At 42.2% G+C, this 62,617-nt stretch overlaps 2 protein-coding genes across 2 annotated transcripts; both read right to left on the minus strand.

Moving 5' to 3' along the window:
• Nucleotides 1-13,221: 13,221 nt before the first annotated feature.
• Nucleotides 13,222-23,125, minus strand: Mmp27 (matrix metallopeptidase 27). The gene is made up of 10 exons (XM_052189159.1): nt 22,994-23,125; nt 21,949-22,187; nt 20,775-20,923; nt 20,559-20,690; nt 17,840-18,001; nt 17,548-17,668; nt 16,527-16,657; nt 15,754-15,913; nt 14,919-15,022; nt 13,222-13,700 (listed from the first exon to the last, which is right to left on the minus strand). Exons 1-10 carry the CDS (start codon nt 23,093-23,095, stop codon nt 13,465-13,467), a joined length of 1,536 nt encoding a protein of 511 aa, XP_052045119.1. The 5' UTR covers nt 23,096-23,125; the 3' UTR covers nt 13,222-13,464.
• Nucleotides 23,126-25,689: 2,564 nt separating this feature from the next.
• Mmp8 (matrix metallopeptidase 8) lies at nt 25,690-35,843 on the minus strand. The gene is made up of 10 exons (XM_052189158.1): nt 35,640-35,843; nt 33,677-33,915; nt 32,880-33,028; nt 32,673-32,798; nt 31,009-31,170; nt 29,145-29,262; nt 28,479-28,612; nt 27,818-27,971; nt 26,874-26,977; nt 25,690-26,740 (listed from the first exon to the last, which is right to left on the minus strand). The coding sequence occupies exons 1-10, from the start codon at nt 35,748-35,750 to the stop codon at nt 26,637-26,639; spliced, it is 1,401 nt and encodes a 466-aa protein (XP_052045118.1). The 5' UTR covers nt 35,751-35,843; the 3' UTR covers nt 25,690-26,636.
• Between the last annotated feature and the right edge of the window lie 26,774 nt (nt 35,844-62,617).

Below are 62,617 nucleotides of genomic sequence, written 5' to 3' on the forward strand. Positions count from 1 at the left end.
TTTGCTATTATTATGAATCATAATTTAAGTATCTGATATGCTGGACCTAAATCGGCTGTGGCTCACAGGCTGAGAACCGGTGAAGTAAAGAAGCAACTTCACTTCCGGCATGGGGCCTGCCTGGGTGAGGAGCGACTTAGAGGCGTATGGATGACCCCAAACACATCATTGAGAGCTCCCACCAGAGCGTGGATGAGGAAGATCTCTTGAATGGTGTTCATGGAGTTTGCTCCTGTCCACTTAGCTTCCCATCTCTTGTATACTCCGTGGCCTCCAGAAGCCGTGTGCAGCTCGGGCTGGGTTGTGTGCAGCTAGGGCTGGGTTCTGTGCAGCTAGGACTGGGTTGTGTGCAGCTCGGGCTGGGTTGTGTGCAGCTCGGGCTGGGTTGTGTGCAGCTAGGACTGGGTTGTGTGCAGCTAGGACTGGGTTGTGTGCAGCTCGGGCTGGGTTGTGTGCAGCTGGGGCTGGGTTCTGTGCAGCTCGGGCTGGGTTGTGTGCAGCTCGGGCTGGGTTGTGTGCAGCTAGGACTGCGTTGTGTGCAGCTAGGGCTGGGTTGTGTGCAGCTCTTGGGCTGGGTTGTGTGCAGCTAGGGCTGGGTTGTGTGCAGCTCGGGCTGGGTTGTGTGCAGCTAGGGCTGGGTTGTGTGCAGGTAGGACTGGGTTGTATGCAGCTAGGACTGGGTTCTGTGCAGCTCGGGCTGGGGTCTGTGCAGCTCGGGCTGGGGTCTGTGCAGCTCGGGCTGGGTTCTGTGCAGCTCGGGCTGGGTTGTGTGCAGCTAGGGCTGTGTTGTGTGCTGCTGCTGAAAACGCTGGCATAGAAGGGACTGGACAACCGGAATCTCAGGTAGTAGCGCGACCCTCCCCATCTACTTCTACAAAGGAAAGCTAATTATGGGTTGAGTCTTGTGAGGCTCTGCGAATGCGGGCAAACATAACGGTGTTGACTGTAAGGGAACAATGGCTTGTTATAGCTGGAGATATAAACTCCACAGCTCATGGGTTCTCCAGAACCTCTTTGTTGATTGCCTTCTGCAGGAATGTCTTCATGAGTGGACCTTGGTGTCAGGGTCAGCAGCATCTGGGTTACGACTGTTTGTCCTTTGTAGTGTTACAGAATTGCCTAATGGGAAATGAAGTGTGCTTCTCTTCCTTTATACACATTGAGAAAAGAAACCACAGCAATAATGAAATCAGGATACCATGAAACACATTGCAGAAGAGCCAGGAAACTCATCGCAATGGAGCCTGCTGGTTCTGCTGCAAGCCCAAGGGTGAACAGGAAAGTCTTTCTTTCTTTCTTTCTTTCTTTCTTTCTTTCTTTCTTTCTTTCTTTCTTTCTTTCTTTCTTTCTTTCTTTCTTTCTTTCTTTCTTTCTTTCTTTCTTCTTTCTCTCTTTCTTTTTTATAGAAAGTAGCTCGGCAAGTGGAGGGCTCTTGTTGTCCCTAGGAAGGTGCTGAGTGCAGTCCAGGCTCTGGTTCTGGGAGACCCTTCATGCTCCAGAAGACTGTAGATGAAAAGAGACGACAGAAGATGTGGATTCTTACATCATGTTTGGCTTCAAGTGAGAAAAACAGGTCCTCCAAGCATCATATCTTGCTTTTAAAACAATAGCTACGCAATTGGGGGAGAGCAGCTAGTAAAGTACTTGCCATGAGTTTGATCCCCGAACCCCAGATCCAGGTGTGGAGGCACAATGAGAGAGCAGGCGAGTCACAGATGCTCCCAACCACGTACCCAGCTTCTCCAGCCCCAGCTTCTCCAACCCCAGCTTCTCCAGCCCCATCTTCACCAGCCCCAGCTTCTCCAACCCCAGCTTCTCCAGCCCCAGCTTCTCCAGCCCCAGCTTCTCCAGCCCCACATCTATTTTTTATTTATAATTTAAATTCATTCTCTGAGAATATAGTTTTTCATGCAATATATTCTTATCATGGTTTTCCTTTCCCAAACTCCTTTCAGATCCTCCCACTTCTACACCCCCCAAATCTTCTTTCTCTCTCACATTAAAAAAAAATCCAGGTATATATAAAAAATAATAAAATAAAATAAGATAAAATAAAAACAAACAAACTAGACTAGGACTAAACAAACAAACAAACATGCTAATAAAATAAGCTTGAAGAAACCCCCAGAAAACACATCCAGAGGCAGAAACACACATCTTTGAACTAAAAAAATCCTACAAAAATAGAAAATTGGAAACCATAATATAAAAGCAAAAGACTGGTAAGGTTAAAAAAAAAAAAAAAAAAAAAAAAAAGCAAGCCCAAAAAAGCAATATGACAAAAAAATTCCTCCAAAAATATGTCATTGAGTTTATTTTGGGATCAGGGTAATTGTGGCCTCTTAAAAAGATTTAGGCAGTGTTCTTTCTGTTTCTATTTTGTAGAATCATTTGAAAAGTATCAGCTTTAAATTCTTCTCTCATCTGGTAGAATTCTGGTCTGAACCTATCTGTCCCTGAACTTTTTTTGGCTTGTAGACATTTAATTATTGCTTCCTATTATGCTAAAGATTATTGGTCTATTTAAATTGTTTATCTTGGCTTAAATTTGGTAGGTGGAATAGATCAAGAAATTTATCCATTCATCTTAATTTTCCAGTTTGGTTGTGTACCTTTTTAAAGTATGTCCTTATGGTCTGTGTCCTCCTTGGTGTCTGTTGTTAGGCCCCCTTTTTATTTCTAGCTTGTTAATTTGGATTTCTATTTCCACTTTTTAGTTAATTTGGTTAAAGGTTTGTCAATCTTATTGATTTTCTCAAAGAACCAATTCTTTGTTTCATTGATTCTTTTTATTGTATTTTGTTTGCTTGTTTCTATTTTATTGATTTTAGCCCCAAGTTTAATTATTTACTGCCATCTACTCCTTTGGGAGATGATTTCTCTTTCTACCCATCCATCTATCCATCCACCCACCCACCCACCCATCCATCCATCCATCTATCCATCCATCCATCCATCCATCCATCCATCCATCCATCCATCTATCCATCCATCCATGCATCCATCCATCCATCCATCCATCCATCCATCCATCCATCCATCCATCTATCCATCCATCCATCCATCCATCCATCTATCCATCCATCCATGCATCCATCCATCCATCTATCCATCTATCCATCCACCCATCCACCCATCCATCCACCCATCCATCCATCCATCCATCCATCATCCATCCATCCACCCATCCATCCACCCATCCACCCATCCATCCATCCACCCATCCATCCATCCATCCATCATCCATCCATCCACCCATCCATCCATCCATCCATCTATCCATCCATCTATCCATCCATCCATCCATCATCCACCCATCCACCCATCCATCCACCCATCCATCCATCCATCCATCCATCATCCATCCATCCACCCATCCATCCATCCATCCATCCATCCATCCATCATCCATCCATCCATCCATCCATCCATCCATCTATCTTTCTGCTCTGGATCTTTCAGTGCTATTAAGTTACTAGTGTGAGTTCTCTCCATCTCATATGTGTGTGTGTGTGTGTAGATACTTTGTGTATGAACTTTATTCTTAGAACTGCTTTCATTGTGTCCCACGGGCTTGAGAACGCCATATTTTCAATTTCATCCAATTCTAAAAAGTTTTAAATTTCTTTCTCAATTTCTGTCTTGATCTATTTTTCATTCAGTAGAGAGTTGTTCAGTTTCCTTGAGTTTGTAAGTATTCTGTTGTTGATCTCTAACTTTAATCTGTGGTGGTCTGATACAATACAGGGAGTTATTTCAATTTTCTTGAATTGGTAGAGACTTGTTTTGTGTTCAAATATATGGTTAGTTTTTGAGAAAGTTACATGAGCTGCTGAAAAGAAAGTATATTCTTTTGTGTTTGGGTGATACATTCTTGAATATCTTTTAGGTCCATTTGGTTCATAAAATCAGTTACACCAGCATTTTTCTGTTTAGTTTTTGCCTGAATAACCTGTCTATTAGTGAGATTCCAGTATTGAGGTCCTCCGTTATCAGTGTGTGAGGGTCAGTATGTGATTCAAGATATAGTAGAGTTTCCTTTATGAACTTGGGTGGCCTTACGCTTGTGCATAGATGTTAAGAATTAAAATGTCCTCTTGTAGAATTTTTCTTTGAGGAGCATGTAGTGTCCTTCCCTATATCTTCTGATTAGCTTTGGTTTGACGTTTATTTTGTCAGCTATTAAAATGGCTACACCGGCTTTCTCCTTAGATCCATTTGCTTGAAATATCTTTTTCTATATTTTTACCATGAGGTGATATCTATCTTTGATATTAAGGTGTGTTTCTTGGAGGCAGAAGGAGGATAGACTTGTTTGAATTCAGTGTGGTAGTCTGTGTATTTTTATTGAGGAATTGAGGCCATTGATATTGAGAGTTATCAAGTGCAGTATTTATTGATTCCTATTATTTTCTTATAATGGTGTGGGTTTCCCCCTCATTTGATTTGCTGCTCTTAGATAACTTATTCATTTTGCTTTCTAGGATGTGGTTAACCTGATTGGGTTGAAGTATTTCTTCTTTATTTAAAATTATTTATTTATTTTTTTACATTACACATTTTATTCCCCCCTCCATTCACCCTCTGACTGTTTCACATCCCATACCTCCTCTCTAGCCCCTGTTTCCACGTAGATGTCCCTACCCTTCCACCCACCTGACCTCTGAACATCCTGGGGCTTCCAGTGTCTTGAGGGTTAGATGCATCATCTCTTAAAGGTCACAGACCTAGCAGTCCTCTACTGTATGTGTATTGGGGGCCTCATATCAGCTGGTGTATGCTGCCTATTTGGTGGTCCAGTGTTTGAGAGTTGGGAGGTCTCTGAGGTTCAGATTGAGACTGCTTGTCCTCCTACAGGGTCACCCTTCTCCTCAGCTTCTTTTAGCCTTCCCTAACTCAATAACAGGGGTTAGCTACTTCTATCAGTGGATGGGTGCAAATATCCGCATCTGACTCTTTTGGTTTCTCTTGGGTCTTCTGGAGTGCAGTCATGCTAGGTCCCTTATTGTGAGTGCTCCATAGCTTCAGTAATAGCTGTGTAGTTTTGCTGGATATAGTAATCTGGTCTGGCATTTGTGGCCTTAGAGTTTTTAGAGCATCTGTCCAGACCTTCTAGTTTTTAGACTTTCCATTAAGAAGTCAGGTGCAATTCTAATAGGTCTGCCTTTATGTTACTTGGTCTTTCTCACTCAAAATTTTAATATTCATTCTTTGCTCTGTATATTTAGTGTTTTGATTCTTATGTGGTCCGGGGACTTTCTTTCTAATCCAGTGTGTTCTATAAGCTTCTTGTACTCTGGTCATTATTTCTTACTTTAGGCTATGGAAATTTTCTTCTGTGATTTTGTCGAAAACAGCCTCTGTGCCTTTGACCTGGGTTTCTTTTCCTTCCTCTATTCCTATTATAGATTTGGTATTTTCATAGTGTCTCAGATCTCCGGGATGTTTTGTGCCTGAACTTTTTTTTTTTTTATTATATTTAACTGAGTTACCCAAATTTCTACATTGTCTTCATTACACAAGAGTCGCTCTTTCTTGTTTTACACTATGTTGCTTACCGCTGAGGTTTTTGTTTTATTTTTCGAATCTTTCATTTCCAATTTTATATCAGTTTTAGTTTTCCTTCTTTTAATTAGGTATTTGCTTTATTTACATTTCAAATGGTATCCCCTTTCTGTGATACCCCTCCTAAAATCCCCTATTCCATTCCCCCTCCCCCTGTTCACCCCCTCCCATTTCCTGACTTGCATTCCTGTATTTTGGGGAATTGAGCCTTCACATCACCAAAGGTCTCTCCTCTCATTGATGTCTGAAATGGTCATCTTCTGCTACATATGGAGCTGGAGCTGTGGGTTCCCCCATGTGTACTCTTTGGTTGATGGTTTAGTCCATCTGGGGGGTACTGGTTGGTACATCTTATTGTTTCTCCTGCAGAGCTGCAAACCTCTTCAGCACCTTGGATCCTTTCTCCAGCTGCTCCACTGGGGACACTATGCTCATTCTATTGGTTGGCTGTGAGACATGGGTATTTTGATCCACTTTCCAATAAGGATCAAAGTATCCACACTTTGGTCTTCCTTCCTCTTGAGCTTCATGTGGTCTGTGAGTTGTATCTTGGGTATTCTGAGTACTTATCAACGAGTGCATACTGTATGTGTTCTTTTGTGATTGGGTTACCTCACTCAGGATGATATTTTCTAGCTCCATCCATTTGTCTAAGAATTTCATGAATTCATTGTTTTTAATAGCTGAGTAGTACTCCACTGTGCAAACACATCACATTTTCTGTATCCATTTCTCTGTTGAGGGACATCTGGGTTCTTTCCAGTTTCTGGTTGCTATAAATAAGGCTGCTATGAACACAGTGGAGCATGTGTCATTATTACCTTTTGGAGCATCTTCTGGGTATAGGCACAGGAGTGGTATAGCTGGGTCCTCAGGTAGTACTATGTCGTTTCTGAGGAACCACCAAATTGATTTCCATAGTGATTTTACCAGCTTGCAATCCCACCAGCAATGGAGGAAAGTTCCTCTTTCTCCACACCCTCTCTAGCATTTGCTGTCCCCTGAGTTTTTGATCTTGGCCATTCTGAATGGCATGAGGTAGAATCTCAGGGTTGTTTTGATGTGCATTTCTCTGATGAATCAGAATGTTGAACATTTCTTTAGGTGTTTCTCAGCCATCTGGTATATCTCAGTTGAGAATTCTTTGTTTAGCTCTGTATCTCACTTTTAAATAGGGTTAATTGGTTCTTTGGAGTCTAACTTGTTGAGTTCTTTACATATATGGGCTATCAGCCCTCTATCAGATGTAGGATTGATTGGTAAATATCTTTTCCCAATCTGTTGGCTACCATTTTGCCCTATTGTCAGTGTCCTTTGCCTTTTTTTTTTTTTTTTGCAATTTTATGAAGTCCCATTTGTCAATTCTTGATCTTAGAGCATAACCCCTGTGCCCATGTGCTCCAGGTTCTTCCCCAATTTCTCTTCTATTAGATTCAGTGTATCTGGTTTTATGTGGAGGTCCTTGATCCACTTGGACTTGAGCTTTCAGGTAGATAAGAATGGATTAATTTTTGTCCTTCTACATGTTGACTGCCAGTTGACCCAGCACCGTTTGTTGAAAATGCTGTCTTTTTTTCCACTGGATGGTTTTAGCTCCTTTGTCAAAGATTAAGTGACCATAGGTGTATGAGTTCATTTTGGGGTCTTCAATGCTATTCTATTGATATTCCTGCCTGTCTCTGTACCAATACCATATAGTTTTTTATCACTATTGCTCTGTAGTAGTGCTTGAGACCAGGGATGATGATTCCACCAGAAGTTCTTTTATTGTTGAGAATAGTTTTTGATATCCTGGGTTTTTTGTTATTCCAGATACATTTGGAAATTGCTCTTGAAAGAATTGAGTTGGAATTTTGATGGGGATTGCATTGAATCTGTAGATTGCTTTAGGCAAGCTGGCCATTTTTTCTATTAAACCTGCTAATCCATGAGCATGGGAGTTCTTTCCATCTTCTGAGATCTTCAATTTCTTTCTTCAGAGACTTGAAGTTCTTGTCATACAGATCTTTCACTTGCTTGGTTAGAGTCACACCAAGGTATTTTATATTATTTGTGACTATTGTGAAGGGTATCATTTTCATAATTTCTTTCTCAGCCTCTTTATCTACTGAGTATAGGAAGGCTAGTGATTTGTTTAATTTAATATCTAGCCACTTTGCTGAAGTTGTTTGTCATGTTTAGGAGTTCTCTGGTGGAATTTTTGGGGTCACTTAAGTATACTATCATATCATCTCTAAATAGTGATACTTTGACTTCTTCTTTTCCAATTTGAATCCCTTTGACCTCCTTTTATTGTCTCATTGCTCTGGCTAGAACTTTGAGTACTACATTCAACAGTAGGGAGAGAGTGGACAGCCTTGTCTAGTCCCTGATTTCAGTGTTATTGCTTCAAGTTTCTCTCCATTTAGTTTGATGTTGGTTACTGATTTGCTGTATATTGCTTTTACTATGTTTAGGTATGGGCCTTAAACTCCTGATCTTTTCAAGACTTTTATCATGAAAAGTGTTATATTTTGTCAAATGCTCTGAGTTTTCCTCTTAGCACTGCTTTCATTGTGTCCCATAAATTTGGGTATGTTGTGTCTTCATTTTCATTAAATTCTAAAAAGTTTTTGATTTCTTTATTTCTTCTTTGGCCAAGGTATCATTGAATGTTATTCAACCTCCATGTATATGTGGGGTTTTTGTTGCTATTGAAGACCACTTTTACTCCATAGTGATCTGATAGGAGGCATGGGATCATTCTGATCTTATATTTGTTGAGGTCTGTCTTGTGACCAATTATATGGTCGATTTTGGAGAAGGTACCATGAGGTGCTGAGAAAAAGGTATATTCTTTTGCTTTAGGATGAAATGTTCTATATATATATATCTGTTAAATCCAATTGGTCCAATTCTTCAATTCATTTCACTGTGTCCCTGTTTAGTTTCTGTTTTCTTGATCTGTCCACTGAGGAGGGTGGAGTGTTGAAGTCACCCACAATTATTGTGTTAGGTGCAGTGTGTGCTTTGAGCTTTAGTAAAGTTTCTTTTACGAATGAGGGTGCCCTTGAATTTGGAGCATAGATGTTCAGAATGGAGAGTTCTTCTTGGTGGATTTTTCCTTTGACCAGTAAGAAGTGTCCTTCCATGTCTCTTTTGATAACTTTAAGTTGAAAGTCAATTTTATCTGATATTAGAATGGTTACTCTGGTTTGTTTCCTAAGACCATTTGCTTGTAAAATTGTTTTCCAGCCTTTTACTCTGAGGTAGTGTTTGTCTTTGGCCCTGAGGTGTGTTTCCTGTAAGCAGCAAAATGTAGGGTCCTGTTTATGTATCCAGTCTGTTAGTCTATGTCTTTTTATTGGGGGAATTGAGTCCATTGATGTTAAGAGATATTAAGGAGTAGTGATTATTACTTCCTGTTATTTTTGATGTTATTTTTATATTTGAGTGGTTATCTTCTTTTGGGCTTGATGAAAGAAGTTTACTATCTTGCTTTTTCCAGGGTGTAGTTTCCCTCCTTATATTGGTGTTTTCCACCTATTATCCTTTGTAGGGCTGGGTTTGTGGAAAGATATTGTGTAAATTTGGTTTTATCATGGAATATCTTAGTTTCTCCATCTATGGTGAATGAGAGTTCTTCTGGGTATAGTAGTCTTGGCTGGCATTTGTGTTCTCTTAGAGTCTGCATGAGATCAGCCCAGGATCTTCTAGCTTTCATGGTCTCTGGTGAGAAGTCTGGTGTAATTCTAATTGGTCTTCCTTTATATGTTACTTGGCCTTTTTCTCTTACTGCTCTTAATATTCTTTCTTTGTTTAGTACATTTGGGGTTTTGATTATTATGTGGCAGGAGGTATTTCTGTTCTAGTACAGTCTGTTTGGAGTTCTGTAGACTTCTTATATGTTCTTGGGCAACTCTCTCTTTAGGTTAGGGATGTTTTCTTCCATAATTTTGTTGAAGATGTTTGCTGGCCCTTTACGTTGTAAATCTTCACTCTCATCTATGCCTATAATCCTTAGGTTTGGTCTTCTAATTGTGTCCTGGATTTCCTGGATGTTTTGGGTTACAAGCTTTTGCTTTTTGCATTTTCTTTCACTGTTGAGTCAATGCTTTCTATGGTATCTTCGGCATCTGAGATTTTTTTTTCTATCTCTTGTATTCTGTTGTTGATATTTGCATCTATGGCCCCTGATTTCTTCCCAAGGTTTTTTATCTCCAAGGTTGTCTCCTTTTGTGATTTCTTAGTTGTTTCTACTTCTGTTTTTAGATCCTGGATGGTTTTGCTCAGTTCTTTCACTTGTTTGTTGTATTTTCTTGTATTCCTTTAATATATTTTTGTGTTTCCTCTTTCACGACTTCTGCCTGTTGTCTCAATTTCTCCTGCATTTTTTTAAGTGATTTTTGCATTTCCTCTTTATTGGCTTCTGTTGACCCCTATTCTCTTGAATTTCTTTAAGTGATTTTTGTGTTTCCATTGTAAGGGCCTCTAACTTACTCATGTTTCCCTGTATTTCTTTAAGAGATTTATTTATGTACTTTTCGTGTTCCTCTAGCAGCATCATGACCAGTGATTTTAAATCCAAATCTTGTTTTTCTGGTGTGTTGGGGGTATCCAGGACTTGCTGTTGTTGGGGAATTGGGTTCAGATGCTGCCATATTGCCTTGATTTCTGTTAGTAACAGAAATCAGATGGTGTTTGCCTTTTGCCATCTGGTTATCTCTGACGTTAGTTGGTTAGTGACAGCAGTCACTGGGTGGTGCTTGAACCTCCTGTGAGCCTGTAAGGCTATTTCCTCACAGCTGGATGACTGGGTTTCCCCTGGCACAGATTGTTGATGTGCTGCCCTACTCTTTGGTGTCATTGAAGCCCTAGTGTGTCCTGCCCCAAGCAATGCTATACTTGGGTTGTCTCTGTGTACCTGGTGTTGCCTGTCTGGTCCACCTGGTACTAAAGATGGTGGACGCTGTGTGGACCCCCTCCAAGAACTGATCACTCTGTAGGGCCAACAGCCCAAGATAGGATTTGTTGCTGGGTTTCAAATGCTCTGCTGATGCTGGTTCTCGAATGCCCTCCCCTTCTACCAAATACCCTGCTCCTGTCTGTTCTTGAGTGATTTTTAGGAAGTAGGATCTTCCCCATATCAGATATGTCACAGGTCTACTACATCCAATGGAAAGGGGCAGTGGCGATTAACCTGCTCCTGCCAGTTCTCTAGAGAGTATTAGGTAGTGGGATCTTCCCCGTGTCAGATGTGGCATAGGTCTCTGACTGAACTGGCTGCTTGGTCACAGGAGCCAAGATGGTGGCAACCTCGGACCACAGGGCTCTGTCTAACCTCAGGACTCCCTGCAGGTCAGGCGCTTCCCTGGCTGAGGTCTCTCCTGTATTTCTTTAAGGGAGTTATTTATGTTTTTCTTGTAGCCCTCTATCAGCATCATGAGCTGTGATTTTAAATTCAAATCTTGCTTTTTCTGGTGTGTTGGGGTATCTAAGATTTGCTGTTGTGGGGGAATTGGATTCAGATGGTGCCATGTTGCCTTGATTTCTGTTAGTAATGTTCCTACATTTGCCTTTTGCCATCTGGTTATCTCTGGTGTTCGTTGGTCCTGCTGTCTCTTGCTGGCCCTTGTCCCTCCTGTGGGCCTGCAAGCATGTCTCAGCACCCCCGGGTAACTGGCTCTCCCCTGTTACAGAGTGCTATGGCACTGCCCAGCTCCTGGGTGCAGTTGGGGCCCCGGCGAACACTGCCCAACTTGTTCTGGCACTCCTGTGCTCCCTGTGCTCCTGGATGTACCCGCCTGCTCAGTCACCGGAAAGAAGATGTCAGCCTCACCTCTAAACCCAGGAATCAAATTCAGTTTTAGTTTTTCTTAAGTGATCTATTTCTATTGTCTTTCATTAATTGTTTCTGTTTTTCATTTCACTATTTATGTTGTCAAAGACTTCATTAAGGGATTTATTCATATATATTTTTAAGGTTCTTGGACATATATTAGCCATTTCAAAGTCCTTGTCTTATGCTGTGGTGACTGTACTGTAGTTCTCAGGGGCCATTTGTAGTAGGTTAAAGTGCTCTGGTGGAGCCATATACTGTCTTGGTGTTGATGATCATGGATTTGGGTTTAGGATGATTGTAATTGTAGGTGCTGACATGCGGTCTTGTTTTTGCCAGAAATGAAAAGTGCAAGACAATCTTGAGAATAAATGCATTTCCTACTTTATTGATTAAATTTAACATTGTAATCCAGAAAAAAGTGAGCCAAAGTTGAGCAGATCTGAAGGTTTAAATCAAGTCTGGCTTTCTGGTTAAGGGAAGCAATAAACTCTGAGAGAACCACAAATTGGAGTCCAATAGAACACTTCTTTGCTCTGGAAACTGTCCTCCTGGAACTCTAAGGCTCATTGTTGTATCTTGTTTGTGGTGTTTCTTTTTTCTTTTCTTTTTCTTTTTTCATCTTTTATAGGTTAGACTCAAAATCATTTGAATCAGTAACAAGTGGATTCTTATTTCTCTAAGACTTTGGATAGATCATTGTATAGTAAGTAGATAGAGAACTAAAGTTTAAGATGTTTTGACCAGCATGCTGAAGATAGTTTTTAGCATTTCCCCAGCCTCTTCTATCCACACAAAATATCTGAAGAATCTACTCATGCTAAACAGTGGAAAGGTTATGATAAGTTTCTCTCTTTGCTTCCAAGCTAGAGAAAATTCAAACATGTCTTTATGAATTAATTTTTGTTTTGTTTGAGTTGCTCAGATCTGTTGGGAAATCATCCACTGTCAGCATAGCCTTCATGCTTGCTTCAAAAGCTGTTTCTTTCCATTCCTGCTCAGCAGACAAAGAACGTGTCAGGCTCTCTATACTAATTTTTTCTCATTTGATGCATTCTCAGTATATTAGCCTAACAGAAATAACTTTAACTGGTAATAATTTCCAACTTCTGCATGGGAAAATTTATTCAGCGCTTCACTAAGTATGTTACCTTGAGGATAGAAGAATAAAGCCCATTTGTATGAGTTTACTAACTCAGTGAATGCTTGGTGGGACCAAGAGGAAATGAACTTTTTATTGTAGGCTCAGAAGATGCCCACATGTCTTGAGCACAGTGTCAGATCTATATTTCTTATATATGAGATTAATGTGTACAAAACTCAATTTCATATTATGGAAGGGTAGTTAAACACATTGGATAATTTGTGGCTATCTGGGGGAACATTTCTTTCCTACCCTATCTAGTTCCTTAATTGTTAGGGACTTGCCTTAAGTGTAACATACTTCTTATCTTACCCAGGCTCTCAGCCTACCTCTGGGAGGTAAAATGGTTTATTTGATGGGTGAATCTAGAGTGCTTATAGGGATAAAGGATGTAGTTTATTGGGCTTCTTAACTGACCTCCAGGGGACCAAACAAAATGGAGTGCTAATGATTGGATTAAGAATTGTCTTTAGTGTTTAGTTTCAAGACATGTTTTACTTTTCCTAGTTTGCAAAGCATTCATAGACTCAAAAATCAATGAGAGATTTTTGACATATTTAAAATCCCACTGTTAGAAGAATCAGATACTGGTTACTGGTTACCTAGATGCTATATAATAGGATTAGGAACTTGATGTTAAAGAATGTGATTCAATTATTTCACCTTTTAATTTTATTTTAAATATATAGCTGTTTGCTTGCATGCATATGTCTGTGCACCATGTTTGGCCCTCAGAGGCCAGAGAGGGCATCAGATTTCCCTGGGCCTGGAGTTATAGAGAGTTGCGGACTGCATGTGGGTGCTGAGAATCAAACCTGGGTCCTCCAAAAGAGCAGCCAGTGCTCTTAACCACTGGGCCATCTCTCCCATTCTTGAGTCTTCCTGAGGCAGAGTTCAGGTTAAAAGATTTGTTTTGATTTATTTGTGGCACTTATTGTTAATTGCATGTATTTGACAGCACGCGAATAACACTGAAAGCGAGCAAGCTTACACTTTTATGATGTAATGTCATTGTACTGATTGAATGTGCTTCTCCTTTGACACTGACATTGAATGATGAATGTAATGGTTCGTTACACAAGAACCAAGAATTGGTTTTCATCACTTGTGTGACATTTTTTGCCTTCATGTCATATTCAAATTGCCTCGGCCCACGGAAGAAGTAGAAGAACCCTAGAAGCAGAGAGGCACGGTTAGTACCTTGCATAGTGTAAACTTCTCCCATGTATCTTAGTTTTATGAATATAGAATCAATACCATTGTAAAGGAAAAAAAGATACTGTCAAGTTGCAGAGACATAGTTTGCTTTCGCCTCACTCCATGGGAATCACTTAGGAAAATGCCAAGCCCAAGTGTCAAAGAGTCTCTGAGTGTGGTAGGCAGGCTCTGACTCTCAAGCTAGATTTCAACAAGACATTTCAGTGAGGCAAAAGGAAAGGCCCTCTGTGTCTGACTCACCACCTCATTTCTATAGATGTTCAACACATTCATCTATTTCAGGTTTGGGGTCTCTTTAGATATCATGGAGATAATCAATATGGTACCCAAATATTTAAAAAAATTATCACTATTTGTGTGTGTGTGTGGATTTGGTTTTTCTCCATCTTGCTTTACATGAGAACCAGTGATTAAATTTAGGTCATCAGCATGTTCTACTGGCACCTTTACCCCGTGAACCATCTCACTGGTTCTGAAAGAATTGTTTTCAGACTATGAGTTATTTGATGGCCCAGGCCACTGTGTTTGAAAATCTATTATCTGACTTTGTGTATTAATTTGCCTAAGGTTCTGGGCTGAGGATGTAACTCAGTGGCAGAACATTTGCCACGTACAAGCACAGACTTCAGTTCCACTCTCAGCACAACTAAGAACTTCTAACTAAGCAAAACACCAACCAACCAACCAATCAATCAAAAGGCTAATTGCTAAACAGTCTTTTAAAATCATAATACCACTGCCTCAGATACTTGAAACACATAGTTTTTTCATATATGAACTCCAAGCTATGTATCTTAAATTATATATATATCTATATATCTATATCTATATCTATCTATATATATATATATATGCATGTGTCTCTATATATGCTTGGGGGTCATTACTCATCTTGTGAGTTTAGTTATCTTTCACATATTAGGGGCTATTTTAGGCCAGTGGTGATTAAAATTAATTTTGGTACTTTCTACATAGATTTGAAATAGCATCTCAGAGTCAGTTCAGCATTTCTTGGCTAAGTTTAAGAATGTCTACAGGGGCAACGCCTATTAACCAGTGCATGTACTTGAGAATGGAAACACTACACCAAAATCAAACATTTGCCCTTCGCCTTTGTGCTGTCCTTTTTTGTAGTCTCCCAAGAACCCACACGATGGAGGCACTGGCACTCACCGTTATGCTGGAAGACAGCATCCACACGGAGGGGAATTCCTGGGAAGCGCTTCATTATCCTCTGTGGGAATCCTCTGTCCATTGCTTGCGCCATCTCATCATACCTGTGTGCAAAGATTTCAAAGGCTTCTTTCTGCTTGATGTCTGTTTAGTGAGCTGCCCAGTTTAGAGGCAAGCAGCATTATGGGAACTGAGCAGGCCTGATAGAGAGAAACATCTAATAGGACCAATGATAAAAACATGGTAGAGATTATGTTACTGTAGTGTGTGTGTGTGTGTGTGTGTGTGTGTGTATGTGTGTGTGTGTGTGTATGTGTATGTATGTGCTCAGATGCCACTGTACCCAACTTTGACATAGTTTTGGGAATTAATTTAGGTCATCACAATTGTACGGTACATGCTTTATTAACTGAACCACCTCCCCAGCCTCTACTTAACATCTCCTAACAACAAGAAAAATTACCAGTGGCCAAATATATACCTTTTGGGACAAGGACCAACGAAATAATGAAGAAAAAAGGCCACAGTATCTGTCAGAGTAGTTCTTCCTGAAGAACTATTAAATTACCTTGTACCTCTTCTAGATTCTGACTGGCTATGTTTCTGCCATTGACAATTTGGTTGGTATCGGTATCTTTAGTATTTTTTTTTATTGTTTTTATTTAAGTTGTACAGAATTTATTGGACTTTTCAACTATCTTAGTTTGATAAGTGTTATACAGTGGAGATTGCAGTCAACACAATCCACCGGGCAACTGCAGATCGGTTTTGTTTTGTCTATGTTGGGGTAATATTGCCACGAATGATCCCTTCACTAATCAAACAACAGAGTTACCTCCAGCACCAGATGCCAACAAAAAAGAAGGTTTTCCTTGTATCTTGATCACAGACAGCTGCATCAATTTTCTTCACGCGTCTTGGAAACCCGAGTGTGTGGATGGATTTGGGGTAATTGGGCAAGACAGAATACCCTCTGATCACCCAAAAATTCTCATCTAGAGAGAGAAGGGGATATCTTCATAGGTCTTCTGCTCTGTGTCTTACAAGGAGGAATGTTTGAAAATAACAGGATGCTTAGTTCTTCTCCGCTCCCAGCCCAGTAATCTCACACCTCTATTGTGCTTTTTTCTTGTTCTATTTCTTTTTATTTGCTAAATATAATAAGGCTGTTTTGGAAAAAAAGAATGGACTTGTATAGTTTTAAGAAAAACTATATTTATGAATGGGTGTTCCGTCTGCATGTGTGTCTGTGTATGACTGGTGTCCACGTAGCCCGGAAGAGAGCATCAAATTCCCTGGCAGTACTGTTAGCCTCATGTGGGTGCTGGGAATTGAACCCAGGTCCTCTGGAAGAGCAGTCAGTGCTCTTGACTGCTGACCAGCTCTCAGATTTTATAGTTTTTAATCACAAAATTCCTTTTGGTGAATTCGGGGTGATAGAAATCATCACAGACATAGAGAGAAACCTATGTCATTGCCATTTATGAGTGGAACCTAAATTAGAGGAGAAACCCTATCACAAAACTCACGATTAAGATTGTATTTTACAGAGATACCCATTGTCCTTTAGAAGAGAGGAGGAATAGGAGCCATGACCGACAAATTTACCTTTAAAGACAAGGACCTCATCTCTGGGACTCTCATAGGCAGCTTGAGGACCAGCCGGCAGAGAAGGCCAGAAGGAATCAATAAACTCAAACTCAGCCCCAGCAATATCGGAGTACATCCTCCATAGGTGCCTGCGTCAGACACAAAAGGCTTCATAGATGGCGTCCTGGTGTCTGTGTCCATCAACATGTTTCAGTCTTAGGTGTGTGATTTGTAGTATGCCTGTTTGTGTGCCTGCATGTTCACATATGTGGGGAACACATGTGAATGCAGGTGTGCTTGTGTGTGGAGGCTACAGGTTGCTCTTGGGTGTTTTCTTTGATTGTTCTCTACTTTGTTCCTTGAGGAAGAGTCTCTTGCTGATGTACTGATACACGTCAGCACCTGGCTTTCTAGGTGGGGAGAAGACCTGAATTTTAGTATCTGCAGATTTCCAGGGTATAAATACATGGTTGAAACATGGAGAGTTTCAACCAGGTGTGAACTGATGTGAAAAATTCCCCCAAGTTTATCAATAGGATTCTGAAATCTGCTATAAATTGACTTTAATACACTCTTGGGATTAGTGTTCATCTGACCAAGAAGTCATTAAAAATAGACTTTATATCATACTCTCTGGTAATTTAAATCTGCTTTAAGTATTTTATTTTGTTTTGTTCTGTTTTTTTTTTGTTTTTTGTTTTTTGTTTTTTTGAGACAGGGTTTCTCTGTGTAGTCCTGGCTGTCTTGGAATTCACTCTGTAGACCAGGCTGGCCTCGAACTCAGAAATCTCTAGATTCCGCGTGTGGGGAATAAAGGCATGCACCACTACCATCCAGCTAAATTTGCTTCAAATATTTAAAACTAATTTGCCAAACAAGTATGAGATGTGTGTATCTAGTTAAACATTTAAATATCATGTGCATTGTAAAATGTGAACAGCATATATTCTCACAGAGACCAGGACCCCCTGTTTACCCCAAGTTCCTTTGAAAAGAAAAATCTTTAAAAGAAGTTGGAGTGTCAAGGGAATAGGTTTACCTGCCTTTAAAGAACATGACTTCCCTGCGGAAGGTAGTGATAGCATCAAAAGTCAAGTTGGGGTCGCAGGCGTGGGGTTCAGGGTTTCCATTTGGCTTGGTGGGTACTTTAGGCGGACTTCCTTCAGTAAGAAATGAAAGATTATTCAGAAGGTACAGGAACTATGTCCTCATCAGGGTCTTGCCTAAGTACATGTTTGCTTCACAATAATATTTCAGGAAGCAACCCTCTCAATTTCCTCTCTGCAAAGCTTTCTCTTTAGTTATACATGCAGCTCCTCAATGCTACTCACCATAAATCGACTGGATCCCATCAATATCATCCTGAGAAAGCGGGTATTTGCTAGGATCCAGGGAGACATAATTGGGGAACATCAAGGCTGTTTGATCGTTGGAGTGGGAGAGCCCCAGAGAGTGACCAAATTCATGAGCAGCCACAAGAAACAAGTTGAACCCTTGATAAAGCAGAAAACATGACCATGAGTTGATGAAGAAACTTAACCCAGGAGGCAGATGGCTTGAGACCTCTTACTCAGAAATGAGTCGTAGTATTTAGCTGGCATGGCGGCACACAGTTTTATTTTCAGGATTGAGGAGGCAGAGACAGGCAGGACTCTTTGAATTCCAGACCAGCCTGGTCTACACATGTGTTCCAGGCTAGCCAAGTTTACATGGTGAGATCCTGTCTTAGAAACAAAACACATAGACGAACAAAAGAAATGGGTAGTATTATTTTAAGAAATGGAGCCCCCAGTTTGAGGGATGCTTGACTGTATGTGATCATCTTTATGTTCTTCTGTGATCCTCCTCCAACTGGACAATAAAGCCTTAGCTTCTTCCCTAGCTCCAAACAATCTAGCTATTACCCTTTTTCAGCTATAGATACCTTTGCACAGCCCTCTGGTCTTTCTTCCCAGCCTTGTGCTTTCTGTCATATGCTCTGAGCTAGCCATTTCAAAAGATTCTCATTTCTTATTGGTACTAAGTTCTTCCTCTACCTGTCTTTAGACTTCCTTTTCTTTTCTTTTCTTCTTTTGAGACAGCATCTCATGTATCTCTGGTTGGCCTCAGATCCACTGTATAGGATGCTCTTCACCTCCTGATCCTTTAGCCTCAACCTCCCAGGTGGTGGAATTACAGGGGTGCACTACCACACTCAGGTTATTCCATACTGGGGATTGAACTCGGAGCCTTATGCATACCAGGAAAAACTCTTTCACCTGACCTTCATCTCCAGCCCAGTGGATTCATTTCCCTGCTCAGTCCTGCTCTGTACAGCTCTCTTCTCCAAAGTGATATAATACAATGGGCAGAGAGTGACAGGGACAGATGGCAACTCTGAACTGCTGGCTTGTGCAGAGCTAAGTTGAAGGCTATGTTGATCTTAATCCTTGGAAAACAGCCTTTATAAGCTTGGATTACAACTCTGGCCTCTTTAGGAATTCATCTCGCAATACTCTTTAGTAGAGGGCTCGATACAGTGCACGGAGGAGCAATTAACACTAATTGGCTAAGGATGGTCAGATGGAAAAATCTTTCATTTCTGCTTCTGGATATGAAAATGAAGCCTGTTGAAGAAAGCTTGCCAATCCTGACTTTGGCAGGGTCTTAGGCTAGTTTTTACAATTGATTAAGCATACATATGCTGGCTATGGATCAAAATGGAAACCAAGGAAATAGTGGTTATTCCGCAGTAGAAGATACACATGGAAGCATTCACCACACCCCCAGCTCTCAGTTTTCTGAGTGCAATGTTCTCTAGTGGATAAAGCAATCAGGGTGTGTCTGCAGAAACTAAGACTTACCCAAGCGAGTATGTGGACCCACAGAGTCAGGAATGATCTGCAGCCTTGCGTGCTGCCTATCAGGAAGGCCGTGACCTTTACTTCTCTGGGATCAGGAAGGCCATGACCTAAACTTCCATGGGATCTTGGAAGCCATGACCTATATACTTCCTTGGGACCAGAAAGTCTGTGACCTATACTGTCCTGGGATTATGGAGGCCAGATCTACAACCATATTGTTGAGTTAGTGACAGGGACAAAGGAGAGCGAGAGGCAGAAGCTCACTGAGCCTTCTCCTTTGCTTGATAAGCACAGCATTACTGTAGTGAAGTTTGGGTGTTTTGTTTAAAAAGTAACAGTACCCCGAAGCTGGAGAGATTGGTTGACAGTTAAGAATATCAGCTGCTGTTTCAGAGGATCTAAGTTCATTCCTCAGGACTTACAAACTCCTATTCCAGGGAATCTGATGTCCTTTTCTGGCCTCTGAAGTTGTCAAGCATGCATGTGGTACACAGGCATACATGCAACCAAAATACCCATCCATATATAAACCCAAACAAAACACGCTCAGCTTCATCAAAGAAATAACATCAACTTAGTTTCCTCATTGGACAAGATCAAGTATAAGAACTAGGGTCTAATAATTTGCAGATGAGAGGAGGTGGTTAGCAGAGAAAGTCTATGCTTTCAAACTGATCTTTATGGGCCATAAACCCACAAAGTATTCCTTAACCCCAGGCTTAAAACCACCAGCCCACTTAAGTCTATTTTCTGTCTTTAAGCTACAGGTGACTACAGCCATTGATCCAGTGTGCAGCCTTTGCTGAGTGTGGGGGTTGAAGCATCTCACAGGACTGCAGAGGCTGCAAGGCTGGAAACTTTGAGCACAGCTCTGGGGTTCATATAACATGCCCTGCAGAGCTTTGTGAACACAGTGGACCCAAGGGTGCTGTGGAAATTCACAGTGCTGTGTAAATGGGTACATGGGTAAATGGCAAACACTATTCTCAGGCCAGGACTACCAACACTTGAGAGCTCTGTACGAAGACTGCCGGAGCACAGCCATCGTCAATGGTGGTTAATCACCCTGCTAGTGTGATCCGAGAATTCAGAACTTTATGTAAGAATCCAGGGAATTCGGTTGTGAAAGGCAGATAACTGTACAGTGATACTTTCCAGATGATTTTTTTAGATTAATACAATTTTCTCACAGTGAAAATTACCTCACCTTCCCCACCCCTGGCTGTCCATGTTTCGTCTTCGTCGAAGTGAGTGTCACCACCTAGGCCGAGACCAGGAGGAAAGGCGTGGCCGAGGACTCCCAGAGGACCATCAAAGTGACGAGGACACCAGCCGTGGACTGAAAGACAGTTGATGGGGAGAGAGGTCAGCTCCCTGTGACCTTAGAAGAAGTCACCACCACCCCCCCCATTGCAGACCTTACCTCTTGTCCTGAATGCTATCATTATGTCAGCAACCCCCTTAGATATCCTGGTGAACATCAGTGGAGTGACCTTGCTCCAAACTTGTAGCGCTTTCTGAATAGCCTCATCCACATCAGCTGGTGTCATATCAGGGGTGTAGTTCATTATTCTGAAAAAACACGCAACATTATAGGAACTTTGGCTGTGGTAGTTTGCTAGCCACAGCTGTAGTGGCTTGTCGCATTGTGCTGTTCTCCAGCTTTATTTAAATGAGACAGTTTTACATAATCCAATTCAGAGTGTTCTTTCTCATGCCGCCATAACACACTTTGGCCAAATGCAACTTACAGGAGGAAAGGGTTTGTTTGGTTTACACTTCCAGGCCACAGTTCATTACCGAGGGGCTTGGGCAGGAACCCAAAGCAAGATGGAAGGACCCTGCTCATTGGCTCACTCTCAGGTGTATGCCTCGCTAGCTCACCTGTGTGTGCGCCCCTGAGTGTTTGCATGTGTGTTACATGTGTGTAGGGTCCTGCAGAAGTCAAGAGAGGGCATGCAATTCCGTTAAATTGGAGTGCCACATGGTTGCGAGTTGTCATGTGAGTACTGGGAATCAAACTTGATTTGGAAGAGTGTACAAGTTTTTAACTTATGAGTCAATTCCTTAGCTAACTTTCTTTTTTGCTTTTTTTATTAAATCTCTTGTAATCTCCTTATCCTTAAATGGTTAAGTATACATCATTATACTGGGATCCACCTAAGATCTGACATTTGATAGCTCTAACACACACACACACACACACACACACACACACACACACATGCACACACCACCTCTAGCACCCCTCTACACATGGGTGCTTGCTCGGATGCACGAGCGCACACGTTCCTCCCCCCCCCCACACACACTCTTCCCGTCTTTCTGCACACCTCATCATGCTCCAGGGCATTGTAGCGATGGCAGTGCTTCCTGTTCTGAGCCCACGTGGCAGAAGAGAGCATAGAGAATACCCCTTCAATTTAGTTTCTCTGTGGTTGTAATACTGCCCACAGCATAGGTCTAAAGTGGGGATGAAAAACAGAACCCACAAAGTCCACGCACTTCGGGAGTGTCAGACGGACAAGCCATCAGTGTGGTTGCTTCTTGGAGATTAATTATTTGGGCTAGTTCTTGTAAGTTGGTAGAAACATTACCTGTATGTAAGGTTGTATTTTCTCCACCCAGGGAGTGTGTAGCCATATTGCGCCACGTCAGGCACACCACACCTGGGCGCTTTCATGATCTCAAGCGTGTCTGAATCCAGTTTTCCGGTCACTGTCAATCCAAAAAATGCCTGCATTTCCCGAAGTTTTCCGTCGAAGAGACTCCTGTTCTTGCTTTGGACAAGATGGTTTCCTTCTATTTCAAGAGAGTAGAACTGGTTGAGATATGCCTGTCAGGAAAGACAAAAAGGACACAGGCTACAGGAGAGCAAATATCCTCAAATGGAACAGAATGGCCTGAAGTCTCCTTTGGCAGCAGGAAGGATAGGAGGAAGTAAATTGTTGACAGGGGACAAGAAAGGCGAGATGCAGAGGAAGGAAGGAGCCCCCTCTCTGTTCTTTGATGCCAGCGATCAGTTGGTTTATGAGTGACTAGAATTAGCCAAACCACGAATCCATACAACCACACAGCCATACAACCACACAGCCATACAACCACACACCTATACAGCCACACACCTATACAGCCACACACCTAAACAACCACACAGCCATACAACCACGCAGCCATACAACCACACACCCGAACAACCACACACTCAAACAACCACACACCCATACAACCACATACCCATACAACCACACAGCCATACAACACACAGCCATACAACCATACAGCCATGCAACCACATTAACCACATACCCATATAATCACACATCCAAACAACCACACACCCATACAACAACCAAGGGCAGCCACTCGGCTTGGTAGGTGCAGACACGGTCTACACATTCTTACTGTTGCTTTCATCTTGGTATGCTCTTGAGATTCTAGGAGACATCAGAGATGATAATCTATTTTGCAAACTTATGCTATTTAACCTTATTCTTAGACACATGGAAAGGATCTCATTTTTCTGAGAAACTAAAAAACCTCTGGGACTCTGCAGGAATGTGCTGTCCTGGAAAGTCCCGAGAGAAGCTATAAAAGGCACGTTTTATTGCTTGTTGCTTTTAGCATGCACTGAGATCCTACCTGGGCCAGCTGATTGTTCTCCTCATTTTTGTCGTTTCTGTCTGGAGGGAACGCAGAGGAAAGTGTTATAAAATTAACCATCAGAAGCAGAAGGCCCTTCATTCCTGTCTCTTCAGTTAAAGCTTGTTCCTGTTTGCATGACCCTTAGAGAGCTGACGGTGAGACGTGGCATTGAGTAATCACTTAATTAATAACAGCCAAGCACACTTGGCATGAAGTGTCCATGACATTTTCCCCCTTAGATAAACTTGAATTTTGCAAGCAGAGTTGGTGATTGTTTCTCTAGCATATTGCTCACTTTTGAGCGCTCAGAATAGCAAGGCCCCAAGTTAGTTTTCGTGTCTCAAAACTGGTAGTTTTCAACATATAAGTTGTTATAGGTTTTGAAATAATTTTCTTTGGCAGGAAATACTAGCATATCTTGGTAGTGTGATAGGAAGAGACAATGGAGTGGGGTATTAGATTAAGTTAAGTACTGTGCTACCATACCTGGCTTCTATATGAGTTCTGCCCACTGAGCCACCTCTCAGCCTCTGTATCTTTTATTGTTATGAGTACTGGCTAGTTAAATCTAAGTAATTGTTTGCTATTATTATTTATTATAGTATTGTATTTGAATGTTTTTTATAATGTCTTTTATATGGTGATGATGTTAAACATTCTTTTTTCAAATTATTTGTTTGTTTTTTATATCCTAACCAGTTTCCCGTCCCTCCACTCCTCCAGTCCCTCTCCCAACTCTCTTCTCCCCTCCATATGTTAAACATTCTTATATCGCTGCTTTTTTTCTACCAGAATTGTCTCTGTTTCTCAGACTTCCTTGTTTGGTCTCTGTTTATCACATTGGCAACTTTCAAATGTTTGGTGAGTGTGTTCTGCAATCTGCCTGAAACTTCTGGGAAAGATAGGTATCTGGAAGTGGCTACTACCCAAGGATGGGTCCGGGGAGTTGGAGACCCTCCTCACAGCAGGCAGGGTGTGTCCAGGCTTCTATGGGGTGTGATGAAATTTAACTGAACACAACAGGAAAATGCACAATAGCAGACAGTTTAATACAACTAAACCTGATGTTTTGGTTATGTAAGAACTAGCCGAGGTTTGGTCTGTGGCTTCTAAAATGAATGGGCTCACATCACTAGGGCTGGGTGGTTTTCCAAGAGATGGCCATTGCACCTACATTGCAGGTAGCACAGAACAAGAAGGAAGAGAAATATAGTTCTTAATATTCTTTGAGGAACACCACGCAATAATTAGCTTACAAATTTTGGGTGAGAATTAGGTACATGCCACACCTGTCTGCGGGAAGGCTGTAAAGTCTTGGTTGTGCACAATGATAACACTGAAACCAGATTGCAAAAGAAGCAAAGAATGTTGGACCAGCCACACTGAAGCTTCTGCAGGGCCAGCGTCTGTAGACCTGCTTTCCCAGATGGCGAAGTTTCTCTAGAGTAGAACTCCCTCCCCCAGGTTCCTACCTCCCAGACACAAATCTAGTAGAAGACATCTTTCCTTCCCTTGTCCCTTCCCTCAGCACACCTCTGATTTGTGCAACTTGTCTTCTTGTGAGAAGCTATGAATGCTTCTGTGTTTGGGATGGCACAGAATTGTAGCTTAGAAGTTTAGGAATTAAACACTCCAGAAATAATTCTCTCTCATTAAGGCCTGAGAAACGGCAGAGAAGTTCCTCACCTCCAGTAGAAAGTGTCCTGTGGGATTCTCAGTAGGTGGAAGCAAGGGCCAGATCCCCGTAGCAGAAACCTTGGTGCCACACAGGGAGTTGCATCAGCCCGCCCTCCCTTTCCTTCTCCCTGCACAGAGTGCACCTGGAATCTTTGCATCAGGGTCCTTACATAGGCTTTACTTTTGAAATAAGTGCAGAAAAATCTTGTTTGAAATCCAAGTTTAGCTTCTTGTATCTCTGTGCTCACATAAATGTGATTGCTAAACAAATGCCCGTGACTCCGAAGTTTGGCTAACACAATAGCAGGAACTAAGCTCTCATCTCAAAATGTAAAGATGACATTTGGGTCAGCAAACTCACATGAGCAGCTCACAGAAGCATCTTGCATTTATATCTTTAAAAACTGTCATACCAGGAAGTTTTTAGGACTATGGCATTTGAAGTTGATTGTGACTGGCAGTGAGGTAGGTGGCTGCACTTACTGGCTTGACATCTCAAAGGAGCGAGCAGGGCAGGCAGCTAGGAGGGGGCCTCTCCTGTTACTGTGCTGGGAAGTGCCTCACAGTCCCCAGCAGGCCTTTGATTTAGCGTTGTGTTGGTTTCTTTTCTTTTTTGTTTTCTTTTTAAAAAAATTATTAATTATTTATTTACATCTCAAATGTTGCCCCCTCCCTGTCTCCCTTCGACTCTGAGAGGGTGCTCCCACCCAGGTATCTCCTCCCTACCCCAGGCATCACTGAAGCCAGACCAGGCAGCCCTTTGCTTCGTAAGGACCGGGGAGAGGTATCAATGCATCGTGAATGAACTTGATTTTTGTTGTGGCGTTTTTTGTTGTTGTTTTGTTATTATTGTGTTTTGTTTTTGTTTTGTAAAATCCTGCTTCCAGGAATTGAACCCTGGACCTCACACATGCTTGTTACATGCTCTTCTTTGAAGCGACACTGCCCAGTGGTCTTAAAGGCTGACACACTGTGCCAGCTTCCTATTACTTCTCTAACAAAGAATACACATTCAATAGAGTAGGATAATAGCTTTATTATTTTTTTCACTAAAACCAGAAAACCCACATCAGCAAGTGTCCCAGATCTGGAATCTGTTTGAGAAAGGAATGGTCCTTTTTTTAAACTTCTTCCCACCTGCCTCTGCCCGGGAAATTATTGGCAAATAGCCTTACAGACGCAGCCCTCCAGTGCCTGGGTCCCTTTGCCTGGTCTCTTCTGTCTATGCCTCTGCTGATTCTCCTCAGGTCTCCTCAGAATGAAAGATGTGAGGCAAATGCTTTAATCTCTGAGTGACATCTGCATCCCTCACTCCTTTTTATAAGAACTTAGGTATGGGTTTACGGCTCATCCTAATCCTGTTTAAAGCTGTCTTGTCGTTTACACATAATTCATTATATCTTCAAAGACTCTGGCTAACAGCTAGATAAACAGCTGGGTTAAGATTTCAATATATATTTTTTCCTAGCAAGTGGAGGGGCATGATCCAACCCACAATACATACTTTTCATAATCTTTCCAAGGGAAGAAATAACAGCACATTTTCTGTACACCTGAGGGGATAATCTCTATGTGCTTATAATCCTCATGTGTAATGAAAATCCAGTGCTAGATTCCCTGTTCGAAGAGATTTAGGAATATTTGAAGCTAGCAAGTAATAAAACAGGAGGTTTAGAAGGCTTAGAGGTGTCTTAAGTTAGAGGCGGATAATGAAACAGTGAAGATGAAGGTGATGGACGGACGGCTTGCTCTCTTTGTGATGCGTTCACTAACCAGGGACAGAATGTGCAGGAGTCAGCCGTGGCCGGGAATGGAAGATTGCAAACGCTGGTTCTTCCAGGACAGCTTCAGCGTTAGTTACCACTGAGGAAAGTCTGGGCGGGATGCGTGGGATGAATACACAGACTAAGCTTCCCTTTTGCATTCATAGGGTAGATGTGAGGACATTTGACTTTGCCCAACTCTATGAACAGTTAAGCCATAAATTGCTTCTTGCAACTCTAGTGATTCTGCGATTGACAAGATTAAATGCAAAGTACCGTGGTCCACTGAAGAAGAGGAAGAAGGCTGTAAGAAAGAGACACGTATCCAAGTTAGCTTACAGATCTCAACTCTCCCTGAGTTCTCACCAAGTAAACCAAACAGGATACAAAAAAGCAAATGTGCTGTTTTGAGAATTTAAATAATTTTGTTAACTTACAGTCCTGCAGGAAAACTGCGTCCACTCTACAGTTCACTCCCGGGAACACGCTCGCTGTGCTTTTGGGGTAACCTGGGTCCATGGATCCTCTTTGATTGTCATATCTGATGAGAACAAAATATCACATGATTTAAAAGCAATACACACTATGACACTTTCATTTTAATAAGTCATAAAGTACTCTCTTATATATGTTCACACTAACTGTGTCTCATTGGCTGAGATTAGGAGCATTTGACATCTTTACCTAAGGGTTTTGTTTAGAAAACAGAAATGCCATTGATTCTAAAACAGCTTTCTGATTGCTGATCAAGGGGTTATTTCCCCAAACTAGAGCCCATATTTTGTAAATAGTTTACTTAACTGGTAAAATAAGCATAACTATGTGTGTGTACATATGTATATAATGAAAATAAATACATTTATTCATATTTTTCTTAGCATGTAAAGCATGGGCTTCATTACCACACTTTCCCCACATAGATACATTGTTTATTTACATTCATGCCTCCATTGTCCTTTTAGTCCCACACTTGTCCTCTTCCTCCCTACGGATAATTCCTTTCTTGCTTTCATATTTTAATAAATTCCTCTTGTGCACCATATTCTGTAAGTGATTTGGAAAACATTCATTTGGGAATATCAGAACTCAACTCATAGTAAGAATTAACTTACTTCTTTCTCATATTCTACCCTAGAGCATTCTGAGGGTGTGAAACAGCTCATGCTATAGAATCCTCAGCACATTTGTGTAGGTGTTTTATGTGAAAAAAATGAAAAATTAAAAGCCAGTGGCAACATCACACTGTGATAAAGGCTACATCCTCACTAAGCTGTCAAAAGACAGTGTAGATTTAAGTCATCAGATGTCTATGTTGACATTTTGTACATAGAGCACGGAAACACATATTTCAATTTTAATGGAAAAACCTCATCCATATCACCTCCAGCACTGGTTGTTTATGAAGAAGTATGTCTTCCCGCCATAGGAAACAGCTGCATCAATGGCTTGGACACTCCTTGGGAATCCATAGTTGGATATATCTCTGGGGTAACCTCGCTGCAGGTCATAGCCTCTTAGAGCCCAGTACTGTCTGCCTGCCAACAATTCAGAGAAAATCCTTAGCAAAGCTCTTCCTTTCTACAATATTAACATACAGCACTTTGTCATCCTACAGTAATGAAACTGGAGCAGATAATCTGAGAACCACGGGGCGTCACAGTGGAGCTCTGAGTGCAGTGGTAGTTCTAATAGTTCACCCCAACCTGAAAAACATCAACTGTTACAGCCTGATGTTCATGGTTCCTAAGCTAGAGATCTTGCCTGATGTGACTTCTGTACAGAAACTATAAACCACAGCCTTGAGAAGATCACATCTAGGTGAAGATTGTCTCAAGCAGTTGCACTTGTTGAAGACAATATTAAGACCTAAATGAGGGTCTAGCCTGTGCAAATTCACTCAGTTGTTGGTGACTGTGATGGGGCCCAAGCCTGACTAGCAGCATACTCTTTCTGGCTTGTCCCTTCTGAATGTGCTGTGGGACAAAGACAACTTCTGGCCTGGCCTTCAGGAAGAGCAGAACCAGGAGACAGTGGGATGTTACCTTTAAAGAGCAAAACCAGGTCTCTATCAAAATCTTCATAAGCAGCCTGAAGGCCATTGGGTAGGAAGGGCCAGAACAGAGATATGAAATTGAGGTCAACTGTTCTCAGCTGAGGATGCCGTCTCCAGAAGTACCTAAAAGAACACAAGGACACACATACAGAGACAGACAGACAGACGAGGGAAAGGGGGAGATGGAGAAGGACAGGGATAGGAAGAGATAGAGAGCTGTTACTTTCTGTGATTTTTGGCTAGAAATGATCCCTTGCATGGTTTCTGCAGTATATAAATGTGTAACACGCATGATTCACATAGGACCTTAGTTTATGTTAGTGGTGTCCATCTGGTGAGCCCTTGACAGTTCTTAGGTCCCACTTGGCATCACACCCTCTTCTTACCCTGATGAACCGAACATGGTTAGGATCTTTCAGCGATTAATAGGTCCAATGCTGAAAGACTCTAACCATAACAGAGATGCTTGTGGATGTTTGATGCTTTAGGTCCCCTACCCTCTGGATGTTTCATGACACCCAGAAAACACTAAGAATTCCAAGGAGAGGCCCTTGTGTTGGGTCTAAAGGAAAACTGAGTGATGTGCTTCATTAGAAGCCAGTTTTAACGTCTGACAGACAGACATGTACAAAGGAAGGACAGCTCAATTTTATACTTGTCTTTAAAGAAGTAAATCTCCCCACGGAGTGTGGTAGCAGCATCAAATCTCAGGCGGGGGTCACAGGCTGTTGGGGTGCTGGGCCCAGTAGGTTGGATGGGGTTGTTTGATGGTCCTGGGAAATGAAATAATTTAATAAGCAGAAGTGCCATGATGCTTTTGATGTGCTTCAAATACACAGGAAGACACGTATTGAAAGGCTTCAAATACTTTTTCTTTTTATGAAGAAAAAGTCACTCTCTGATTCCACAAGTCACAGCAGACTCTGTACATATGATCCTTTTAAAGGCTGGGCCTGTTCACACGAGTAATGATGGCCTCTACTTAAGCTGGAAAGTAATTGGCATCTGATGCTTCCTTTGACATCTAAGCCACCCTTCTCCCTCCTGTTTCCTCTTGCTCCCTTTTTGTCATCGAGAATCTGCTTCCTTGTCCCCCACCAACATCCACATGCAATGATAGATCTCATATTAGTCTTTTACCCTATAGCATAAATCTAACTCAGTTTCTTTTCTATAAAAATTGGCATTTTATAGAAAATTGACATTTATAGAAAAATTGACATTGCAGCCCAGGTTTTGAAATCCCAGCACTGTAGATATTGAGACAAGAGAATTAGTCTCAATCTGAGACTAGTCTGGACACAGAGTGAGAAACTGTCTTAAAATATTAAATACATACAAAATAATTAACTTTTTATGCATTTTCCTATCGTGGAACTAAGGATTGTACTTGTCATTTAGAAATGCCAGAGCGTCAAGAGAACTGGGAACATTGACCAGCAAAGGAAGTAGTTGCTGGCATGTGGCTGGGAGTGGGCGATCTGAGTGAGGTTCCTTATTCTTAGAGATTCTACTGTGATGAGAAGATCCCCTGACATGATATCCCATGCTCCTGATTTATAGGGCAACCCCACCCCAAGAGGAGAAAGCTCCCTCTCCATCCTTCTGTCTGTACTTTCAGGAAGCAGGAGGGAAAAGGGAGGAGTCGGATCACCCTGTGGTCCTCCACTTTCCTCTACTACAAATTATACTTCAGTGAACATTCTTGTCAGGCCTTAGACATGCCCACTTAGGGATCTATGTGAAGAATTCTTTCACAGATGATTGTGGAAGGAGAGTTCCTCTATGAAAAGGGGTAATTGTGTCTTTTCACAAAATTGGAAAGCCTAAAAATGGAAGAGGAAAATGTCTCCACTATTTCGAGATCATGGTTGGGAAGTACCACTACGCGTTTTCCCAAGTCTTCCAGCTTTTCCCCTTTCCTCCCTCCCTCCTTTCCTCTCCCTCCCTCCTTTCCTCCTCCTCCCTCCTCCCTCCCTCCCTCCCTCCCTCCCTCCCTCCCTCCCTCCCTCCCTCCCTCCCTCCCTCCCTCCCTCCCCCTCCCTTCCTTCCTCCCTCCCTCCCTTTCTTCCTTCCTTCTTTTCTTCCTTCCTTTCTCTTTCTCTCTCCTTCCTTCCTTTCTCCTCTCCTTCTCTCCATCTCTCCTAACTTGCCCCTTCTCTTCTTGAGACCAATTCTCACCACGTACTCCAAGCTTCACTTAGATTCCTGGTTCTCCTGCTTCAGACTCCTGACTGCTAACATTACAGACATGCCCACAGGCCTGTCCCCTAATCTTTACGTTAGGGCAGAAAGAGACACCTAATAACTAAAATCCAAGATGTAGCAAAATCACATTAGAGGCTTTGCCTATTTTTTTGCTAACACATAGTTATTACTGGCAACTCTAAGAGATTAATTTGAATTTCCTTTGAGGATAAAATCCAGAGACTCCAAAGGAGCGGTGCTTGCATGCTGGAGTTGATGTGGTTAAATCTCAAGTCCTATTATGTTCTACCATGTTGTCCACATGACCTTACCATAGATTGTCTGGATGCCATTGATATCATCTTGAGGTAGTGAATAGGTGCTGGGTTCCCTGTAAGCATAATTTGGGTACATCAAAGCTCCAGGGTCAGCGGAGTGAGAGAGTCCCAGGGAATGTCCAAATTCATGAGCAGCCACAAGAAACAGGTTGTAATCTGAAATGCAAGAAAAGGTGGAGCATCATCTATCTGGCTCTACAGGTAGTAAAAATATGATCTCTATGATCTCAAAGGATGTGACCTGAGGCCAAAACTGCCCAGGAAGGAAACATTCATACATTCAACTTTTTCCTTTCCTTTTCAGGCACCTGAAGAGCAGCAATTAGGAGGCATCAAGGTAAGAGACACAAGCTCCTCATCAAATCTCAGACACTAATAAACTTTGTCTTTATTCCAACGCCCTCATTTTATGAATGTAGATTGGTGATGTGGTGATGGAGCTATGGGTCTCAGCATGGAAGAATCCTGTTTCTCTTGTGCTCAGACATGCTGACTGGACCTCAGGCTCATAGGCAGAGACAGGGAAGAGACAGGGAAGAGCCTAACTCTCAGTGCAGCAGTTCAGACACAAGGTTGACTGGGCACAGGCTCTACATATACTGGCCTTTCTTCCTCTCTCCTCTCCTCTCCTCTCCTCTCCTCTCCTCTCCTCTCCTCTCCTCTCCTCTCCTCTCCTCTCCTCTCCTCTCCTCTCCTCTCCTCTCCTCTCCTCTCCTCTCCTCCCTCCTCTCCTCTCCTCTCCTTTCCTCTCCTCTCCTCAGGCTCCCCAGCCCTTCTTCTCAGAAGGCTCCTGTAAGGGTGTCTTGTTGCACAGACACATTGCTGAATTAGGCTGCTAGAAGCAAGAACGTGGCTGCTCTTTGAACAGTCTACCTTCTCAAATGAACCATAGTATTTCAACTTTTGCAAAATATGTGAAGTCAAACATTAAACTCAGGAGTGGAGGGACTGAAGGATCAGGGTCAGAAAACTTCATGCTTTGGGAGCTAAGTAGCCTCTGTCTCAACCACTCAGCTTGGCCATTGAGAGTGCAAGCTGCCAAAGAATATGTGTAACTAAATAAGTCTGGCTTTCCTCAGCCCAACCTAGCTTGAACAACCAGGACCAGGCAGGGCTTGGCTATGGTTTTCAATGATCAGCAACCTGCTTGATAAAGTTAATGCTTCTCTCAAAAATCATGTGTCAGCAAGTTAATCTTGAGTGAAAAAATATTGAGAGGTGAATGGTGTGGATTGTTGCTGCTGTGAGGCAGCCAAGGGATTTCAGGGTCGTTTATTTTGGTCACCGTCATCCTTCTGCCATGTGAAGATGCATTAAGAACTTTAGTCCTTAAACTAAGCTACCTCCTTTAGCTAAGGAGGGAGTTTTCCTTAGTTCATCGGTTATTTCCTTTCATTATCCCATGACAGCACTGCAATTGGATTTAGGCACTGCAGTGGGAAATAAGGTAAACATTTATGTTTTGATTAAAACAACAACAGCAACAACACCAACAAAACCACCACCAACAAACTTTTAAGGTGATTTATCTTTAAGTAACAAAAAGTATAAATGATTGATTTGAATTCTACAGTTATGTGAGTGGATATACATCCTGACTCTAAGGTGGGGAAGATAAATTTAGAAGCTTCATGAGAGTCTAACAATGACCCACTTACTCTTGTAATCTTGAGTCCACGTTTCTTCTGAATCAAAATGAGCATCTCCTCCAATGCCCGGGCCGGGTTGAAAGGCATGGGCAAGGATTCCATTGGGTCCATCAAATGGAGAATTGTCACCATGGTCTGAAATGAGATGGTTTGTGGTTAAGCCTTTGCCTAATGTCTCAGGTTACCTTGAGAAAGCAAAATTGTTTTGGAGTCTACCTCTTGAGACGAAAGCAATGTTGATGTCTGCTTCGCCCTGTAAGGTCTCCGTGAAGGTCAGGGGTGAAGCCACACTCCAGACCTGAAAAGCTTGCTCAATTGCTGCTTTCACTGCAACTCTTGACAGCTGCGGGGTATGGTTTATAATCCTTTGAAGATGAGAAGGAGCAAGAATGGTTTGCTATTATTAGCAACCCCTTAGAACTACATAGTCACTCCACTTTTGGAGTACGTCACTTGTGCAATGCTCTCCCACTTGGACAGAGTATCAGAAGGGGTACACCTCTCAGGGCTGAAGACAGACTGGAGTCTGGACAAGTAACTACTTGTCTTTAAGCCTCAGTGTCCCTGTTCATAAGTAAGATCTCCCTCATAGGTAGCCGAGGAAATTAAATATACTGGAAGCAGGTTAAACATTATACTACACAGAAACTGAATATTATTACTGCAGTTACCAAGATATACAGAAGAGGGCTAGATTCTCTTCAGCAACAGTTAAGCCTCTTTTGGACTTAAAGGTGACTGACTAGAAGAGACAGTCTCATGGCAACATAGCCTTTTTAGATTGCCAAAGAGTAACAATGTGGTAAGCTTTAGGACTGAAAGAACCCAGGGCTCTCTGCTTTCTCAGCCTCAAGCTAACTTCCAGCTCACGCTCTTCTCATTCAAGCTCGTTAAGGGCAGGGCATTTGTTCATTTATCTCTAGTGGTTTCCAAGTTCTGCAACAATGTCTGGGCTGTCACAGGCTGTCAGTCACTAGCTGGGCGGACGAATCCTCAGACTCTAGGAATGTCACCTGTAGGTCAGGTTAGTGTGTGTCCACTTGGGGTTTCCTGGGGTTAGCAAGAAATCACCAGAGTCAGGCACTCCACATCGGGGCTTTTCCATCATCTCCATTGTAGCTGCATCTGGCCTCCCCGTCTCAGGCAAGCCGAAGAAGCGTTGCATCTCCTTGAGCTTCTCTGCAAACATGGTGGCGTTCCTCACAGACCGGAATTGATTGCTTGGTAAGTGGTAGAACTTTTGTAGGTAATGCTGATCAAAACAAACACACCAGAGTACTTGCTGTGAAATTGCTCTGGACATTTTGCAATCCTTTCTAAGTTGCCCCAGAGTATAAAACAGGACCTGACAGACAAGGGACGATATCAGAAACTTTGGGTTGGGACAGCGGAATGGCGCAGTGGGTCAAGCCTGACAGGCCAGTTTTGATCCTTACCACCCACATGGTAGAAAGAGAGAAGTTTACTCTTACAAGCTGTGTTCTGGCCCCCACACGGGCACTGTGTCATGCCGTACCCTCTCACGCTCATGAAAAGAAATGCATTTACTTAAAATAATTGGTAGATCGACTTTGAAAGAACAACATCCATAGAACATTCTCTTCATTCAGTGGGATCTAACGAATATCTGAATAAAAGACAAAAGTCTTACAACAGGGAAGGGATGCATCCAAATCACACACAAACTGCTACTGTACAGTCAGCAGCGTGACTTTTATTTTTTAATGAGTACTGGCTTTTTAATTATTGTTTTTCCATCTGTTGAGGTGTTAGTTGTAAAAATGAGGACTTTTCTGCTCAAAAATTTTTTCACTAAATGGAGAGAGGGCTTAATCACCCTAACTGAGAAATGGAGGGACCAAGAACCAAAGGGAAAGTGACAGTTCAGGTCCTGGCTTACTGCAATGGCTCTCAAATGAGTCATTTAAAAGATGTTTGGGGCAACAGATAGTTTCATTCACCAAGGTAAGAGCTTGGAAGCCACTCTCATTCACAAGTGTGGTCATGGCAATCAGTGGTAGCCTGTGTATACATACTGTTCATTGTATGTGACTACCCGGCTCTTTGGAGGTGACAGAGAACAGAGCTTGCACTTTGGGACGAGACAGGTTTGGGCAAATCCCAGCACTGTCCTTTGTCTCCAGCATGGACAAATCAAACATCACAGTCATTGTGATGCTTAGAGGGGTGGCACCTGTAGAGTAAACCCCGGCCACCCTCAGTATGAACTTAGGGGCTTCTGTGCCAGTCACAAAAATGACTGCGAGTAAAAGAGCAAGAATTATGCTTTCTGGAAATTTCAGTTCTAAGAAAATTCTGAACAAGAAATCGGTGATCACATTCTCTTACATAAAAATCCCTGGCCTTCTTTTATATTATAAAACAAGAGAGATGCTATTAGCTCTGCCTTTATAATGCTTCCAAAGTTTAATAAATAGTTCTGGAGAATCTGATTATACAATGTATTGATTTTAATTAATTATAATCCCCCATTTCCACTCTATCTTCTATGTGTGATAGTATTTCTGGCTGCAGAGAACTATCCATACAGGAAGCAGCAGGCAGGTCAAACTCGGACCTCCCCTCAGCCCGCACCATTTTGTAGTGTTGGCGTGCCAGCAGGCATTCTATCAGTCTAGCGCTGACCTGTAGAGCATGGAACAACTGGGTTACAGGTTTACTGGAAGAGAAAAACATTAGGTAGGAAACTCAGTTCATTTTACAAATAAACTATTCTCTCTGAAAGGACTCCAGCTGAGCTGGCCTGACAGTGCTCCTTGGGCTTCAAACACCCAGCTGGCTTCATGTCTATATTTTCCAGGGCCAGGCCCTGCCCACTCGGAATCTTTCAGGTCCCAGAAGCCTCAGCAAAGCCACGCAGAGAATCTCTTTCTGGCCTTCTAGACTAAGAAGGGCCAGCCACCCTCTGAGTTCTGTAGCCATCAGCACATCACCTGTGACTGACAGCTCCTTTACCTCAGCAGTTTTTATATTTTTCTCTTCCAGTTGCTCAGAAGGTGCTGGAAAGGCCTTGACAAGCTGTGTGTGGAGGAAGAACAGAAATGGAAGTATCTTCAGGTGAAGCATGATCTTATCTTCCAAGACAGCCTCTCCTGCCTTCCTCTGCCCCTCTGGTCAGTGCCCTGAAGCTCACAGCACCCCCTGCCAATCACTGCTCTTGTCTGGTCCCTTATAAAGCTGCGTCTTGAGCAACGGCTGCCCAAGAGGTATGAGGCAAAGGCAACGTAGTTAACCGCACTCTGACAGTTCTGCAATGTTAGAATGTGATTTGGAACCTTGGAGGGGGGAAGTCATTTAACAAAACAAGAGGATGGATTGCTACTCTTGCAAACTGACAGAGTAAGGTGGTCGGCACAGCGCTACAGTTTCAGTTTCTATCTGCGTGTGATGAGGAAGTTGTACTAGTTAATCAGGGAAATATTTTAAGAATATTCATCAATTATCTTGGGAACAAATTGCACACCTGTAAGCCCTCTGTTTCTAATCCACCACTGCTACCTGACAGTGTGCCAAAGTGGCTTGTCACAGAACAGGCTTTGGGTGGAGACCAAAAAACAGCATCTGGAGGTGACGGCTTTGTTAGGAAAGAGCTTGTCAAACAAGCATGAGGGCCTGAGTTTGATTCTCAGCATGCAGCTAAAAACTGAAATTAGTGGTTCATGAGTGTAATCTCAGGACTGGTCTGTGACAGGCAGGAGATATCTGTGGCTTGTAGGCTAGCTAGCCTAGACTACTTGGTAAGTTCCAGGCTAGCTAGAGACCCTGTCACAAACCAAACAAACAAATCCCACATTACGGCACTTAAGGAATGGTGCCCAAGGTTGTCCTCTGGCCTTCACACACATGCACACACAAAAGCATGAACATTCACTTTCAAATGCACTTGTGCATATACACAGGTAAACAACAGCTTCTGTAGGGCATGACTGCCATAGATGTACTAAAACATTCACTATCTAGAAGGTGTGTTTTTCCAGAGAAAGGACAAAGATAGGGATATTTAGGAAAAAAAACTAACATCTGTTGTATTTACAATGCTTCAAACATGTTAGCGCCAACCAAATCCCCTACTGCCACACAGCCTTCAGAGCAACACACCATTGCTATCATTTTGCAGGGGAAGCAGAGGCTGGAGGACCAGGAGAGGCACATGCTCACGTTTTGTAGGACTCAAGACCATGAGTACGGTGAGAGAGACAGAGCCCATCCTGTGCCAGGCTTTAGTTCAGCACCTTGCTGTTTGTAACCATGCTATCTGGACCATCAGTATCTGGGAGCTCACAACAAGTGGAAAGCTTTGGCCTAGATCAAGGGACAGAGGACAAGGGAGAGCGCGAGATGGAGGTCTCACACGTTCCCAGAGCGCTAGGAGGGTGAGTGCGGACTTGCAGACAGCGTGGCAACACTGGTCTCTCTTTCCTGGTTGTCTTTACATGGGATCTGAGGGTCTAACTCCTGTTCTTCATCCTTGAAAGACAAGAAGTAGTTCACAGACTGTCTCTTATTCTCAACCCCTAAAATGAACATTAGGACGGGATTTTAAAAAAATGTGTTTTACAAAAGTGTCAGGAATATTTTCAGTTTGTGATGAACATAGCAAAGGAGAACCAGAGGCTGGGTTTGGAGGTCTGAGCTAAAAAGGAAGCACCTAGGAACAGCATGATCTTATCTTCTGTTCCATTCCAAGCACAACCCTGTCTGCCTCACTCCTCTAGACAAGGCAGAGCTCTAGAGTTGGGCCTGAGGTAAACCAGTCTTTCTTCCTTCCTTCCTTCCTTCCTTCCTTCCTTCCTTCCTTCCTTCCTTCCTTCCTTCCTTCCTTTCTTTCTCTCTCTCTCTCTTTCTTTCTTTTCCTTCCTTCCTTCCTTTCTTTCTTCCTTTCTTTCTTTCTTTCTTTCTTTCTTTCTTTCTTTCTTTCTTTCTTTCTTTCTTTCTTTCTTTCTTCCATCCTTCCTTCTTTTCTTTCTGCTTTTTCTTCTTTCTTTCTTTCCTTTCTTTGCTTACAAAATTTAAGTCTACAGAAATTGACAAAGCTATACATGGGATTGAAAGAGATTCAGCTCTTCCTGAAGCCAGTACTACCGTGTTCTATCATTTATGTCACGTTGACTCTGGGACAGTAGCATCTGCAAATTACTTCTGCTGGAAAACCATGCATGCACAATACTTATTTACAGAAATGTTATGATCCAGCTGTAACAAAATAATAGCAAAACTAGGAAGATCAGCAAATACTTCAGTTAAAGAACAACTGGGGGTATTGCAATTATTTGGGCTAAATCTGCAGGTTGCAGAACTGAAAGAAACAGTGAAGGTATGCAATAAGGCTTCAATTGTGTAAGAGTCAGGGAAGAGAAGCTTCAGTTTTTTAAATTGTTGAATTAAGTATGATTGTAGATTGAAGGGAAAAGCTCAGGCAGGCTGATAAAACTGTCAGAGGTAGGGGCTTGACCAGGGAAAGCAGCTGGGATCTGACACAGATGCTAGCATTATTTGACGGGAGATGAGGGAACAATGCATTTTTATTTTTATTTTTTGTTTTATTTATTTATTTTGCTTCTTTGTGTATTTATTTATATATTTATTTATTTTTGCTTATTTGTGAATTTATTTATTTATTTTTATTTTCTATATTCTTTGTTTACATTCCAAATGATTTCCCCTTTCCCGGTTCCCCCCTCCCCATAAGTCCCATAAGCCCTCTTCCCTCTACCCATTCCCCAATCAACCCCCTCCCACTTCTCTGTCCCTACAATGCTGCATCAAGCCTTTCCAGGACCCGGGCCCTCTCCTTCCTTCTTCTTGGGAATTGTTTGATATGCGAGTTGTGTCTTGGGTATTCAGAGCTTCTGGACTAATATCCACTTATCAGTGACTGCATTCCATGTGTGTTCTTTTGTGATTGTGTTACCTCACTTAGAATGACATTTTCCAGTTCCAACCATTTGCCTAAGAATTTCATGAATTCATTGTTTTTAATTGCTGAGTAGCATTCCATTGTGTAAATATACCACATTTTCTGTATCCATTCCTCCACTGAGGGACATCTGGGTTCTTTCCAGCTTCTGGCTATTATAAATAAGGCTGCTATGAACATAGTGGAACATGTGTCCTTATTGCATGCCAGGGAATCCTCTGGGTATATGCCCAGGAGTCATATAGCTGGGTCCTCCGGAAGTGTCATGCCCAGTTTTCTGAGGAACCGCCAGACTGATTTCCACAGTGGTTGTACAGGCAAAGCACACTGTTAATCGGACAAATCGGCAACCAACAAATTAGGAAAAGATCTTTACCATCCCTACATCTGACAGAGGGCTAATATCCAATATATACACAGAACTCAAGAAGTTAGACGCCAGAGAACCAAATAACCCTATTAAAAATGGGGTACAGATCTAAACAAAGAATTTTCACCTGAAGAACTTTGGATGGCTGAGAACCACCTTAAGAAATGTTCAACTTCATTAGTCATTAGGGAAATTCAAATCAAAACAACCCTGAGATTTCACCTCACACCAGTCAGAATGGCTAAGGTTAAAAACTCAGGAGACAGCAGGTGTTGGCGAGGATGTGGAGAAAGAGGAGCATTTTTATTTTTGTTTTCTGGCTATTGAGTGGTGACCCCTGCTGGCCACAGGGAATATCACCACCCTTCCCTCCCCCCCTCATCCCCTCCCTTTTTCTTGTGTTCTTGTGTGTTGTAACCACTTCCCCTGTTATCCTCTCCTCTCCTCTCCTGCTCTCTCCTTTTCTGGGTTGTGATGAGGAATATCACAAAGGACACGGGTGAAGGGCCACGCAGAGAGCAGAGCAGAGCGGGCGCAGGGCTCTCTCGCGCCTGTGCGGGCGCCCTCTCTTCTTTTTAACCGGCACTTCTTTGCATAGGCAGGGTTGCTAACAGATGGTGTGAGGGAACCCAGGAAGTCTGACCCCTCTTGTTGTGCTGTGTGCTTTCTGACTACGGGATGTGGGGCAGGACTTCTCTGGAATGAGAAGGTCTTACCAGAGAATTTCTCTATGGCCAGCTCCAAGGGAAAAGTGGGAGAGGCTCAGAGTTTCTATAACCTATGTTGGGAAGAGATGTTCTAGTTTTCATAAACTGCCCTGGGAAGAAATGAGCCAGGAGCTGTGAACCCTCTCTCCCCACCTCCCTCTCATGTTTTTAGTTGATACACATGCTGGGTTTCATTATTATTGCTTTTATATCCGTGTCCCTGGTCCTCCACTGGTTGTCTTTAACAAAGGAGTGCTACCACATGATGATGACCCTCAAGGTGGTTTCTGCTAAAGCGCCATAATCTATATAAAATATAACTTTTGCCCTTTGTGTTTGCTTCTAAAGTGATTTTACACCCTGTATAATTGACAGTTAAGACTAACCACCCGTCTGGTAATTTTATTCTTCGTTACATGTTAGTCTATTCTCAGTGGGATGCGGCTCTCTGTCTACCTCTGCTGATCTCTGAACGACACGTTACAGGACCACAGGCTGTCATGTTCTAGCATGATACTTTCCATCTTTGTGTGTTTTAGGCAGGACTTATATTCGCCCTTCCATTCTCCCACACAGCACTTATGAGCTAACTCCTAACTGCTGACAGACTGAAGATGCAGACAGAGATGAACATCTGATTTTGGGCTCTCTGTTCTAGTAGATGAAGAGATGAGCATTGATGTTTAGCATCTGCTCTAATGTCTTGAGCCTTTCAAGCCTGTCCCCAGAGATAACCCTCCCACAACAAGGCCACACCTCCCAGTCTTTCCCAAACAGAGCATGTAGTGATGTCTTCATTCAATTGGTGAAGTATTAAAACATATGAGACAATGATGGCCATTCTGGTTTAAACCACTACATTCTTTTTTTGTTTGTTTGTTTTGTGATCATTCATGTTTTGTCTGCATTCATGCTTGTGTTAGGGTGTCAGATCCTCTGGAATTATAGTTACATGTAATTGTCAGTTGCCGTGTGTGCGTGCTGGGAATTAAATCCAGATTCTCTGGAAAAGCAGCCAGTACTCTTAACTCCTTAGCCATATCTCCAGTCCCAAACTACTACATTCTACAAGTACGGTTCTTTCTGAGTAGTCCAACCAAGAGAGGCTTGTAGCACCTTGTAGGTGAAATCAGTCAGGGCCTGCTTTTTGCAGCCTCCAGCTCTGTGCAGATGGGTTGCATTAGCCCAAGCAGCCCAGGTCTCATCAAGATCTTGTCCACAACTCCTGTGTGATGACTTGTTTCTCTGCGTTTCTCATATATACACTTGTCTTGAGAACCTGTCTTTGGGAATCAGAGTCACATTACAAATCACATTATGTTCGGTTGGGTATATTTAGCTCTGTTTTTAACAAAGAAATATACGTGATACAGAGTCTGGTATGTTTTTCATGCATCCTATGCTTGTTGTTAAGGTACCCGGGCCTCCGCCTCTAAGCTATTGTGACACCAACTGTTCTTTTTTTTTCTTTTTTTCTTTTTTTTTATTCGATATAATTTATTTACATTTCAAATGATTTCCCCTTTTCTAGCCCCCCCACTCCCTGAAAATCTCGTAAGTCCCCTTCTCTTCCCCGTCCTCCCATCCACCCCTTCCCACTTCCCCGTTCTGGTTTTGCTGAATACTGTTTCACTGAGTCTTTCCAGAACAAGGGGCCACTCCTCTTTTCTTCTTGTACCTCATTTGATGTGTGGATTATGTTTTGGATATTCCAGTTTTCTAGGTTAATAACCACTTATTAGTGAGTGCATACCATGATTCACCTTTTGAGTCTGGGTTACCTCACTTAGTATGATATTCTCTAGCTCCATCCATTTGCCTAAGAATTTCATGAATTCATTGTTTCTAATGGCTGAATAGTACTCCATTGTGTAGATATACCACATTTTTTGCATCCACTCTTCTGTTGAGGGATACCTGGGTTCTTTCCAGCATCTGGCAATTATAAATAGGGCTGCTATGAACATAGTAGAGCATGTATCCTTATTACATGACACCAACTGTTCTAATCCAGTATTTTACCTCATCACTCAACTCCCCCTAAAATTTATACTGAATAAAAAGATAACATTCAAGAGGGCTATTGAGATGGCACAGTGGTTAAGAACACTGGCCGTTCTTCCAGAGGACCTGAATTCAGTTTCCAACACCGCATGGCAGCTCACAACTGTCTGTAACTCCTGTTCCAGGGGATCTGACACCCTCCTCCCCCAAAGGTAGCATTCAAAATGTTCAATGAGTGATACATTTTACAAATGTGATTATATCTTCTCTTTGTATCAGTTTTATAGAGCAATTGGGACAGAGTCTATCTGTCCCCATTTAGATATAGAGTAGCCCCTTACAAAAGATAAACGACTTTTCAAAAGTTTCATGCCACACAACAAGTACAAGAGATCTGGAGCCCAGCCCCCTTGAGTCACAAACCAATCAGCTAAGCCCAGAGCACAAATCAGTGACCATGGGTCATCTAGGATCTTGACGACGTTTCTGAGAGAAGGTAGATGAGCCTTCATTAAACATTGACTTGGAGATGGTCCAAGCAAGTTAAGGACCTGGTACAAGGCAGCCATGGTTCCTGGTGCAGACTTAGAAGTGCGCCTGGTGGTACGGCGCCAGCATCGGTGACAACTGACATCTTCACCTTTGTCTCACTCCATTTGCAAGAGCAGATCTCATTTGGAGCAAGTCCTTCAGCATAAAGTTAGGGTGTTGGTGAAGAAGTTACTCAGAGGAGAAGAGTGACAATATGAATGTTTGGAGACAGTCCACTTGTCTAACTACCAGCTGAGACATGTGGTCGTATAAAACTATATGATTAAATGAGAAATAGGAAACAGAAGCCTAAGAAATAAGGACAAATGATTATTCCAGTAGCCATATGCACGCCTGGCAATCTCAGGGATGTATATGGTTCCCACCATTAGAGAAAAAGACTTAGGTGATTCAAGCACACCAAAAGTTAAGAGGAAGACAAGAAGAAAGAAAGAAAGAAAGAAAGAAAGAAAGAAAGAAAGAAAGAAAGAAAGAAAGAAAGAAAGAAAGAAAGGAAGGAAGGAAGGAAGGAAGGAAGGAAGAAAGGAAGGAAGGAAGAAAGGAAGAAAGGAAGGAAGGAAGAAAGGAAGAAAGGAAGGAAGAAGGAGAGAAAGAGGGAAAGAAAGAAGATGCTCATGCTCTTTGGGCACTTGACTGAAGAAAAATCCAAAAAGGAGACCAGATTATATGTTGTAATAATTTTGTTTAATATGATTTCTACATTTATATCCATTTCAGGACTGACATTAGTTACTTGAAACCATTCTGTCTCCGTTAGCATTAACTGTCAACACAACACAGCTGAGAATCACCTGAAGAGGGAGTCTTAGCAGGCAAGAGAGAGCCAGAAAGCAGCATTTCTCCATGGTTCCTGCCCTGAGTTTTTGTCCCAACATCTCTCAGTTATGGACTGTAACTGGGAACATAATCCAAACACTTTCCTCCCCCAGATGTGTTGGTCCTGATGCTTTTCACAGCAGAAGAATGAAAACTGGAGCACACAATATATATCCCCTTCATCTCTGATCTCCATTGTGACTGTTGGTGACATAGCCAACTTGTTTGCTCTGTCCTTAAACCCAACATACACAGCACTGATGACCGTGATGACTCTAGAATGAATACCTGAGCCCGAGATTCACTGCCTACAAACTGCAAAGTGTACATATTTCTTAATGTCATAAAAAGGAAATAAAGCGTAAGTGTTGCACTATTAAATTTTTTTTATCAATTATCTGCTGACACTAACTATTTTCATGTTATTAAACTATCTAAAGTCTAGCTGTCATTGTCTCTTTCTGGCACCAAATGTCTTTGTTAGAGTTCTACTGCTGTGAAGAGACTCCATGACTGACACTCTTTTTTTTTTAAAGATTTATTTATTATATGTAAGTATGCTGTAGCTGTCTTCAGACACCCCAGAAGAGGGCATCTCGTTACGGATGGTTGTGAGAGGGCATCTCGTTACGTGGTTGCTGGGGTTTGAACTCAGGACCTTCAGAAAAGCAGTCAGTGCTCTTAACTGCTGAGCCCTCTCTCCAGCCCCATGGCTGCCACTCTTATAAAGGAAAGCATTTAATCGTGGCTTGCTTGCAGTTCAGAAGGTTAGGCCATTACCAAATCATCGTGGTGGGCAGTATGGTGGCGTACAGACAGATATGGATGGAGAAGGAGCTGAGAGTTCTACATCTTGACTGTAGGGAGCATGAAGAGAATGTCACACTGGACTTGGCTGGTGCTTCTGAGACCTCAAAGCCCACTCTGGGTAATGCATTCCCTTCAAAAAACCCCACACATGCTCCACCTTCCTAATAGTGACACTTTCCATGGACCTAAGAGGACTATTTTTATTTCAAAAATAAAATACAGGCCACAAAAGTCTAGCTCACGTGGTCTCTTTCTGCATGAAAAATGAAGGCCCACCTCAGCAGACGCATAGGACGAGAGTGTACAAGTTCCATGTGACTGACATCAATTGCTAGATAGCTTCACGGCCACAGGCTAGTGGGCCGTCAACAGAAAGCGGAGGCCATCTTAGCTCTGTGAGAGGCAGAGAATTGTGAACTCTAAGTTAGAGTTAATTCTCCCAACCTACATATGGTTTGGTTTTCCTATCTGGAAAATAAAATGACAACTTTCAAGATGGTTTTTTGGAGGCCTAGATGAAGCAGAACGAGTTATACTAGATGAAGCAGAACGAGTTACAGCGCTCCGTTAAAGCATGTTATGCCGTGAGTACTGATTCACCTTAAAGTGGGCAAACATCTTTTCCCACCAGAAAAGGATCTTTTAAAAAACAATCAGCTAAATTCTCTCATGTACGAGATGGTAAAAATGAAATTCAGAAATGTTCATTTCTTAGAAAAGTAGACATAAAGACATGATCTGAGTAACTGGATGAGGTCATTGGAAACCCATTTCAACCTCTTAAAGTAAATTTCCTGAGGAAACAGTTTCTTGAGGGTGGCGTGAATTTAAATAGAAATATCTTTTAGCTGAGTCCACATTATGAACCACATAGTACATCATCTCCTGTGTAAATTTGGAGCCTTGTTTATAGAGAGAGCCACATAATCAGAAATTCCCACACCATCATCATTTCAATGAGCTGAGTATTGAGTCTAAGAGTAAGTGTCAAATGTCATGGTTTCAAGACAAATACACTGCCAGTCCTAGACATCTACAGCCGAGCTTTCGGCAAGCTGGGGGCAAGTTTCTCCCATCCCAAACTTATTGTGAAAGCCACACCAATCCCCTGAAAGTGAGCTTCTGGAGACTCAGTCTGTGTCCGTGGCTGAGCGGAGATGCTCCACACAGATCAGCTTCCTACTGGCTTCTCCAGGGTTGAGTTTGCATGCGTCCTTAGATAGCTACAGGAAAAATAATTTATAATGGACTCAAATCCTGGGCATTCTATTTTCTATCCTAATTTGAGAGATTAGTTCTCTGTCATTTCCTCTTAATTTGGGTGGAATCTGTAAATATTTTGACTACAAGAATAAGCAAGAGCAAAGCAGTGCCTAAGGCCAGCCGCCTTCCAGTAGTTGCGCTTGAAGTGCTTCCTGTCCTTGGGAGAACTCGCACACCGTGAGGAAATCAAGCTGTGAGGGATGAGGTAGCTGCAGCCTTTCCGGCTAGGATGTCAGCGTGTGAGTGAAGAAGCCAGAGATGAGTCTGGTCGTGTGACCGACCATCTGACTGATCATGTGAGCCAGAGCCCACAGCTGGGAAGCATTAGCCACATAAACATAAGTGATGAATTTGCATCTGTGAGTTTGGAGGGGCATTTCGTTGTTGCTATTTCATTGTTATGTAGTGAGAGCCTGACTTGAGCATTGGGAAGCCAGGTCAGTCCTCTGTAGACCCAGTGCAGCCCTGTTTACCTTACTGAGCTGTGGAGGGGGTGCTCTGGGCTCACAGTAGAGGAGCTGTGGAGCATTTGCTGCCAGTGAGTTATGTCTTTATTTTTATTTTTTGAATATCAACACTTTTTCCTTTTCTAATCTTGATGTATGTGTGTTTGTGTGTTTGTGTGTGCATGAGTGTGGGGCATGCATGTGGAGGTCAGAGGACAACTTCAGGTCTTGGGTCCCATCTTCCATCTACTCTGAGACAAGGTCTCTTGGTCAGCAATGCATATATCAGGCTGTCTGGCCGCAAGCTTCCAAGGATGCCCCTGTGTGCCTCCCGCCTTGTCCTAAAAGCCCCAGGATCATGAACTCACATGGGCGTGTCCAGCTTTGCATGGATTCTTGAGATCCGAGCTCAGATCCGCCCTCTTGGGCAGGAAGCAGTCAATCACCAGGCCAATTCCCCAGCCATGATTTGTTGTTTGAATGTGAGTCTTGCTCTGTACCGTACCTCAGGCTGATCTAGAGCAGTCAATCCTCCTGCCTCATCTGAGTGCTGGGATAACCTGTATGCTCTGCCAGACCTGGTCCTTTATTTTTTAACTTATAACCTGTTAGCTACAAAACAAATTTGGTGCTGAGATCAAATGATCATTGACTGAATATGCTAAATAAATCATTAAACACTTAAAGTGGAGACTGTCAATGTAATTGCTTTGCATATAGATAAAATCTCATACTCTCAGCTATTAATTGAAAAGTTGACTGCTTCATTTTTTTCTCAAAATTTATGCTAAAAATCCCCCCTTTCTAGACACTGCTGAACATCTCCTTGGAATTTCCCAGATATGGTCTGTCATCCAGAATTTCCAGACCATGGCTCATACAGGTTCTTGGGACATTCTTCCTCTCTAGACTGTGGTCTCACAACCACCACTCGTTCTTCATGTTAAATATTGCTTCCTGCCTAGGCTCACATGCAATCCACCCATCCATACAAGCACAAATTGAGCACATACATCATGGACCTCTTGTGTGCCTCACAAGAGGCATGCAAACAATGGCTGAGCATAGCAAGCAACTTAAAGAAATAGCCCTTGGCTGGAGAAATGGTTATAGTGGAACATAGGCAATATTTGAGAAGCATTGGGCAAAAGTTTCCTCAAAGCCAGGAGTATGAAGAGGAAGTCTCTGTGATTATGGAGTTGTTGTAGTTGAGGGAAGAGGGGTTCTTGTAATTGAGCTGAAGATTTCCAGTAATAAAAGTGCTATGAGGAAAAGTCAGCACCCTACCGCAATTCCTCACGCAGTACTCCCAGCTCTCCTGGCTCCAGTTGCTGAAACTCCATTGTCCCTATCAGAGTTACTTCTTTTTTTTAGTAGCAGGTATGCTGTAGATTCTGCTGGACCAATCACCCAGGAGCATGATTGGCTTCTAGACCTGGCTTTCAGTAGCCTGGGTAGCAGATACATACAGAACAAGCTTGTGACAGTAGATGTCTCTCATGCTTTCCTGTCCGAAATGCATAACTTTATGGACTATAGACTAATGTTATCTAACATATGGTCTTTGCTAGTCCACGAATTACTTGTTACTACCCTATAATGGGATTTATATAACACCAGAGAACAAGTACTTAAAAATAAGTACTTATAGTAGTCTGTCAGGGTGATGTATATCTACTGAATATAATTATTTAAAAACAGGACTGGGAACCCTAGCTTAGCATGCACAAAGTCCCCAGGACCTCTCTCCAGTGAGACATAAGTCAGTTGTCATGGCACACACTTGTTATCCCAGTACTCAGGGGATGCAAGTAGAAAAATCAGAACTTCAAAGTCATCCTCAGCTATATAGTTCAAGGCCAGCTTAGGGTACATGAAACCCAGTGCAAAACAAAACCTCTGGCATTCTTAATATCTTGGTATTTTCATTTTATTACTAATTTCTCATTTTTATTATTTTCAGAATAACATCTTTGTTATTCTGTGACTTTTTGGAAATGTAAAGATTTTAGTATTTCACCAAAGATGATCTGAGACGTGCTGGTAGATAAAAGGCCTGGACTTTTCCCACTCCCTTCCTCCATCCTTCTGTTTCCCTCCTAAGTGTTAGGTCGCAGTATCCCATTGCCTACCCTGAACTATGCAACCCAAGGCTGGACTTCCCTCCCCTCCCTTCCTCTCCCTTCCTCTCCCTTCCCTTCCCTTTCCTTCCCCTCCCTTCCCTTCCCTTCCCCTCCCTTCCCTTCCCCTCCCCTCTCCTCCCATCCCTTCCCTTACTCTCCCTTTCCTTCCCTTCCCTTCCCTTTCCCTTCTCTCCTCTCCCTTCCCTTCCCCTCCCTTCCCCTCTCTTACCTTCCCCTCCCTTTCCTCCCCTTTCCTTCCCTTTCCTTCCCCTTCTTTCCTCTCCCCTCCCCTTCTCTTCCCTTTCTCTAGCTTCTGATTCCTATATAACCTCATCTATTTATTTGTTCTCATTCTCAAATTCTCTCTCTCTCTCTCTCTCTCTCTCTCCCTCTCTCTCTCTCTCTCATCTCTTTTGGTCTCTCCATCCTCTGCTCTTGGTCTCTTGATTCTTTTGTCTCCTGGGTCCCTTTTCTTCCTCTCATGGCCCAGTCTATTGACAATGTTTCATCTGGACTCTTCCAAATGCGTCTGACTGTGCTCTTCTGCATATCTACAGTAAAATCCTCACCTCAGCCAAACCTAGGAATGGTCGTGTTCTCACTTCCACTCACCGAACTGTTGCCTTTTGCTTCTCCACTTCCGTGTCTGCTTTCCTTGGAGAACTCTGGTGACTTGCTGATATGAATAGTGAGGATGAAGTCCTTATTGGGTGGGCCCGTGGCTTTGTGAGAATCCTCAATATGGTCATAGCATAGTGTGTGTATTTCTTACAATTTCACAAAACCCCATGTCAGGACTAGACTAGTATTCATGACAAACTGATGAGAATTTGTTGAAGTTAAAGTGCAGTTCTTCTTTCCAGTCCCATGCTCCCAGAAATAAGACTCAGAGTCAAAATATATTTATAAATACTTTGGCCATGTAGCCAAGTTTTTCTCTGACTAGACTAATACCTTTATAAATAACTCATGTATTTTAATCTACATTTTGCCACATGACTGGTTGGTTACCTGTGATAGATTGGACTAGAAAGAAAATCCTCTTGTCACATAATAATCAAAACACTAAATGAACAGAACAAATAAAGAATATTAAAAGCTGCAAGGGAAAAAAGGCCAAGTAACATATAAAGGCAGACCTATCAGAATTACACTAGACTTCTCAGCAGAGGCCCTAAAAGCCAGGAGAGTCTGGACAGTGGTCATGCAGACCCTAAAAGAACATAAATGTCAGCTCAGGCTACTATAACCAGCAAAATTCTCAATCAACATAGATGGAGAAACCAAAATATTCCAGGTCAAAACCAAATCCAAACAATATCTATCTACCAATCCAGCCCTACAGAGGATCCTAGAAAGAAAACTCCAATACAAGGAGGTACCTACACCAAAAAACCAAGATATTAATCATAGCACAACAGCATCAAAAGAAGAGAATCACATGCACATAATGCTACCTACAACAACAGACATAACAGGAACTAACAATCATCTGTCTTTAATATATCTCAATGTCAGTGGACTCAATTCCCCAATAAAAAAAGCTAACAGATTGGATATGCAAGTGATTTGCTGCATACAAAAAACACACCTCAATAACAAAGACAGACACTACCTCAGAGTATAAGGCTAGAAAAGTCATCCCAGCAAATGGTCCCAGGAAACAAGCTGGAGTTGCCATCCTAATATACAATAAAATAGACTTTCAACTAAAAGTTCTCAAGTAAGATGAGGAAGGATACTTCATAGTCATCAAAGGAAAAATCCACCAAGAGAACATCTCAAATAAGAACATCTATGCTCCAAATGCAAGAGCACCCACATTCATAAAAGCAACTTTACTGAAGCTCAAAGTACACATTGCACCTCATACAATAATAGTGGGAGACTTCAACACTTCACTCTCACTAATGGATAGGTCATTGAAACAGAAACTAAACAGAGATACAGTGAAACTAGTGGAGGTTATGAAAAAATGGATTTAACAGATATTTACAGAATATTTTATCCTAAATAAAAAAGTATACCATCTTCACAGCACCTCATGGTACCTTCTTCAAAACTAACCACATAATCGGTTACAAAACTAGCCTCAACCAATACAAGAAGATTGAAATAATCCCATGTATCCTATCAGATCACTACAGAATAGGATGGTCTTCAATAACAACAAAAACAACAGAAAACCCACATACCCATGAAAACTGAACAAATCTCTACTCAATGATAACTTGGTCAGGGAAGAAATAAGAAAATTAACGATTGCCTGGAATTCAATGAAAATACTGATACACCACACCCAAACTTATGGAATACAATGTAAGCAGTGCTAAGAGGAAAATCCATACCACAAAGTGTGCTGGTAAAGGAATTGGAAAGATCTTACCTAGCAACTTAACAGCACACATGAGAGCTCTAGAACAAAAAGAAGCAAACACATCCAAGAGAGTAGAAGGCAGGAATTAGTCAAATTCAGGGTTGAATCAACCAAATAGAAACAGAGAGAATTTGGAGTTGAGCTTAGTACAAGGAGACAAGATTGGATCAATTCGCATTCTTCTGCATGCTGACCTCCAGTTGAACCAGCACCAGTTGTTGAAAAGGCTATCTTTTTTCCATTGGATGTTTTCAGCCCCTTTGTCGAGGATCAAGTGGCCATAGGTGTGTGGGTTCATTTCTGGATCGTCAATCCTGTTCCACTGATCCGCTTGCCTATCAATGTACCAATACCATGCAGTTTTTAACACTATTGCTCTGTAGTATTGCTTGAGGTTAGGGATACTGATTCCCCCAGAATTTCTTTTGTTGTTGAGAATAGTTTTAACTATCCTGGGTTTTTTGTTATTCCAGATGAATTTGAGAATTGCTCTTTCTAACTCTATGAAGAATGGAGTTGGGATTTTGATGGGTATTGCATTGAATCTGTATATTGCTTTTGGCAAAATGGCCATTTTAACTATATTAATCCTGCCGATCCATGAGCATGGGAGGTTTTTCCATTTCTTGAGGTCTTCTTCCATTTACTTCTTCAAAGTCTTGAAGTTCTTGTCATACAGATCTTTCACATGTTTGGTAAGAGTCACCCCAAGGTACTTTATACTGTTTATGGCTATTGTGAAGGGTGTCATTTCCCTAATTTCTTTCTCAGCCTGCTTATCCTTTGAGTATAGGAAGGCTACTGATTTGCTTGAGCTGATTTTATAACCTGCCACTTTGCTGAAGTTGTTTATCAGCTGTAGGAGTTCTCTAGTGGAGTTTTTTGGGTCACTTAGGTAGACTATCATAGCATCTGCAAATAGTGATAGTTTGACTTCTTCCTTTCCAATTTGTATCCCTTTGACCTACACATAAAGCCAGACACTCTAAAGCTAATAGAAAAGAAACTGGGGATGACTCTTGAGAACATCGGTACAGGGGGAAAGTTTCTGAACAGATCACCAATAGCGTATGCTCTAAGATCAAAAATTGACAAATGGGACCTCATAAAATTGCAAAGTTTCTGTAAGGCAAAGGACACCATCAAAAGGACAAATCAGCAACCAACAAATTGGGAAAAGATCTTCACCAATCCTACATCAGATAGAGGGCTAATATCCAATATATACAAAGAACTCAGTAAGTTAGACCCCAGAAAACCAAATAACCCTATTAAAAATGGGGTACAGAGTTAAACAAAGAATTTTCACCTGAAGAACTTTGGAAGGCAGAGAAGCATCTTAAAAAATGCTCAACTTCATTAGTCATTAAGGAAATGCCAATCAAAACAACCCTGAGATTTCACCTTACACCAGTCAGAATGGCTAAAATTAAGAATTCAGGAGACAGCAGGTGTTGGTGAGGATGTGGAGAAAGAGGAACACTCCTCCACTGCTGGTGGAGTTGCAAATTGGTACAACCACTCTGGAAATCAGTCTGGCAGTTCCTCAGAAAACTGGGCACGTCACTTCCAGAAGATCCTGCTATACCACTCCTGGGCATATACCCAGAGGATTCCCCAGCATGTAATAAGGATACATGTTTCACTATGTTCATAGCAGCCCTATTTATAATTGCCAGAAGCTGGAAAGAACCCAGGTATCCCTCAACAGAAGAGTGGATGCAAAAATGTGGTATATATACACAATAGAGTACTATTCAGCCATTAGAAACAATGAATTCATGAAATTCTTAGGCAAATGGATGGAGCTAGAGAACATCATACTAAGTGAGGTAACCCAGTCTCAAAAGATCAATCATGGTATGCACTCACTAATAAGTGGTTACTAACCTAGAAAACTGGAACACCCAAAACATAATCCACACATCAAATGAGGTACAAGAAGAATGGAGGAGTGGCCCCTGGTTCTGGAAAGACTCAGTGTAGCAGTATAGGGCAAAACAAGAACAGGGAAGTGGGAAGGGGTGGATGGGAGAACAGGGGGAGGGAAGGGGGCTTATGGGACTTTCGGGGAGTAGAGGGCCAGAAAAGGGGAAATCATTTGAAATGTAAATAAAAAAATATATCGAATAAAAAAAAAGAATCAGAGAGAATAACACAAAGAAATCAAAAAACCCAAAACCTGGTTCTTTGAGAAAATCAACAAGATAGATAAAACACTAGCCAAACTAACCTAAGGGCCTGGAGACAGTATCTAAATCAACAAAATCAGAAATGAAAAGGGAGACATAACAACAGAGGACATTTTAAAAATCACATCCTATTACAAAATCCTATACTCAACAAAACTGGAAAATCTAGATGAAATGGCTGATTTTCTAGACAAATACCACACCCCAAAGTTAAATCATGAGCAGGTAAACTATCTAAACAGGCCCGTATGCCCTAAGGAAATAGAAAAAGTCATTAAAATCCTCTCAACCTAAAACAACCCAGGGCCAGATGGCTTTAGTGAAGAATTCTACCAGATCTTCAAAGTAGGCCTGATACCAATATTCCTCAAAGTATTCCATAATACACAAACCGAAGGACCACTACCCAATCCATTCTATGAAGCCACAATTACTCTGATACCTAAACCACACAAGAACCCAACCAAATAAGAAGACCTCAGACCAATCTCACTTATGAATATTGATGCAAAATACTCAATAAAATTCTCACAAACTGAATCCAAGAACATATCAAAACCATCATTCCCCACAATCAAGTGGGCTTCATTCCAGGGATGCAAGACTGCTTCAATATATGAATATCCATTAATGCAATCCACTATATAAACAAACTAAAAGAAAAAATCAATGATTATCTCCTTAGATGCAGAAAAGGCATTTGACAAAATACAGCACCCCTTCATGTTAAAAGTGCTGGAGATATCAGGAATTCAAGGCCTATACCTAAACGTAATAAAAGCTATATACAGCAAATCAACAGCCAATATAAAATTAAATGGAGAGATACTTGAAGCAATCCCACTAAATCAGGGATAAGATAAAGATGCCCACTCTTACCATATCTATTCGATATAGTACTTGAAGTTCTAGGTAGAGCAATAAAACTACAAAAGGAGTTCAAAGGGATACAAATTGGCAAAGAAAAAGTCAAGGCATCACTATTTGCAGTGATATGATAGTATACATAAGCAATCCCTAAAATTCTACCAGAGAACTTCTACAGCTGATAAACAACTTCAGCAAAGTGGCTGGATATAAAATTAACTCAAATAAATCAGTAGTCTTCCTTTACACAAATGATAAATGGGTTGAGAAAGAAATTAGAGAAACAACACCCTTCAAAATAGTCACAAATAATATAAAATGTCTTGGGGTAACTTTTACCAAACAAGTGAAAGATCTATATGACAAGAACTTCAAGTCTCCCAAGAAAGAAATCAAAGACTTCAGAAGATGGAGAGATTGCCCATGCGCATTGATTGGTAGAATTAACATAGTAATAATGGCCATCCTACTAAAAGCAATCTACAGATTTAATGCAATCCTCATCCAAATTCCAACACAATTCTTCAAAGACATGCAAAGAGCCTTCTCAAATTTATGTGGAGAAACAAAATACCCAGAATAGCTAAAATAATTCTTAATAATAAAAGAACTTCTGAGGGAATCACCATCTATGACCTCAGGCTACAGAACAATAGTGATAAAGTGGCATGGCATTGGTACAGAGATAGGCACATTGATCAGTGGAACAGAGCTGAAGACCCAGAAATAAAACCACACACTTATGGACACTTAATCTTTGACAAAGAAGTCAAAAATATACAATGGAAAAAATAAAGCATTTTCAATAAATGGTGCTGGTCTAATGGCAGTCTATATGTTGAAAAATAAAACTAGATCCATTTTTGTCACCTTGCCCAAAGCTCAAGTCCAAGAGGATCAAGAACCACAACATCAAACCAGATACACTGAATCTAATAGAAGAGAAAATGGGAAAGAACCTTGAACTCATTGGCATAGGGGAAAATTTCCTAAAAAGAACTCCAATGTCTCAGACTCTAAGATCAAGAAATGATAAATGGGACCACATGAAGCTGGAAAGCTTCTGTAAGCCTAGGGACATAAATCAATAGGACAAATCAGCAACCTACAGATTAAAATAATCTTCAATAACCCTCCATCTGATAGAAGTATAATATCCAAAATATATAAATATATATATGTATATGTATCTTGAAAATATATATTGTTCAAGAAGCTAACTACCAAAAACCAAAACAATCCAATCAAAAAATGAGGTATAGAACTAAACAGAGAATTCACAACAGAGGAATCTGGAATGTCTGAGAAGCACTTAAAGAAATGTTCAAAGTTCTTAGTGACCAGACAAACACAAATCAAAATGGCCCTGACATACCACCTTACACCAATCAGAATGGCTAAGATGTGGAGAAAGAGGAACACTCCTCCATTGCTGGTGGGATTGAAAACTTGTACATCCACTCTGTAAATCAATCAGGATGTTCCTCAGAACATTGAACATAGATCTACCTGAAGATCCAGGTATACCACTCTTAGGAATATATCTAAAAGATGCCCTACCAGACCACAGGGGCACATGTTCAATTATGTTCATATTGGCCCTATCTGTGATAGCCAGAAGCTGGAAACAACCCAGATGTCTCACAAGGGAAGAATGAATACAGGAAATGTGGTTCAGTTACACTATGGAATACTACTTAGCTTTTAAGAAAAGGGGAAATCATTTGAAATGTAAATAAAAAATATATCGAATAAAAAAAAGAACGAGGACATCATGAGTTTTACAGGCAAATGAATGGAACTAGAAAATGTTATCCTGAGTGAGGTAACTCAGACTCAAAAGGACATGCACAGTATGTACTCACTAATAAGTGGTTATTGGCCAAAAAATGTACAGAATACCCGGGATACAATCCACAATCTCAGGAAGGTTAACAACCCGAAGTGCCCAAGTGAGGATGTCTCAATCTCACTTAGGAAGGAGAAGAAAGCAATCATGGTGGGTGGTGGGGGGACGGCAGAGGGAGGGAGAGACTTGGGGGGGAGAGGGGACAGGGAGGGGAAGGGGAAAACATGATCAGGTATTGGGAATGTGGGGAATAGCACTGAAGCCCTGAGGGCCAGCAGAAAGGATGGAAACAGACAACCTTGGGAGTTAGGAGGTAGGGGGACCCTCTAGAATATACTGGAGACCTGGGACGTGGGAGACGCTCAGGACTCAAAGGGAGGGCTCTTGGATGAAGTGCTCTTCGGTGGGGAAGGGAACTTGTAGAGTCTACCTCCAGTGGGGGGACAGGGCATCAATTTGGGGTGGGGGTTGCCATCCCACAGTCAAAAGCTCTGACCCAGAATTGTTCCCGTCTGAAGGAACTGCAGGGATTAAAAAGGAGAAGAGCCTGAGGGAAAGGAGGTCCAGTGACAGGTCTAAATTGGGATCCAGCTCAAGGGGAGGCCCCAGGGCCTGACACTGTTCCTGATGCTGTAGTGTGCTTGCAGACAGGAGCCTAGCATGGCTGCCCTCCTGGAGGCCCAACGAGCAGCTGAAAGAGGCAGATGCAGACACTTACACCCAACCAATGGATGTGAGCCAGAGACCCCTGTGGTTGAGTCTGGGAAAAGCTGGAAGAAGCTGAAGAGTATCGTGGCATCATGGGAAGACCAGCAGTCTCAACTGATTTGGACCCCTGAAATCACCCAGAGACTGAGCCACCAGCCAGGGAGCACACACCAGCTGACATGAGGCCCCTGACACATACACAGCAGAGGACTCCTGGTCTGGCCTTGGTGATAGAAAATGCACGTAACCCTTGAGAGACTTGGGGCTCCAGGGAGTGGGGGAGTCTGGTGGGGTGGGGATGGGGTGGCGGGACATCCTCCTGGAGACGGGGCCTGGGGGGAGGTATGGAATGGAGAACGGACTGGGAGGGGGATGAAGACTGGACTTTAAAAGTATTAAAGAATAATAAAAAAAGACAGAAAGAAAGTTAGCTGTAGCATTTGTTGTCCAGTCTTCATATGATGAAAAAGTTCAGGACTTAATTGAAGTCTTAACTGGAAAAGTCTGAAAAGCTGGATGAACCAAGATCATCTGGGATCAGAATCCCTTCCAGAACAACTTCCAGAAACAGATTCCTGGAAAAAGCATCTGTTGAGGCAAGATCAGGCATCTAAACATCCTCTAGAGTGGGTCTTGTCAGGAATGCCTCCTGCCTTCCATTCTGCAATATACAAACCTTACAAGCAATACAGAGTTCTATAAAAATATTTGTAAGGAATGAGAAGTGTGCACAGATATATTAAGGATGATTTACTGCTGTTTGAGCAAGTAAAAGACAGCTGTCTTTCTTTAGATGCTAGTTTGATCATATAATCAAAGTGCAATATATTTAAATCTCCATTTGTGCCATATGAAAGGATGGTATGCAATAGTAAGTCATGAGAATTCTGTAGCCAACAAGATTTATTGGCTGTGTAAGCTGAAGTTCTGGCTGGAGACATGTATTTCGCAATCAGTTTCAGAGTGTTTCAATGGAGAGTTTAGCAATATATTACCAGTACATTTGATCCTTTTGATTTTCTCCTGTTTGCAGCCAAGATCTTCAGGGGGTCTCCCTTTCTCAAATCTGATCCTTATTAGTCTGGAGGTAGACAAAGACTTTTCATCTTTCCTGATAACACTGAGCATAGAGCCTCTTTCTCAACATAGCATGCCAGCAGTTTGAAATCATAGGTATAGACTGATTCAACCCAGCTGCCTCTTTTCTATTTAGGTCTGTTCTATTTTGACCGTTCTCATAGGACATGTATGGTACCATCACAACCATTGTACTTATAGCCATCTTCATTTTGATAATTTAGAATAATTAAAACAACAACAATAATAATTATGTATTGAGACAAGGTTTCTTTGTGTAGGCCAGGCTGACTTGAATTTGCTCTGTAGATTAGGCTGGTCTAAAACCCCACAAGGAACCTATTTGTCCTTGCCTTTGTCTCCCCTTGTATTGAGATCAAAGGCCTGGAGTTATTTATTATCTATGTACCCTTGAAGACATTTTTATCAATTCCCATTTCTTTTCCCTTCCAGATGTCCCACCTTCAATTTCTTGCCTAAGCCATAGGCTGTAGGCTTTTAACTGACGGGTGATGCATCCACAAAATACACATGACATTCTTTCTACAAGAATTCTTAGATAGAGGTAAGATGACTGCATCCATGCCTCTGCCTCTGCTGGGTTCCAACCCAGGGGTCTGGAAGCATGCCTGCACTGAGGTGAGGAGTCAGCGGCTTGAACTTTAGAGAAGGAAAAATGCTGAGACAAGGCTAGGCCAGGCTGCAGTTTGCTAACCAATAGCCACAAGTGGTGATAATGGGGGAAGAACGCAAGCATGACTACCCTCAGTGAGTTTGAAAGTTAATTTTCTCAGGTAAAACTTCCAAATGAAAATGCAGACCTAGAGGAAACACTGCGATGAGCTCCCGTGAAGAGGATGCATCTGAGCCACGCCCTGACTACAGAAGCTGAGACACAAACATGACATTTGTTTTAAATCATTTCCATTAATTTATTTATTCACCGTCTGCCAGTCCTCCCATTACATGGCCCATCCCCTTGCCCTTCGTCTCTGAGAAGTGGAAGGTCCCCCTGGCTGCCAACCCACCCTGGCACCTCAGGTCATTGCAGGACTAGGTACATCTCTCCCACTGAGGCTGGACAAGATACCCAGTTAGGGCAACAGGATCCACAGACAGGCAACAGAGTCAAGGTAAGCCTCTGTCCCAGCTGGGGGACCTGCATGAAGACCAAGCTGTACGTCTGTGTGAGGTGCCTAGGTCCAGCCCTTGTATACTCTTTGGTCAGTGGTTCAGTCTCTGGGAGCCTCAAGGGTCCAGGTCAGTTGACTATATTGGTCTTCTTGTGGAGTCCTATCCCCTTCAGGTTTCTCAATCCTTTTCTCAACTCTATCACAAGACTTTCTGATCTCTGTTTAATGTTTCTCTGCATCTGTTTTCATCCACTGCTAGGTGGAGCCTCTCAGAGGACAGTTATCCTAGACTCCTGTCAGTAAGTATAACAGAACATCATTAATAATATCAGAGATTGGTCCTTACCCATGGGAGGGGTCTCAAGTTGGGTCAGTTATTGGTTGGCCATTCCCGCCATCTCTGCTCCGTCTTCGTCCCTGCACTTCTTGTAGGCAGAAAAAATTTTGGGTTGAAGGTTTTGTGGGTGGGTTGGTGTCTATCCCGTCAGTGGGAGTCCTGCCTAGGACTTCAGGCTTCATATCCCGCACTGAGAAGCAGCTAGAGTCGCCCTTACAGGTGCCCTGAAGCCTCCCCATTCCAGCTCTCTTGCACAACCTAGAGATGCCCCCACCTCTGATTTCCATTCACTCTCCCAGCCTTTTCTCCCTGGTTCTCCATACATATGATTGCCCTTTCCCTCTCTATCTCTGCTCCTATCCAGTTCCATCCCCCCATCCACCTCTGATGACAATTTTATTTCCTCTTTGGAGTGAGATTCAAGCATCCTCCCTTGAATCCTTCCTGCAATGCTTTGATCTACTGAATTTGTGGTAATTTTTCCTTAGCAATAGATATTTGAGGTGGGGAGTTACCTCCTCAAATGGGAATTCCACTCTCTGAGCAATAAAACATATAATCCAAACTCTAATCCAGCTCTGTTTAAGATCTGCAGGCAGAACATTCCTATCAATTTCTGGAACTCACAGTCTGGCAATGATATTCTTGGTATATGATTGTGTCCCAGGTGGCCATTAAGACATTGTTTTTGAATTGGGAAACATTACTCTTCATTTCCAGTCTTGATTTGGAACATCCTGGGTGCTAGGAAGATCTTTTATTCTAATATTTAGTCTCTATCCTATATTCTGAGATAATATGTTAATACCCATGCAGACCCCAGTGGTAAGTGAATGTTTTATCTTAATAGCTTGTCTTTAGATGTGGTTCCTGACACACAGCTGTCACATCATTAGAATTTTCTGCCTGATAGGAGCTTCTTTTGTTTTATGAGGTGACTTTGTGGGTTCCTTGGGTGGGGTTGCTCACCAGAAAGACAAAATTGTGGCTAGAAGTCTGCAGCACCATCTTTTGCAGAGGGGAGATTCTAATAGTAATTGATAATGCCTATGTGACAGAGCCTCTGTTAAATATCCCCAGGCAGTGACGTGGAGAGAGGCTGGAGGATGATGCCTGGGAGAGTGTGAGACTTGGTTCTCTTCATATGCTCAGCGGGCCTCTCTATCTGCATCCTTTGTGATACCTTTGTAGCAAACTAGTATTTCCATGAGTTTTGTCAGCCAATGTAGCAAATTATCTCATATGAAGAAGTCCTGGTTAGTAGACACTCTCCCGTAGGCAATAAGAAGCAATAAGAAGTCCTGGTTAGTAGATACCCTGCCAGAGTCTCTGGAGCCTCGGGAGGCTCAGCTATGCACTTAGTATCTGAAGTGAAGAACAGTGTTATCTGATTGAGCTATTTATCTGTGGCCTCTTGACTAACACTAGGTAAGTAGCGCCATACTCAAACTGTAAGATACCCAGCTGGCATTGGAACAAGTGGAGAATCAGTTCATGTGGTAGAAAGTCCACACCTATCTAGCATCAGACTGTGGTGAATATGGAGGAGAAAACAGGGTAGTTTTCCCCACACAGATCCAAGACTGTTCAGAACCATTCCCTGAATCCTGAATCTGCAAGTGTCAGGAGGTTACACACTGTGCAACTGACCTTCTGCATCGCTTCCAATTCATACGAGGGTAGCAATGGCTTGTCACATAAATCCTCAAATACTTGCTCTATAACTTCCTCCCGTGCCTGGCCTCTCATGTGCCGTGCTTGTCACCTACATGGCTTCTGTTTGCTCGTGTCAGATCGCTCTGTGTTCTTTCTACAGCGTGGGCTCTTCACCAGTCCGTCTTCAAACCTTACCTGTTCCACTCAACTAATTTTGGACTTTTGACTTTAACATCACTGTTTTGTTCAACAGTGTTTCACTATGTGGCACAGGCTGGCCCAAAGCTGCCATCTTCCTGCCTTGACATAAGTGACCACTGGCCTTATGCGACACCATGCCTGGCTTTTCACACAGTTTAGTTGTTTGCCCACTGGACTGCAACTTCTTGTCAGCCTCTGTACCTGGGCTATTTCTTGATGCTGGCTCAACTGCATTACCATGTGTTCTTAGGAATTGGTCATGCCAAAATTGATTTCAGGACTTGATAAATATGTCCCAGAGTTTGATTTTATAGGTAACATGAACAAAGTGGAAATGACCCAGGCTTTGAAGAAGGGTGGGCTTTCTGAGGGTTAAGAAGGAGACAGTTACAAAAGTTGGAAACATCTGTCCGTAGTCTCCTCTCGTCCACTCTGACACTTGTATAGTGTAACTCTTACGTCCGCCCCACCCCATAAAAGAGGCAGAGTAAGTAGACTGTGGTAATCCATGGAATACCATCCATGCACGAGATTATGCAGGCTGAGGTTTCAAGTTGAAGACAGAAAGATGTGTTGATGTTACTCAGTCTGGGACTGCTGAAGAAGGAACATGTCGGCAGAAGGGACAGACTGGTCAAGAAGACTCAGAGTTCTTCAGCTTCAGACACTGTCCTGACCGTGATGAGCCAAATATCAGCAAACACACAGAAAGGACATAAACACAGTGCTTCCCTAGTACCTCTGCTGGTAACTTCGGAGTCAGCAGCGTGATGAAAGCATGTCTTAGTGCTAAGCGTCCTCAGCACTAAGTACTTAGTCCTAAGTGATGCATGGTGAGTTGCAAAAGCAGAAGTACTATGGAGGATGGGTGTCAGTAAGGCCAGCCAACAACTCCAGAGAAGCAGCACAGCACCGAGGGCCGGCACTCTAACAAAGAAAGACATTGGCGGGAGAGTAATGACCACAGAGCTAAGCTCATTAAGTGGCTCACATTCTGTTTGCCTGGTCAACAGTGGTGAGACCATTGAAGCCAGAATTCCAGAGCTGAATGTCCTCTCAGTGGTGGTGATTGAAGGCTGGAGTTCTGCCATGAAAAGGCATTTTCCACAGTCATCATGTGGGCCAAAGGAATCACAATTTCAAAAGAGTCAATAAATTTAAATATATTTTAATCCTTTATCCTCACAGCAAACTAATTAAAGGCATTGGTTAAAACCTCAGTCTAGCCTGGAAGCTCAAGATGACTTCTCAGTGCTTGCTTTGCCCACAGTTCCATGGGGTTAGCTTTGGCCATGGTTTCTATTTTCTTGCTTCTGAGTTCCTAGCAGTGAGCACTGTCTTCCTGCCTGGATATTAGTTCTTTCCTGACCCACTGTCTAGTGGCAATATGACTGGGTGAGATGGAGTATAATCCTGCCTCTAGGGCAGAGTCACAAGAACAGAGGAAACTCACAAATTGCTACCCAGAAGCTTCCCCAAAGCTCTCCTTATTATCTGGTGATCCAGTGGGTTCCCTCTATGAAGTCTGTGCACCAAAATCATCCAAGGGGCGCTCTGGTGACCTCTGCCCCTGTGTCCCGTCCATAAGGCTGTTACTGGGATCACTTGTGGCTTTCGCATTAGTAAATCAGTGATGTGCTAATATGTCTCCCCTCAGATCAAAGCAATAGGGTTTCAAACACACACACACACACACACCTGTGGAAGAAGAGAGTTTTTTGTTTCACTTTGGATACAGGGTCATGTTATAACCTAGGCTAGCCTTGAACCTGAGAGCCTCCCTTTCAGCCTCCTCAGTTTTCATATAATACATACACACAAACACACTGAGAAATATTTTTTTTTAAAGAAAAGTGGTGTAAACAAGCCCCAAATGTATGCTAATGTGCTATACCTCCCACCTCACTGCCCTTCCATGTTACACCTCCTATCTCCAGCTGACTTGCTTTCTTCCTGCAGGTAATTCTGCTTTCCTACAACATGTATTTTGCTTTCCTATTACATGTGTTCTGTTGTATTCTGCTTTCCTCTTACATGTATTGTATTGTGTTCCCTATATAGTTTCCCCACCTCTCTTCAAGATGTCATCCTTCTTCCCTGTCAAGAACCCCTTCTAGCTTTGTGGCACACACACACACACACACACACACACACCCCTCCACGAAGTCACAGATACATACATAATATAACACATATATGCACAGACCACACACAGATATTTCCATGTTCCCCCACACAGACACATACATACCACACACATTCAAATACCACATATTCACACTACCCATCCATGCACCCCACAGATACACACCACACATAAACCACACAGATACAGACATACAAACTATACACATATGCATACACTATACACATACAGATACATACACACTTAGATACTCCCATACCCTCACATTCAGACATACACACATACAACTCACATACCATATTGCACAGACACACATGCTACACATGCCACACAGACTACACATCATACATATATACAGACACACACAATACTCTACACACAT

This window comes from Apodemus sylvaticus, chromosome 7 (genome assembly GCF_947179515.1).
Source record: "Apodemus sylvaticus chromosome 7, mApoSyl1.1, whole genome shotgun sequence".
NCBI lineage: Eukaryota > Metazoa > Chordata > Mammalia > Rodentia > Muridae > Apodemus > Apodemus sylvaticus.

What these genes read in the sequence shown, in the direction of transcription:
- Mmp27 (XM_052189159.1), bottom strand. Translation starts at nt 23,095, where the DNA reads ATGAAGGGCCTTCTGCTTCTGATGGTTAATTTTATAACACTTTCCTCT. An exon ending in AGAACAATCAGCTGGCCCAG is followed by an intron (nt 22,188 to 22,993) that starts GTAGGATCTCAG and finishes CTTTCCTGACAG; the next exon opens with GCATATCTCAACCAGTTCTA. An exon ending in GATAGCATTCAGGACAAGAG is followed by an intron (nt 20,691 to 20,774) that starts GTAAGGTCTGCA and finishes ACTGTCTTTCAG; the next exon opens with TCCACGGCTGGTGTCCTCGT.
- Mmp8 (XM_052189158.1), bottom strand. Translation starts at nt 35,750, where the DNA reads ATGCTTCACCTGAAGATACTTCCATTTCTGTTCTTCCTCCACACACAG. An exon ending in AAAATATAAAAACTGCTGAG is followed by an intron (nt 33,916 to 35,639) that starts GTAAAGGAGCTG and finishes TGTTTTGATCAG; the next exon opens with CATTACCTACAAAAGTTCTA. An exon ending in CGCAGTTTTCCTGCAGGACT is followed by an intron (nt 26,741 to 26,873) that starts GTAAGTTAACAA and finishes TCTTTCTTACAG; the next exon opens with CCTTCTTCCTCTTCTTCAGT.